The sequence below is a fragment of the Camellia sinensis genome, chromosome 11 (genome assembly GCF_055761805.1).
Source record: "Camellia sinensis isolate YWXY chromosome 11, ASM5576180v1, whole genome shotgun sequence".
Taxonomy (NCBI): domain Eukaryota; kingdom Viridiplantae; phylum Streptophyta; class Magnoliopsida; order Ericales; family Theaceae; genus Camellia; species Camellia sinensis.
Window position 1 is genome coordinate 173,966,971 of NC_138971.1, and position 72,089 is coordinate 174,039,059.

At 33.4% G+C, this 72,089-nt stretch overlaps 2 pseudogenes across 2 annotated transcripts; one reads left to right on the top strand and one right to left on the bottom strand.

Moving 5' to 3' along the window:
* Positions 1-5,079: 5,079 nt before the first annotated feature.
* LOC114287389 (uncharacterized) lies at positions 5,080-13,747 on the top strand (annotated as a pseudogene). Its single transcript, XR_014345143.1, has 19 exons — positions 5,080-5,251; positions 5,340-5,408; positions 5,513-5,711; positions 5,831-5,915; positions 6,532-6,653; positions 6,798-6,866; positions 7,014-7,095; positions 7,182-7,241; positions 7,357-7,409; positions 7,496-7,662; positions 8,785-8,965; positions 9,999-10,056; positions 10,141-10,188; positions 10,267-10,512; positions 10,885-10,946; positions 11,454-11,510; positions 11,664-11,754; positions 11,882-12,009; positions 13,362-13,747. The product of XR_014345143.1 is annotated as an uncharacterized LOC114287389 (transcript).
* Positions 13,748-31,135: 17,388 nt separating this feature from the next.
* LOC145803054 (UNC93-like protein 3) lies at positions 31,136-57,803 on the bottom strand (annotated as a pseudogene). The gene is made up of 12 exons (XR_014345142.1): positions 57,503-57,803; positions 56,538-56,624; positions 55,018-55,080; positions 53,329-53,443; positions 48,236-48,362; positions 34,202-34,265; positions 33,991-34,112; positions 33,821-33,865; positions 32,506-32,730; positions 32,295-32,385; positions 31,577-31,689; positions 31,136-31,458 (listed from the first exon to the last, which is right to left on the bottom strand). The product of XR_014345142.1 is annotated as an UNC93-like protein 3 (transcript).
* Between the last annotated feature and the right edge of the window lie 14,286 nt (positions 57,804-72,089).

Below are 72,089 nucleotides of genomic sequence, written 5' to 3' on the forward strand. Positions count from 1 at the left end.
CCCAAGATCCACAGGAGCAAGTTACTAAACGAATTCATGGTCCCAGCTTTGTTCACAATTTTTTTTTGCTTTGTTCACATTTGTAGATGTACGTCTTGACCAGACAGATGTTGTGTTTTCTTGGTGGGATTGTCTTTCACTTTTGTCTATAACGATCGTTGCTTCTGCTTCTACTTCGTGTATTGGATTGAATTTCTCTGGTTTGGACCAGAGAAATTCTCTGGTTTGAACTGAATTTTCTCTAGTTTGGTCTAGAGACATTCTTTGGTTTGGATTGAAATTTCTCTGGATTTATTTGAGAGACCTTAGACATTCTCTCATTAGCATTTCATCAAACACCTTATTTGCTAAATCCATGTCCCCAGCTCTCGAATACATCTTTTTATGTGGATTTCTTCATTAAATGTTGTATGAAGATTTTAAGACGTAGTTTGTTAAGATCAACAATAAAGACAATGAAGAAGAAACAAGAAAAAAGTAAGAGAAGCAATGATGAATATTTTCCAGTTGTGCTTGTGGATATGTAACTGATGCATTTTGTTTCTGCTTTCATATCTGCTATAATGCTTTATAAATCTTACTATTGAGCATCTCCAACCCACTAGGTATATCATGCTTATTAGTCAAAATACCTAGTATAACTCATTTTTTTTCAACTCCAGTGCACTAGGCATATGATTAGACATTTTAGCTCAACTCACATTCACTAGCTACATGCAACTAGCCTACAAGATTAGGCAAAATGTATTTAATCATTAGGATCATTTTCCTTCATCTTTGTTACTGATGTGGCATTTTATAAAATTAATAGTATTTAGATGAATAGCTAAAATAAAGAGCATGGTTGGAGTAGAAACATGAAATAGTTGATAGGCAAAATAAAATATATACTTTATAGTAATGTTTAGATAGGTAAAATGCCTATTACCGTTGGAGATGCTCAACATTTGTCCTCCAAGGGTAGTGATATTTGTTGACGGAGGAATCTTCATCGGAGGACTAGTGATCGGAGGAACAACAATGAGGACTAGCGCTCTGCTTTATATAAATCTTGTTGTATAAAGCACTATTAGGAATCTTCATATAAATCGACAATCTCCATCGGTAAAGCTTTATAAATCTTGCTAGTGCGAATTCCTTCATCGTAGTCAATGCCAATGAAGCTTTGAACAATGCTGTGGACGAAGAGGAGAGAGAGAGAGAGAGGAGTTGTTTGGTGTAAGAAGAGAGATGCGAGAGAATGAAAAAGTGGGTGTTATATATGGGTATGGGTGAGGGACCTTAGACTACAAAAAAATTTATTGCGGACCTCTCCCATTACTAAAAGTTGAAGAGGGATGTTAAACTAATTTTTTCCATAAATAATCTACATAGCTAATGTATTTATCGTTTATGATTATTTTTATTTTAAAAAAGCCTGGCTAGGCCTAGCCCAAGTCCTAGGCCCTATTATGAGTGGACTTGGGCTTGGGCCTGAGCCGCACTTTTTGGTCCATGGCCCAGCCTGGCCCGCTAAAAAAAATATGTTGTAATCGTTTTTATTTTATTTTAATAAAATATATGAAAACTTTGAATATAAAATTTTAATTTTTATGAAATTAATATCATTGAAAATATGTCAAACATACCTTTAAAATAAGACTAATATTAAATATAATTTAATAAAAATTTTAAATAAATAAAAAGTAATTACTATGTTTAGTTATGTTTTTAAATTATTATTTTTAAAATAAAAAAATAATTTGATGAAAATAAACACACAAAAATTATGTATTTTTGAAATTATCAAAAAAATCTTCATTATAAAAAAAATCATATAAAAATAATGACTTTTAATTTAATTTTATTAGAGACGAGTTTATAATTTTTTTTTAAAAGAAATACAAACATAAAAGAAATTGACCAAAATGTGCCTAAAAATTGTAAATAATTTATATATTTTTAAATTAAAAATAATTTAAGTGATATACTAAAAATTACAAAAAAAAAAAAAAACTAATTTTTTTAAAAATATCACTATAGATTAGACTTGCACCATGCTAGTTTAAACTTGTACTACACACATATTTGATTTACACCTATGTATAGATTGAATTTGTGTATTTTTTATTTCCTTTTATAAAAATTATGAACTCGTTTGGTTAATAAAACTAAATTAAAATTTGTTATTTTCATATGATTTTTTTTTGGAATGAAAATTATTTTTGAGAATTTAAAAAATATATAACTTTTGTGTATTTGTTTTTATCAAAATAGTTTTTATATTTAAAAAATAATAATTTGGAAACCAAACTAAACATATTTTTATTTATTTTAAATTGTTATTAAATATATTTAATATTAGTCTCATTTTACATGTATATTTTCAATGATATTAAATTTATAAAATTTAAAATTTTATATTACAAATTATATATATATATATATATTATTAAAATAAAATGAAAAAGGTTAAAATAGTTTATTTTTTATTTTTTATTTTTTATTAGAAATGTGAGAGATTGAGTGCGTGTGAGAGTGAGGGACGAAGAGAAAAAGTGTGAAGCTATAGCTTCATTTGGTTTTTATTTTTGGGTTTTTTTTTTAAAATTTTTGTGAGAGAAAAAGTATAATGATTTTGATTTGGATGTGATATTTTGTGAGTGTTTGGAAAGTTATTATTTTAGTAGATTATTTTAATTTTTGACTATTTTAGTAGGTTAAAATTTTTATATTTGGGAAGATAATTGAATTTTTTTATAGTTAGATATGATATTTGTGAGAGAAAAAATAAAATGATTATGAGTTTCATGTGATATTTTATCTTATTAACTATTTTAGCCTATTTATCATTTTATAAATTTTAATCAAAAAAAAAAAACTCTTGCCAAATACCCCTTTATCTTATTGCCTTATATAATTTATTTTATTTTTTTTAGTCCTCAAATATTTACCAAACGAGGACCGAGTGTGTTGGAGAAAGGCCTCGTTTGGTGTAGTTATTAAAACAGATTATAAATTATGACTTTAATAAGAAGCTATTAATCTGTTTGGTGTAACTGTTGGATTATAGATTTAAGTTGCTGAGTAGTATTTGTTAAATAAGCTGTGAAGTAGTTTTTTTTTTTTTTTATTATTATTCATTATTTGTCTACATTTCTCATAAAAAATAATAATAATATTCTATAGTCCATTTGGGTCATTTTTTATTTTTTAAAAAATATAAAATAAAAAAATCTAAGAGTATAACAATAAATTAACATGTCCACAGTAGGAGTTGACAATAAAAAACAAAGGGTGATCAGCTTTTCAGAATTAATTTTTTTGACTTAAAACAAGTTGCTAGAATCATAAACTGTTTGAAATAAATTTAACCAAACAGTCTAAAATAACTTTTCAAAAACTAAAAATCATAAATGGACTAAAAAAAACCCAAACAAACACGCCTAAAAGTGAGTATATTCAGCGTGAATGTTTTGAATATTATTTTTTAAATGAACAAATCTAAATCATTCATCTCTCTGCGGATGACGTGGCTCAATCTAAACCGTTTCCCGTAGTAGTATTCAATAAGGTCCCATTTGTTTTTAATTTTATCCACTCCCCACTTTCCCGTTTCTTCCAAATCCGGTCGCCAATTCTCTCTCTCTCTCAATGTCGACCGCGAACCCAAAATTTCAGTTTGGTTTGTTGGCTCTCTGCGTTCGCTGTTCTTACAGATCAATTAGAAATGAAAAGAAAACCCTAACTTTCATTCCCTTCAATTCCATCTCACTCCAACAGTACATATACATATACATGTCCCAGTCTTCTTTGTGAATTCCAGATCTGTACATATTGAAGTTTGCTTTTTCGAATGGTGGTTCGTGCTCATACCTTTGGATCTCGAATAACTGTTCTTGTTTATTCAAATTTTTCAGCGTCAATTTGGAATCAGGGGTACGTAAAAGGTATGTTGAATCGATTTCCGTGTCTTTTCTCCGCCAATTCGAGTTCGAAAAGGTTTGGATGGCAGTTGATTGGTTTGAATTGGTTGTTTCCTTGTGTTATGCGTTGGCTTGTGTCTGGGCTAGGGTTTTGTTGCTTGAATGATATAGAGGGTGCCACTTAATTGTAAATTTGTTTCAGCTTCACATTCAGGCTAGTTCAAATCCTAATCCAATCAGTGTGTGTGTGTGTGGGTGCAATTTCAATCATATTTGGATTAGGGTTTTGTTTCTTAGTTCGATTCGGCAATTTGAATGCTGTTGTGGAGGAGTCTGAAGTCTGGAACTGCTGATAGCTTGTGGATTTGAAAAAAAATAAAGGTGGTGTGTTTGGATGGGGGAAGGTGAAGGTGAAGGGGAAGTCTTTGTGGCAGTGTTAGATGATGGAGGAATGGAAAATGAGAATTCATCAAGAATTGAATCGAAGCGTGATCATGAATGGTTAGGGGACGATACTGAAGTTGAGCGTTGCACAAAGAAGCAGGCAAAGGAAGCTTCAAGTGATACTGAATTGGAGTCTTGTGCTAACAAGTATGAATTGGAGTCTAGTTGCACAAAGAAGCAGGCAAGGGATGCTTTAAGTGATACTGAATTGGAGTCTTGCGCTAACAAGCATGAATTGGAGTCTAGTTGCACGAAGAAGCAGGCAAAGGATTCTTTAAGTGATACTGAATTGGAGTCTGCTAACAAGCAGGTTAAGGAAACTTCAAACGATGAAATATTCTCAGAAGTTTCAAACCCAAATTTGTCTCCAAGAGATAATGCCTGCAGCATTCAGACTATTAGTAGTCAACTGGCCGAGTTGGTGAGCAATAACCAAGTTGCTTCTAGTGAGAATTCGTCCACTTGTTCTGGGAATTCAAGTTCCAAGGAGAGCCTGAATGAAGAAGAGGAGAGTAAAAATGATACATCTGGAGCAGTGTCTACGTCCCTTTTTGTACGCGAGATTCCAAAAGATTTCAGCTCCACTGGTATCAGGAAAATTACCTTCAAATTCAGCAAGCGTAAGGAGGACTATGATAATCAGTTATCTGCAACAGCAGTGGGATCTGGGTCTGATGGAATTTCCCAGTGGAATCATTCAGCATCAGATGATATGAATACAGAAATAAGTTCATATGGGAAGGTTGTTGATGAGCAGCAAGGTTTTTTTATGTCAGCCTAATATGGAACTGAAAATGTCTAAGAAGGTTCTGCCAGACAGTTATCCCACAACTGTTAAAAAGCTTTTATCTACTGGGATTTTAGAAGGAGCTCGGGTGAAGTACGTTACTGCTTCACAGGAGGTATGTTGTAGTTCCATTTTTATTTTGGTAAAATTTCACTCAATCTTTAAAATATGTGGAACTCTTATTCTGTTTCAAATGATTGTAGAGAGAGCTTCCTGGAATCATAAAAGGCTGTGGATATTTGTGTGGCTGCTCATTATGCAATTTCTCCAAAGTAGGTTGTTTTATCGCAAAATTATTATTATTATTTTTTTTGTGGTCATTTGGCTGTTTTTTGCATTTAATTTTGTTTACCATACAATTGGATGGAATAAGCAGATACTCAGTGCCTATGAGTTTGAGTTGCATGCTGGTGGCAAAACTAGACACCCGAGCAACCACATATACTTGGAGAATGGGAAGCCAATATATAGTGTAATCCAAGAACTCAAGACTGCACCACATAGTGTACTAGATGAAGTGGTAAAGAACGTTGCCGGTTCATCTGTCAATGAAGAGTCTTTCCAGGCTTGGAAAGGTGATGCAGATTCCAAGCTTTTAATTTACTTTTTAGTGCCTTAGGCATAAGCTGTTCATTTCGCAAAAGCTCTTCTTTTTAGTTATTGAATTGATTTTGAAATTCACTTTTACCCGCAGAAAGTCTCCAAGAAAACAGTCATATGGTTAAAACTGAGAAGAGACGTCACATCAGTGTTCCTGGGATGCATCATGCTACCACAAGGTACATAAAATATTTTCTTTTGGGAATTATCTCATTAATATATTTTATATTTGGTTTTGAATGTTTGGTCCCCTGTATTTGGGAATTTAAGGTTAGGCCTTTTGTGCTGGTAGAGTTCTTTTCAGATTTTCAAAATACTTGTTTAACATGTAAAAGTTCATTTCGAGCTTACAAATTTATTATCCAATATGATGTGTTGTGTACATAATAAAGCTGTTTGGTGCTGTGCAAATAATAACAGGAAGGTGAAACTTGAGTACATGTGTGTCATCATATACTGCTAGAAGACTCATGTTGTATATACATGTCATATATTTTGCAAGTATAAAAGTGTACGATGTTCTTTTTGACAGTACGTTGCCATTCTACTAATGCATGGTTGTGGTGATCTTAATGGTGTTAGAGATTATGGTTTGTGGCCATAATCGCTTAAGAGATCCACCAAGTAGCAGGTTTCTGTCAGTTTAGGATTTTATGAAGCATAGTTTTTTGAAGGCTCCTTATAGTTTATTTATTTATTTTGATTTTGATTTTTCATACTTTGTGTGGTCAAAGAATTGTTAGGTTATTATTTCAGCGGCCAACAACATCACTAAACTGAAGCTTTTGGCTGCAGTGGTCAAATGATAGAAGACAGCCATTGCCCTACTTTGTCTTCCTATGTTCAGCACAACGATTTTAAACAGCAAAACTGCATGAAGGAGGCTCTAGAGGGGAAGAAAAAGGGGTGGCTAAGAAGTTCGTTCTCTCTCAATTTGTTTTTTCTTATCTATATTAGTTAATTCATATTTCTGAAGCAGTCAAGATTCTTTTTCATAGAATTGATTACTAAAATGAAATTCATCATTCTCTCTGTCACTGATTTTGCAATCTTTTGTGCAGGCCAAGCTTCTACCATTCTAGTTCAGTTGTGAAACAGAAAAAAACTGCGGAAGGTCGTACCAAGAAAAGGTAAAACTTATTCTCTTTATTCTCCTTCTCCCTGGTCAAGTGTCTCAGTTTTCTTGGTACTTATATAGAAGTCTGCTTCTAATTCTGGGATTTTTTGGGCTTGGCTTGAAGTCTTATGCTTATTGAAATTTTGCACATTGATTACAGGGATAATGATCTGCATCGATTACTTTTCATGCCTAACGGACTTTTAGATGGTGCTGAATTGGCTTACTATTCCAAAGGACAGGTGGTTTTTTCGATGCACTCGCTTCTTTTGCTGATGTGTTTATATTCTTCTCAATTTCTTCATTTTATATTTTATTTTTATTGCAGAGAATACTTGGGGGCTACAAACAAGGAAATGGAATAGTTTGTAGTGGTTGTCACACTGAGGTAAATTGTTGGCACAACACTTATTTAATAAAGTGCTAGGATCCCCTTCTCTTCGCCCCCATTCCCCCAAACATTTATAGGTCTCAGTTATGAGATTATTTTCCTTTGTGAGCAGATTTGTCCTTCGCAGTTTGAGGCTCATGCTGGATGGTCTGCTAGACGCCAACCGTGAGTAGCCTTAAAAAAAACTTATCATTGGTTCGGTGATTGTGAGTATGCTATGCTGAATTAATATTTTCCATTGTTTACTCCAGCTACCGGAACATCTATACTTGTAGTGGACTGACGCTTCACAATATAGCTCTGTCATTGGCTAATGGACAAAGTCTGGCTACTGGAAGCAGTGATGATATGTGTGCAGCATGTGGAGCTGGAGGGGATCTGATTATTTGTGATGGATGCCCTCGGGCTTTTCATGCAGGTGGGTATTTCCCTTGAATGTACTCTCTCTGTTCTTCTTGTGATTGATGTTCATATTGTGTGGTTCTCATCTCTACGTTATACAACAGACATTTAATTTATTTCTTATTTGGTGTTCTAAGAATTACATTCCACCATTGAAGTGACTACTATACACTAAAAGTAGAATAAGATAACCTATGTAGATACTAGAACAGTTGATAAAAAAAACTGTAGTGTAGATATGTCATGGTTTGGTTGTGTGTTCATTGTCATTCATTAAGGGATACATTTTCTCAATTCATGTCAACTTTTTAAGCTTGTATTTTTTTGGTTTCATTTTGTCTAATGGCCCCATTTGGTAACACTTATGAGTCAGCTTTTTTAGCTTATTTGCTTAAAAAAAGTTGACTAATGTTGTTTGGTTGCAATTTTAAATTGTAACTTATTTGATTTTTTCAGCTTATTTGACAAAAAAAAGTGAGATTTTCTTAAGTTAAAATTTGTAGTTTTTTTTTTAAAAAAAATAATTTTCAAAACCATTAAATATGTATGGACAAAAGAGCCTCATATCTTTTGCTTTTACTGGTATAAAAAGACTTTTGAGGGCATTTGGGATATTTGCACAATAAAAAAACTATGTGACAACTTATTTAGCCACACCACGCTCAACTTTTTTCACATATTATCAAAATCTGCACCAAACAAAATTACAACTTGTTTTAATTATTTTGAGCTAATAATTTGAAAACTATAAACATAAAAGCTAACTCTTATGAGTAATACCAAGCTTGCCCAATGTGCTTTTTAGGGAATCATATAATGGTGGTGAAAGTGAAGCACAATTTGTTAAAAGCGGTCTTGAAGTATTTATAAATGCTTGCTTCTTCTTGGTTGCGTTATTGATCGGTTATTTTAATACTCAATTGAAGTATTGCAAGGCAAGACCAATTTACAACCTTTACATTACAATTTGAAAGCGTTAAATGACAAGCCCTACACTAAAATAAGGTAGTATATTTAAGCGTATCTAACTTATGTTTAACCAAATATACATTTTCATTGTTTTTCTTCTGTTATATAAATACTTATCAATTATTTTTTACTCTTCCCTTTTCCCACTCTCTCTTGTGGCTTCTTTCAGTTTGTTTGGATTTACAGTGTGCACCTAAAGGTGACTGGCACTGCCCATATTGTAGAGATAAATTTGGTTTTGGACGAAAATCTGCTGGAGAGTCCTCAAATACGGGAAGACATATTATAATTCAGTTGACACGAGTTGTTAAAGCCCCATAAATTGAAATAGGTGGTTGCGTTGTTTGCAGGTTGGTTTAGTGTAGTCATTCAATAAAATTTTGGTTAAAGTTCTCTTATAATGAAGAAATTAATTACTTCTTCTATGGATTTTATACATTGCTCTAATCCTGAGAACCCAAATAGCAGTTTTGTGTATGATGGGCTCTTTCAAGAGTGTTGATCAAAAGGTCACAATCTTATATTTTCCTTGAGGTTCATTGATTTGTTAAATATATACACATTTAATTATTAGTATAGTTCCATGTTTATCAGGGTCAGTTTGCTGTGTCAGTGTTGTCTGAATGGGTTTTTATCTCATGTTAGCTCCTTTTAATTGTTATCTCTTCATTTAGAGTCTCATTTATGGTTTTGAACTCACAAGAAGTTTGGGTTGGTGCAGGCCAGCTATTTTTTAAAAAAAAAAATATTTTCTCCATTCATATTCTGTCATTTGGTATGCACTTATTTTGTTTTCGACAGTTTCTTCACTTGTGTACCGCTGCTAGAAGGACTAACTTATTGGTTTCAAATGACAAGAACTTTTAATTCTTGAATATTTGTCATTTTGGCTCTTCCGAGAATGAAGGAATAATAGTAAAAGTGAAACTGGCCGCAGTAGAATCGATGGTAATGATTAGAAATTTAGAAACCAATAGTTTCATTTAACCCAAAGGTTGAACATGGCTTTACTCAGAAGGCCATGTAGAATCGATGGTAATGATTAGAAATTTAGAAACCAATAGTTTCATTTAACCCAAAGGTTGAACATGGCTTCCCTCATATGGCCATTTTAGGTTTTGAAGGCCAGGAGCTCTTTTGCTTTTAACTTGCAGTTTAACAGTAAAAGTACAAAAAAATTATACCAATATAGAAATTTCATGCTATACACAACATCAAATTGTGTCACTTACAAAATTATTCACTATTATTTCATTAACCCATATGCTTATTTATTCCCTCCAGAAAATTAATTATCCCAATTCTCTCCATCTATGCCCTTTCAATAAGTCATGTCCACTTCTTTGTTGTTAATAAGACTGATTTTCTTTGTTATCTTTACAGGGCTCACGATTTTGGTGTTGAAAATTTTGATGAACGAACAGTTATGCTTTGTGACCAAGTAGGGCTTGTATTTTCCCTTATATATTTTACCATATGTGTGTTCTTTTTAATTATCTAAATCTGACTGTTTATTGCTGTTTAGTGTGAGAATGTTGGCTGCTTGCGTGACAGTGGCCTCTGTGATTTAAAAGTAAGTTTCAGAATCTTTGTAATGCTTTCGACATGTATTTATTCAGCGACTCAGTATAGTTTCTCACATTTGGTGCAGGAACTGCCCAGGGATAAGTGATTTTGTTGTGATGACTGCAATAGGATCCATGTGGCACTACAAAATTTAGTTTTAGTTGGTGCGGAGATGATTCCAGCTTCAGTGTCATATGCAATACACAGAAAACATGTTGAGAAAGGATTTACAGATGGAGTTTCAAATGATGTTCAATGGCAGATTTTAAGTGGGAGAAGTCGCTATCCAGAACATTTGCCAGTACTGTCTAGGGCTGCTGCAATTTTTCGAGTAAGTTTTTGCTGATACCATGTAGAATAGCAAAACGTGATTTTTAAAATTTGTAAAAGCCTGTCTAATTTTGTTCTTATCTATTCTAGTGCTACTTCTCTTTAGCAACATAATGTAACATGATGTGCTAGAAGAAACAGATCTGGGGGCCAGGACCTCTTCGGGGCAGTTGGTTAATATTGATTCTCTATGCTATATCTTAAATTTATCTTTGTCCAAAAATGGTTTTGATTTTGACTTCTTTTTTCTTTTGCTGTATAGTCCTTCTGACAGCAGTTGTATAAAGATACTCCTTTTTGTTATGTTATACTTTCTTTTATTACTTAATTTTATTAGGGGGTTAAGCCTATTTGTATGTCTCATCTTTGGCAGGAATGTTTTGATCCTATTGTTGCAACTTCTAGTCGTGATCTTGTACCTGTTATGGTCTGTGGGTAAGTTATCATTGTACATTGTGCTTAAGTAGCTCTTCATCTGAAGGGTGTATCTACCAAAACTTATGCCATACGGAAGAAAGTTAAGTGCTTTGTGAGGAAAATTTCATCATTTCCCTCTATTAATGAATTGGTGTGAAATGAAGTTATTTTGTAGGTTGTCAACAAATACTTGTGACTACATTAATCAAGTATACATTATTAAAAAGAATGCATTTTGGAGGAGGAAAATATGAATTTTGCTTACAAACAAACCTTTATTTTATGTCCTAGAATTGTTCAACTCACATTATGTGCTTTTCAAAGATTGACCATAAGGTTCAATTAGGAGAAAAGGATTGGTTTTATTTAATGAAATTTGAGAACAGAAAAATAAGGAGAAAAAGGGCGCTATGTAAGTAGATTGTTTGCTTCACTAGTTAAATTTCCCTGACTTCTTATTGATCTTTATGTTTTTGGTTAATCTACCAAACCTGTTTAAAATGCCCTTTGTTGTACTTAATGCAGGAGAAATATATCTGGGCAAGAATTTGGTGGAATGTACTGCGTCGTTTTAATCGTAAAGTAAGCTGCTTCACATTAAAGTTGTTTCTGCATGTTTAATTAATTTACTTTACATTTTCATTTTCATTTTCATTTTCATTTTTGTTAATGGTTGTTATTAGTTTTATGTTCTTATTATTTTTTAATCATTGGATTCCAAAATGTCGTGCACAGGTCAGTTGTTTCAGCTGGTCGTCTGAGGATTTTTGGACGTGAGGTTGCTGAGCTTCCTCTAGTGGCTACAAGTAGAGAGAATCAAGGAAAAGTAAGTTTTTCTTTTGTTTTTTAATTTTCTTTATTTATTGATGTTTTCCCTTTCTGTGCAGCCGGAGTTATTCCTTCCTTTTTGTTTGTGTTGATGATTTTTTTTTGTCTGTGGGGATATTTCCAAGCATTGTTTTCATGTATCAAGAGCCTATTGTATTCCCTGAATGTTGAAAACCTGGTACTCCCTGCTGCTGAGGAAGCTGAATCAATCTGGACGAAAAAATTAGGTTTCAGAAAGATGAGTGATGAAAGGGTAATGCTCTTCTACAACTTAATTAATGGCTCAAATTTTTTTCTCCCATGTTTTTACCTTAAACTTATAGAATCTCCAGTCTGCATGGAAAATGCAATGGGAATGCATTCTATGCTACACTCGGTGTTTGGCACCGCATATTAGTTACTTTTGTCAATGCATTGACCAGAGATGTGTAGCCAGAACTTTTCATTGCCATTTTATAATTGGGTAAGGGAAGAACATAGATTTTGTGGTTTGAGATGATATGGGTTAGTTATCAAAGTGATCAATAAATCACATTTTGTTAATTACCAAATCTTGTCTTTCCCGATCGGACACTGTTTGAGGTTCTTTCTTTACAGTGTCAACCTTAAAATACATTTGCTTCAATTTTGAGTTAATGCGCAACTCTACAGTTTTGTATGCCTCGGAAGGAGGTACATAACATGTATGCAGTGGCGGAGCCACAGTGGGTCTAGGGAGGTCACGTGCCTCTCTTGGGTTTTGGAATAAATTTTTTTTTTTTGCAAACATAAAAAAAATATTTTAAGTAAAAAAATTATAAAATATTATTTAGAGTGAAATATCAATGACATTTTTAAAATTATGAGAATAATAATGGTTGTTTTTTTATTGAAAATAAAGATATTATGATAAGTCATATTATTAGCTATGAAAATTTCAATACAATGGTGATGTCTATCATTATTGACATACAATTATAATTAATCTCAATGAAGATATGGAATTTATTGAATTGTTAGTTATATTTGACATTTGGGGTTCATCCTCTATATGTTTCTTTACTATTGATTGGTAATATCATATGTCAATGATGACGTGGTATTACTATTATATTGAATTTTTACTAAACTTTTTATGAAAAATTACTTTATTATTATATAATTTATTTTAAAACTTATATCCATGATTGTTTTTTTGTATATTGTCCATGATATACTAGTTACAAATAATATATATATATATATATATATATGTATATATTTTTATTTATCTTTCTTGAAGTCAATCATAAAAATTTATGTGAAATATTTTTGTAAAAATTTTCAATGTCATAATTAATAAGTGTCCCTTTTGATTTAATTTCTTGGCTCCACCACTGCATGTATGCCATGAGATAGGATTGAAACAACTGCATATTTATACAAGTGAAGATGTTACTATAAATTCTTTCTTTTTTCTTTTAAGAAGGAATTTTTTTTTTTTAACATTTCCACTATGAAAAAGGGTGTTGGCAAAATGGGTACTTTCATGGTTTAATTGGGCATCGACTTTGGTACTATTTGTGTCCCATGTTTATGTTCACAGCCAGTGCTTCAGTACTAACTGATATAAACATGTCTGAGCAGTTATTGAAGTATCCGAGGAACCTCCAGTTGACGATTTTTAAGGGGACATCAATGTTAGAAAAGAAGGTGCAGCAGATAGCAGATTAGCGCGTCGCGGTTAAAGGTGTAGGAATTAGGGATTATTTTGTTCATTCTTGGTTGTTTATGTAATATTGCTGCTATTTTCTTTGGTTAGCATGCCAGTGATCTGATTGAGAATTGTTTTTGTTTTCATGTATGAATAGGAGGGGAGGTGTGTCACACAGCAGCCATGCATGCTAACCTTTTAATATGCATGCATGCATGTTGTTTCTTTCTTTTCTTAAATCTTTTATCTCTGCATTTTTTCTTCGTGTATGCGGACAGTTTGAGATGAAAAATTACTCTTTTAGAGTGCATTGCAGGAAGATATTTTTGTTAGGGTGAATTTCAAAGAAGTGGAGAGTAGAAAAAAATAATTTCAAAGTGATGAAGGTACAAGATAGACTTGCACAATCTAATGCATAAAAATCACTTGTACTTCCATCACTTTGAAATTATTTTTCTACTCCATTTTTTTATTTTATACTCCCTTTTTGTTACAGTATGTACGTGGACATAGAACAATGAAACTCTTTTGGCTGTGTTTGAATTTTGGATTTATGGAAGTAATTGCTCAGTTCTCTCTCCCCTCCACCCCTCCACAAACTACAGTTTGCTAATATGTTTTGCTTAGTTTGGCTGTTCTAGGTTTAGTTTGGTAGACAAACAAACCTGTCATCTAGATCTGTTTTTAGGGTAGGATTGTCAATGTCAAGGGAATGGTTGTAGAGCAAAGATGCATTGAATATTAAAACTCTAGCGGCAGGCCATTGGCTGTCACATGGAGAAATTGTGTAAAGATGCATTGAATATTAAAACTCTAGCGGCAGGCCATTGGCTGTCACATGGAGAAATTGTGTGTGGAGCTGAGCGAGGCAACGCCGTTCCGAAAATTGTAAGGACTAGTGATTCGTTGCTTCTTGTGTATGACAGTGAGACCTAGTAGTATGAATTCAAAATTGTTTTTGTTCAATGAATTGGGGTCGGATATATGCCACAGTAACAGTGAATCGAAATTTGCCTATCATATGGTCTTTGTTGAGAAGAGATTTTTGTTATGGCTTTGTTTGGATTGAAAACAAAAATTTCACAGTTTGGTCTAAGCTTTGTATGGTGAGTACAAAGCAGAACCTTTCAGCATCTAGAACTTGCTAAAAATATGTGGTATCGGGTGATAATCAGCCCAATAATATTATTAATTGAAAATTAGAAATGTCATGTACATAAGGGGGGGGGGGGGGGGGGGAGGAATTAGAAAAGTTTTCAAAATTTAATTGTATGATAATTCTGTTTTATTGTGTTGGTTTGGGATATAAAATCATGTGATTAGACTATGTATCTAGTCAATTCTTAATTCCATTTTTGGATATAAAAATGGGTCTTTAAAAACATTTATATTGATGTATTATTTTTTATCCTTTCATTTTCAGTTGAAATACCAACTAGCTCATGGGTGGAACTGAATCAATAAATTTTGAATCCATAATTGATTTTACTATGTTGTTTGTTTGATATCCTATATTCTTTGTATATTGGACAAATATATAAACATAAGGAGTGTACCAACAAAAAGAAGAAATAAAAAATCACTTATATAGAATATGATTTTGGAGATTTATATCAATTCATTTTAAACTATAAGACCTAGCTTATTATTTTAAAAATGTCATGCAAATTTGTATCAGTGATTTTAAACCAAAAGACCTAACTTATTATTTTAAAAATGTCATTATCATATATTGATGCATTTTATCTATGTCAACGACATTTTTAAAATAGTAAATCAGTTTAATATTGGTCTCTCTTTTTTTTTTCTTTTTTTTCTTTTTTTCTTTTGAAATGAACGAATTCAAATCTATGACATTATTTTGTACAAATTTTTATTTGCATATCAAAATTTTTCTTTTATTTTTATTTTTATGAAACCAATTCTTGGCCATACTCTCTCATGCTTGTCCATCCTTTTGGTATTTTAATGGTTCTTCATAAGTTCATATTTCATATTGCAACTTCTTTTAATTTGACAAAATTAAAAGACTTGTATTGATCATAAAACACTAAATAATTAGGGGTTAATTAGTCAAACTAACCAAGGTCTAACTCACATGAACCAGTTAGTCACACAAATCTTATGTGCTCATAATAAGGTTTAAATTTTTTATAACTATACACTACAAGAAAATACACTTTTGGCGATCACTTTTGCCGACTAAAAATATTTTGGCCGCCAAAAGTTGTGGAATTGGCGACCAAAAATTGTATTAGTCGGCAAAAGTATAATATTTAGCTACTATATTTTTTTGGTCAGGGTATATTGATTATTGGTGACTAAAAAAAAAATTAGTCGCTAAAAATACCACAATTGGCGACTAAAAAAAATTTAGTCGCTAAATTTGCCATAATTGGCGACTAAAAAAATATTTTAGTCGTTGTATAGTTAGTTTTGGCTATTAAAATTGTTTAGTCGCTGAATGAAAAACAAAAATTAACTTTTTATTTTTGGCGACCAAAAGCATGGTCGCCAAATATTTATTTTCAGTGACTAAAAAATATTTGCCGCTGTATAGTTAGTTTTAGCTACTAAAATTATTTAGTCGCCGAATGAAAAACAAAAATTTACTTTTTTATCTTTTTGTCATAAAAAAATTATTTTTTAGTCGCTGTATAGTTAGTTTTGGCTTCTAAAATTATTTAGTCACCGAATGAAAAATAAAAAATTACTTTTTATCTTTGGTGACCAAAAGTTTGGTCGCCAAAAATTTATTTTAAGCGATTAAAAAATATTTTAGTCGCTGTATAGTTAGTTTTAGCTACTAAAATAATTTAGTCGCAAAATAAAAAATAAAAAATAAATTTTTATCTTTGGCGACCAAAAGTTTGGTCGACAAATTTATTTTCAGTGACTAAAAAAAATTTTAGTTGCCAAAAAACTCAATTTTTTGGAGGGAGACATTTCAAATTTTGGAGGGATTTATAAAACTAATTGACGACCAAAATGTTTAGTCGCGAATTGTGTAAAATGACCCCATATATATATATACATATATATTTTGTTTCCAAACCGAACCCTAAACAAACTAGCGCCCCTCTCTCTCTTCAGCGTCTCTCTCCCTCTCCCTCTTCTTATTTTCTACTCCTCTCCTCTCCCTCTCTATCGCTAGGGATGGCAATGGGGTTAATGGGATGGATATTAATTCCTCATCCCCATTCCCCTATAATAATTTTTCCCTATTCCCCATTCCCCATGAGTACTAACCTCTCCATCTCCTAATGGGTTTGGATTTTCCCCAGCCCAACATGACCTTCTTTTTTTATCTTTTTTTTCTTCCAAGGTTCACAACCAAAGCTAAACATATATTCAATCATTTTTATTTTATTTGGCTCAACAACAAAATCAAATACACATTAATTAATTGAAAAGTTTGTTTTAAATAATCAAATATATAATTTTGAGGCTATCAAATAAGCTCACAAGAATATGAGATAAAATTGTTTTCATATATTTATATAACAAAATCAATCTAGGTTAAAGGTATTCTAATAAAAATAATGTTGTTGTAATTTGGAGATGAACCAGCCCATCTTCTCCTCTTCTCTTCTCTCTCCAGTCTCCAATAACCATGTATGTATAGGTATGTTCCTCTTTGTGTCCTCATTGAGTTGCTTTTCTTTTTTCCATTTGGCTGTATTGGGGGGATAATGGGCACCCAGTTCATGTGCTAGACAATTAGACAGCTATTAGAGTATCTCTAATGCTTACTCAAAAAAAAAATTAATATTAAATTTGAATAAAAAAATAATGAAAAGTTTTATATAATACTATGTGTTCCAATGCTAATTTTCTAATTTTTATCAAACAACTGGTTGACCAGGAGGTCGTCCAACTTATGTAAATTTTCATCAAACAATCAATTGATCAGGAGGACAATCGGCCGGTCATCCGGTGTATGGTGAAGCCTCTACAAAAGTAACGGTTATTTGTAAAAATTTGATGAACGATGAAGCCTCCCTCAATTTGATGAAATTTTTTATTTTCCTTTCATTTGATATGGGTTTGATGCCATGGTTGGAGCAACAAAAGTGTGCGTATTTTAACAAATTTAAATTTGATGGAAAATCTAAGTAAAAGTTTGAGACGCTCTTATCGGAGTAAGAAAAAAAAAATATATATATATATGCATTTATACTTGGGGCTTGTGAAGGAAATGTTTTTTTAGTAATTTTGTTAAATTATGAGGTGAAAAAAATAAAGTGTTTGAGAATAATTCTTTGAATTTTTACAAAAAGAAGTACAAAAAGAAAGAAATGAATCTTCAACTTTTTTATATGATTTTTTTAAACTTTTTTAATGATTTTTTATTTTATTTTATTTTATCAGTTTCCCAAACAACCTCTTAAGCTTAATTTCATATCACTTGATGGGTAAACGAAACAAATATCACACGTTTCTTTTTTTGTCTCTTTAAATTTTATTAATTTATAAATTATTCATGTCACAAAAATCATCATAAGAATCAAATAAGATCCAATAGGATAGAGAAGAGAAAAGAGGTAACAAGTAATGTAGATTCGTGTAAACTATCATGATGATTTACATTCATTTATATAATGCTACTTTTTATTTTTATTTTTTAAAGAAGTGCTAAAATTTCAATCCTAACATATAGTTTGGTAGAAAAACCATGATCATAGGTTAATTATTTAGTAATTTCAAAACATTATGTAATATTATTTATGTGATATTTTAAATTAATCATGTAGTAAAATATTGCATGACTGAAATATGGAGATTTATACCTTTATTAGATAATTAAAAGACAAATGATGGCTATGTGTTGTGATTTTTCTCATTTGCTGAGATTAATTATCATATAGACAATGTTATATGAAGATAAAAAAAATATATAGACAATGTTATATGATAATCCAAAAATATTTAATAATTTTTATGATCATATTGTATACAAAGGACGAAAAACTGAAAATAAAAAATTGAGGGTGCTAGTTGTCAATTGTACGGGATAATAAAATTAGCATAGGTAGGGAGCGTGGATTTTGGGCGTGTTTGTAGTATCCTACCCCTAATGTTTCATTTTATGCATAAGTTATTTTCAATTGACTTCACTACTGAATCCATTATAGGGTGAATTATATAAAATTGGTAAATCACTTAGAAAATACTTTTCAAAGCCATGGTAGATTTTCAACCAACTGAATCCATTTTAGAGTGAATTATATAAAATTGGTGAATCACTTAGAAAATATTTTTAAAAGCAATGGTAGATTTTCAACCCAAAATTATTCAGTTTGACATGTAATTGCATAAAAAACAAAGTAGATAGGGTGTGCCATGTCTCTCTTCCCTTTTTTTCAAAAATAAAAATTTAAGAATTATTCAAACATGAGGGTAGCCACTAGAATCTATGAATTTATTGAAACAAAAAACTAAACTTGATCAAGGACCCTATATTCATCCACAGTTTTTCATCCTAAAACATCCTCAGTCATAAAGATTTACTAAACTCAAATGTTACAACTACTGGACTTTTTTTTTTTTTTGATCGGCAAAAAAAAAACTTTATTGATGGAATAAAGAACAGACCATAGTAACATTAGAACGGCCACCCAATTCAGACCACCAGCCAAACATCTGAAATAAAACAACCAACCAACCAAACCTAGCACCTAAGCATAGCAGACCAGCAAATCACCAATTCAGATCTCAGCAGATCACCAATTCAGATCAAAAAGCAGAACTGAAAAGCAGAACACCAGCATCACATTCCTTGAGTTGCCAGCAGTAGGCCAAATCTGTTGACTGAGGCACACCATCTGCAGGCCACAGCAGCCATCCATACCCATCCACTTTCTGAGCCTTATATGAATAGCATACAGCAAACAGAGCAGACCAGCTGCACAAAGCAGACCAGCTTCCCTCCTAAAATCTCCAATACCATATGGCAGACCAGCAAACAACCAGCTCCTAAACATCAGCGTCAATCCTGCACTCCCAAACAGCAAAATTAGCATACAGTAGCAGGCACAGCCAGATTAGCATAATACTGCAGCTGGAGGTAGCCCCAAGACATCCTACAGCAGCAGGCACACCAAAATAGCAAACTGCAGAAACCCAACAGCAACCACAAATCATTAGCATAACTCTGCATGTGGATGAGGGTCCCCTTTGATTACTGGATTCAAGTTTGCTTAGCAGGCCAAACATAAGAGCAACATACACCAGTAAGACTGCAGTGCAGACTCCAGCTCCAGAAAGACTGCAGCTCAAAAAAAAAACAAGACTACAACTACTAAACTTAACAGTAAAAAAAAAACATATGCTAATATATGGTATGAACATCGAGTATTTTTCTCGATCTTTTATTCCCCATCTTCTCCACCTACTATTCCATTCCGTTCAATTCCATTCGCTTGTCTCTAGCTCTGCCTAAAATCGAGTTCTGATCCATACTTAACATATTCGCAGCCTCCACTATTAGGTCATCCATCAACAATTTCTCAATTTCCATACCTATCGCGTCCACGCCATCCCCAGCATCGAGCCACTGCATCTCCCTATCCAACACCCTCTCTGTCACGTCCTCATGCATGCTCTTCTCTTCACTTGCCAACAACTTATGCAGCTCGTAACCGATCCCATGTTTCTGCCTTGTAAGGCCCACCTTCCCTGTTGGCTGCTTCACCCACGGGAGTGGGTCCACGAACTGATGGGACATTTCAAAGATCGAGTTCTGATCGATACTTAACATATTCGCAACCTCCACTATTAGGTCATCCATCAACAATTTCTCAATTTCCATTCCTATCGCGTCCACGCCATCCCCAGGATCGAGCCACTGCATCTCCCTATCCAACACCCTCTCTGTCACGTCCTCATGCATGCTCTTCTCTTCACTTGCCAACAACTTATGCAGCTCGTAACCGATCCCATGTTTCTGCCTTGTAAGGCCCACCTTCCCTGTTGGCTGCTTCACCCACGGGAGTGGGTCCACGAACTGATGGAACATTTCAAAGAGCCCAGAATTTATGCGGTCAAACAGGAGCTTCCTTTCAGACCTCAATGACGTTGTCTCATTGGAATACTTCTCCTCGACGTTGTCAAATAAACGAGGGTCCAGAGGGCAATCGAGAGAGTACCATGTTGACACGAAAGTGTCGGGGTCAGCATCATCATATCCAGAGTCGATTAGCACATCAGCTAGATAGACAGATTCCCAACTCTCATCATTAAATACTTCATTGTCCTCGGACACCGAGACAAATCCTTGGCCAACATCTTTGTCACTTGGTGTAAGCATTAGTCCATCTGCATTTGAATCCTGTGCTTTTGAATCCTCCGGACCAGGGGTAGAAGAAGTAGGATTTCCTAACAAACAAGATGATGGTTTTGAGGGCAACTCCTCATCAAGAGATTCAGAATACATATCCGCATGTCCACCATCCACCTCAGCATCATTAATTGAACTTTTACCGTTGATGTTATGAGTCTGCATATGAGAAACTAAAGAATTCTGTTCTGCAGGATCTTTCTTTCCAAGGTTGATCTCCACCTGAGATAGGTTAAATTGCTCTTCCCCGAAGGAATCAGTACTACCACGATAAGTGCGGCGAGAGGATTGAGATTTCTTATTATTGGATCTTATTTTTCTAGATGAACAATCTTCTTTCTTATTGGAATTTCTCCTGATTGCCTTATTTTTACCCTGATTCATGGCTTCTCCAGCCATCAAATAACTGTCCTGGACAAGAGTTTCACATTGCATGTTTGTTTTAGGGCCACCAAAGCTAATACATGAAGCAGCAAAATATCTCGATGGGGATGAAATTCTGATACTATCCTTCCAACCATCCCTAAGACTAATACCCAAAGGACTATCCCACTCAGCAATTTCATTATTGCTAACAAATCTGTCACTGGATCCATCCAAACCAGTCATTGGATAAAAATTCTCTGGCCTGCTGGCTTTACCAACTGCTCCAACATTCTGATACCTTTGGGACATCTTCCACCTCTCTGAGAGTCTCTTCTTGGCCTCCCTACTTACAAATGAAGGTCTAGGTCGGTTACTCCGGTGAAAGGACTTTCTGGGAGTCGATATTGTCAATTCTAATTCACTTCCAGAATCACTTCCAGACACATTATATGAGCTCTCATCCCCAGCATATCCCTCAAGTATGGAGGGCAAATCCATCGGCTCACCGCATAAACTTCCTCTCATTTTCCTAGTAATCTCCTTAGCTTTTTCTTTGGACTCTCTAGACTTGGGCCTCAAAAAACCTGCATCATCATTAGATGAGTTTTCCTTAACCCAATGTCCTCCCTCTATCAATGGTTAAAATTACAGGAGACAATATGTATTTGAACTAAATTTCAGGGAATGTATTTATAATTTATCTGTCAATTTTTAAGCAGATGTGAATTACTTTATTTATTTATTTAACTTTTGCAGAGAGGCTCACATCTTTGTTTGAAAGTGAATTAAAAAGAAAGTGAAATTGAAATCACATTGCACAAAGTGGAGAAAAAAAAGTAATCAAGCAAACAAAACACAGAAACAAATTAAAACACAGAAACTCCACCTTTTTTCGTCTGACCTTCCTTCCTCCTAGAAACCTTCTTGGACTCTGGGAGTGAGTCTAGACCCATGAGTCTTGCGACTACTCCTGGGGTCTTGACTTGGGTGGTGGTGGTGGTGGTGGTGGTTGGGACGTCGGTGGTGGTGGTGGTGGTGGTGATGGTGGTTGGGATGTCAGTGGTGGGGTCGGATGGGAGGCTGCCGACGCAGAGTAGGCAGCGGAGGATGCCGGAGAAAAGCTTGAACTTGGAATTCTGTGCGGCCATCTTTGACACAGAGAGAGAGAGAGTGGAAAGGCAAAAGCTGTGTATTTTTGAAAGAGAATTAATTGTTATTTTAAGAATTCTTAGGTAAAATATGAATCAGCTTGCTTAGGTAAAATATGATTTCCATAATTTCAATATGGAGGGAGTAGTGTTCCGCGCCTAATCACAGCAGCTTGCCAAACGACACAGTTTCTTCTTCTTCCAATTTTTTTTTTTTTAGGTTTAAAACAAAACAAAATAAAATTTTACAAATCTTTATAGACATTTATTGTAATAAGGAGGAATATCTACTTGCATATTTTTTATTTTATTTTTGAAAATTCACATGAATTGAAATTTATTATTTATTGAGTATTACATTTTTAATGTTTTTAAACATTAAATGAGACTAGTTATATTTTATTTGACATTGATATTTATCAGAGTATATTGGTTGATTTTTCAACAAATCAATAAATAATATGTAATAATACACATCGTTGCAAGTAAATTTAACAGTAATTTTTTAAGGATTTTATGATTTTTTTTTTATTGATTTGTCTGAATGAATACAATATTATTATTGTTGTTGTTGTTATTATTATATTATTATTATTTGAAGAAATTATAAAAAATAAAAATAAAATTCATATAGTGATCCTGGTGATAAAATAAATTATGAAATTTTAATTTTATCAATTTAAACTTTAAAATTTTGATTTGTTTTTAATCTCAACAATTCATCTATTTTTGTTAGGTAAAACTCACAATTTTTTTTTTAGTCATTAAACTCAATATAGATATACATAAAATGTCTAAAATATCATTTTCTATCAAGTTACCTAACGAAAATAGGTCAATAGTTTAAATTAAAAACAAATAAAAAATTAAAGTTTGAATTAATAAAATTAAAAACTCATTATTTATTTTGTTACAAAAACCAAAATTTGAGATTTTTTTTATAATTTTCCCTTATTATTTTTGTTAATTTTTCTTAAAGTAATGTAATGTTGACAGGTGTGCGCAAACTAGAAAGTAACCAATTGCAGCGCACACCAACAAAAAAACAAAACAAAGAAATATTATGTTGAAAAAAAAAAACAAAACGCACAAAATTGTGCCGTTTTACCGTACAGCAGACACCCATTTCCCCTAATGTACATAATTTCAATGATTTTTATTTTAAGAATTATTAGGTAAAATATTTATATAAAAATTAAGATGGTTAGACCTATTAAATCCAAACGCTCTCTTAAATTAAATAACAACTTAAAAAAAAAACAAATCCTTTCTAATACTGTGACATGGCTTATGTGTTAATTATAAACCAAACCAAGCCAAGCCTTAAGTCCCATCAAATGGGGTCGGCTACATGAATCATATTTCTCCACGCGGCCCTATCAAAGGCCATTTCGTTAGTCAAATTAAGTAGATCCATATCTCTATTTACAACGCTAACCAACGTTAATTTAGGCCTACCCTGTCCCCTAACACTTCCATCTACCGTTATAGCATCGCATCTCTTCACTACTGCCTTTGTTGGTCTCTGTTGAATATGACCAAACCATCTCAATCGATTTTCTCTAAACTTATCTTCTATTGGTGCTACTCCAACCATTTCCCGAATATACTCATTTCTAATTCTGCCTTGTATGTTTTAATTATATGTACATAAAAAAAAAAAAAAAAGTTATAGATAAAACATGTCGAGTTATTTTTTTTTAGGTAGTTAAATAAATGAATAAATTATGAATACACATCCGAGATTTATTTAAAATATGAATTATTTCACGTGATTTTAAAAATTATATCATGTCCCATGAAGTTTTTTATTTTATAACAAATGGTCATTTTACCAATAAATCATCTAGTCACAGCTATTATTGATGTCAACATTATATTTCAATAAATAATTCAACCAATTTTATTATTAAATGGTAGAGCATTTAGAAATTTTATTTTTTACGATGATTATTTTTTACTCGTTAAGTTTTTAAAATTTATTTAATTATTTCCCTTTCAAAAATCAATATGACCAGTTTTTAAAGTTCATATATTTTTACTCTAAAATAGTGAAATATTATAACTATGTCATTTTTTTTTTATAACAAAGCATAATTTTAATTATTAATTGTTAATGCAACAATTTTAATTTATCTATACTATATGTTATAGTAAAGGAATATTTGAAACAAAACACTTAAACTTATATAAATTTTTTTTTTACAAGAGACAAAATATAAAAAATTTAAATATAATTATCGTATTTTTAATAAATTATATATTATTTTATCCCGTGCATAGCACGGGTGATATGCTAGTTCCATCACAACGCAATTCATGTTATCTCTATATGTAAATAATTTATTTTGTAAAATTTATCGAACAAATCATTCGTGTAAACAATTAAATTAATAGAGTATTGGTAGATGATAAAATCATATTATTATTAAATAATTTAAGTAAAAGTGTAGTAGCCTCTTTGAAGTTGAGAGTCTCACCCCAATTTTTTCAATTTTTTTGAGTTTTATAACACTTAAAACACACATGTCATTCTATGATTAGCTCAAAATATAATTTATATAAATTAAGGTAATTTTTAAATCCCCTAAATCATTACCAAAATTTATAAGTATTGCTTCCTTAAATTTTGAGATTATTATTCCTAGAATTACCTTATTCTAATTGGAATCATAATCTACATGATTGTACATACCAAATTTCAAAGACTTCTATAATTATATTTAAAAAGTTTAGGAAATATAACAATGGGAAGAGAGCGGCATATTAGGTCCTCAATTTTCTTTTTCTTTTTTCTTCTTTAAAACACAATCATAACATAATTCTTTAAGTATATGGGAAAAAAATAGAAATACAAAAATAATTATTCAGAGATTTTAGCTTGCAAAACAAGCGAATTGTGCAAATTAAATTATGAATATGATCCACATATTTTAAATGACGCATGGATATTCATATTCTATATTTAATATGAGTTGTTATTGGGTTATTTTAGCCAATTTCTTTGTACATATCCTTTTTATTTTAATAAAGTTTTTTTATATTTATTTTTGTATAAATGAAAAAAATGCAAAATACAAAAATATTATTTTTATAGCCGGCGAAATCTAGCTCTAGTACAACAAGAGCACCAAGCTCCCTCCTAAAGACAAAACAAAAGTGATGATAATCTTGGGTTTGACATCCTTCTTATAATGACATAAGGGAATCCTAAGGAATTTTTACTATCAATATAAGAGAATTTACTTAGAATTTTTACTGATCATGTGGCTATTTGAAAATCAAAGTATGTATGTGTATATTTTTTTTCTTAGTTTAAGTATTTTTTTAAGGGAAGACCAATTGATGGAGTACATTTCTTTAGATTGGAAAAAAATTATAAAATGGAAGAGACGTGGAATTTTTGTAACTTTATGTCTACATAAATTTGAAAATAGTAGAAGGAGTAATTGATTAAGAGGCACAAAATTTAAAATTAAGAGTCAAAATTGATTAAATTAAAAGTGTAGAGAGCAAAATGATATAACAGATAAAATGTAGGGACTACTAATATAATTTGTTTCTGTTTTGTTAATTTCTTACTCATAATTTAACTTATTTTTAATTTTTTTTCCCCTGTTGTTTAGTGGCCTATTATATTCGGCAACTATTGCAAAAAACTTTGAACGTATGAAATAAATGTAATGATATTTCATCATCAAACAATTTTTATTATTACTTTTGGTTTAAATGGATGAAGAATTAGTGTATATTTAGTTGCATTATTATTTGGATTGATTTGCATTTAATTTTGAAATAATTTAATTTGTTTAACTGATTTACAATTTATCCTTACATTATCAATGTTTCACATAATTTTTAATCTTTTGTGTTTATTATGTACTATACAGTGATTTTTATTGTATTTTATTAAGATAAAGTGAATATGTCAAAACTATATATACATTAGCCATGCAGATCACGGGCTTAACACTAGTTAATAAATAAAGTAAAAGATAAATTACAAACATACCCCTGAGATTTACTTAAGTTATAAATTACTTCCTATAGTTCTACAAATTACATTATGGCCTCTAAGGTTTCTAATTTCATAACAACTAGGTCCTTTTATTAATAAATCATTAAGTTAATTAACAGTTTTTAAGAATGTTAAAATTTTATTTCAATTAATAATTAAGCTAATTTTATTATTGTATAGATTAACAGTTAGAAATTTCACTTTTTCAATTAATTTTGTTAAATAAAAAATTCTGACAGCGAGGTATTTGTAATTTTCCAAACTACAAGGGGCAATTCGTATTTTAAGCAAACCTCAAGAGGTGTATTTGTAATTTACCCTAAAGTAAACAACAAAAAATATTTTGAAAGGATATAGCCTGCACGGTGAAATTTGTCTATGGTGAGTTTATTTTGATAATTCGAATCGTTCATCTTGTAAGACCCTTCAAGTAAATCATCTATACCAAAAATCACGTTAATTGGATATCAATATCCACACGATCGAATCACATTTTAAAAAAATAAATAAATAAACTGTCAATTCCAGAAATGATGCATGCCATACATTTTTTCGAATTTTTTTTTTGTTCCAATCATGTGGCAAATAATATTCGATTAACTTAATTTTTTGTATAAATTATCTACTCAACAGGCCTTGTAAGATAAATAATTCAAATAATTAAGATTGATCCACAATAGGCAAACTACAAGATACATTGTAGAGGAAATATCATTTTGCTCTCTAACTATCACGTGTTTTTCAATTTGACTCCCATATTTCGATGTATTTCAATTTAGTACATGAACTTTCAACAAATTGATCAATTTAACCCCTGTCATCATATTTCGTCTACAATTAGACGGAATGTGCTGACGTGACACCAAAGTTCATTTGGAATTTCATCTTACCCCCCAAACTATACCTTAAAAATCAATTTGCTCCCCAAATATAAACAAATTAAATTTAAATATTTAATAAATAATTTTTTTATCTCAATAATAAAAAAAATTAAATCTTAAATAATATATACTTTGCAAAAAAATAATTAAAAAAATAAAAATTCTCATTTTGAATTATTTTGAGACTGTAAAGTATAGATTATTTGACAAACATGTTGTATCTGTACTGGATACTTACAAATAGAATTTAATTATATGATTAGCCATGTTTTTTTTTTTTTTTTTTGTAAACGTGAAAAAAAAAAGAAAAAAAAAAGGGATACTCTAATGTGTCATCACTGCATCGGTGGACTCAAGTCCCATGGTAACTAGTTGCCAGCTTGATTTAACCCAACTTAAAGGAAGAGAGTCACCACCTAACTCCAGGGAAATTCAACCATATGTCGCAAACAAGCTTAAAATTCGATTGAAAGATTTCTGCATAGCGTCACTAGAATTACCCAGCATTAGCCATGTCCTCTAGATTAATTTTAACATGAATAATTGGCTTCAAATCTTAAAAGTTAGCTGGAGTGGACCCCATGAAAAGGCCGTGTTGAACCCTAATGGACTTGTGATACAGTGTTGAGTTTTGAAAGAGAATAGTTGAGTTCATTAGTATAATACCAAAAAATTACGGTGAACATCATCAGTGTAGGAATTTTTGTGTTAGTGAAGACGCATTTTGTGAGGTGGAAGTGATTGGCTTTTATCATGGTTTGGGATCTAATTAATTACTTTTTTTATATTGATAAATTAAATTATTTCTTTTAAGATTTTAAAAATAAAGAAAAATTTACTCACAAATCTCATACGGGAGAATGTTGACCCATTTAATTCTAAGAGTTTTCTTATGAACCAATTAGTTATTTTTGTTTTAAAAAATTGTATTCATTTGATTTGATACCATTTGAGTTTAAGTAAATGCCTTTTTATGATTTATTTTTCTAATTTTCCGATTCATTTTTGGAATGAGAATGGAAATGTGAGGTGTAAAAGATTCTTTTTGAAGGAATTGGTGGCTGAAGTGTTGGTGTTGAACATGGAAATCTACATTTCTGGTAGTGTGGTTTTTCGGTGTTACATTGGAGTGTTATATTAGAGTGTTACATTTGAAAAAATACAATAAGGCGTTTTTATGTGTTACATTGATTAGAGTGTTACAATTGGTAAAAAAAATACACTAAAGAGGTTTTAAATTATGTGTATGTGTGTGTGTGTGTGTGTTTATTATAATGCGGTTTGATATATAGATGTTTCATTTTAAAACAAAATAGGTATAATTCATAAATTTAAATTTATTTATAAAAATGACATTATCGTATTATTTTTGTGAAAAATTTTGCATGAAAAGAGTATCTTTATATAAAAAGCTATCCACATGATACTCGTAACTAATAATGTAACAAAAAATTTTACGAATGAAATAATGTTAGTTCACATTTGTTAAGTAGTTAGAACATTTCCAATGGTTCATCTATTTGAATAAAAGTTCAATTTGATATCAGGTGCTCCAACGGAGATTTTTAAGACTTCATCGAAACACCGATTGACGTGGCGAACGATTGGGCAGATGTCTAGCTGATCGACCGGCCAGTTTAATTTTTTCACAAATTTTTATCTTGAGGTGGTCATCTGAGGGGATATTCAGTGGTTAAAATCTAACAGATATGAACAGTGATTTGATGAAAGTCACATCTACCTTCAATTTAATGAAAGATTTGAGAAATCCTGAATTTTATGAAAATTTTGGTATAGGGTAGGAACAACAAAAAATGAGTTTTTTCTTCAAATTTAAATTTGATGAACCATTGAAAATGGTCTTAAAGACAAGATTTGAACCAACTTAACATATTTTTGTAATTCTTGACTACTTGCCTCCTTAAAGTTTTACCCATTTCTCATTTTGACCATTTAAGTTTGATTTTGTTTTCACTTTAACCCTTTATGTTTACAATCCTTCTCACTTTGGTCCTTCATGTTTGCAATCTTTCTCACTTTGGCCCTTTAAGTTCGATTTTTCTCACTTTAACCCTTCATATTTTTAATCATTCCCACTTTAGCCCTTCATATTTGTAATCCTTCCCATTTTACTCCTAGACTACCTTTCATCAAAAAAAGTAACAGAATTTATCACATCAGCTCCGTATATGATGTAAAAAATTCACTAAAGATGCAAAAAATAAAAAATAAAAAAATTGAATTTGTTTTTTAATCTTTCGTGAACTTTTTTTCCAAATTTATTCATAAACATTATTACATTATAAATGAATTTAGATTAGATACAACTAAAAAAATAAAAACAAATTTAACTTCCAAAAAAAAATCTCTAAAGACGAAAAAAAAGTGATAATGAATTTTTCATTTCAGAACTGACAATGCAGGGATATGAGTCAGTAAACTTTTTTTTTTTTTATAGTTAAATTTGTTTTAATTTTTTTAACTGTATCTACTCTTGATACATCTATAATGTAATAATGTTTATGAATAAATTTAGTTAAATTTATTTTAATTTTTTTAACTGAATCTAATCTAAATGCCTCTATAATGTAATAATGTTTATGAATAAATTTAAAAAATAAAGTTCACTAAAGATTAAAAAAAAATTCCAATTTTTTTTTTGTTTTTTATTTTTTATTTTTTACATCTTTAGTGAATTTTTTACATCACACATGAAGTTGATGCATTAGTGATGTGGCAGATTCTGTTAGTTTTTTTGGATGAAAGTTAGTATAGGAATAAAGTGAAAAGGATTGCAAATATAAAAAGCCAAAGTGAAAAAAATTAAACTTAAAAAGTCAAAGTGAGAAATATTACAAACATGAAGAGCCAATGTGAGAAAAATTAAACTTAAAAGGCCAAAGTTAAAAATGGGTGAAACTTTAAGAGGGCAAAATGTAATCTACCCTTTTATTTATGCAGTTGTTCGTGCAAGCAAAAACAATCTCTTTCATAAATCAATAAAAATCTAAAAGAGGTAATCTAGGTTCCAATTTAGGCAGGCCTAGCACACAAAAGATGTCTATATTCCACTTGCACTAATTGCCAACTTTCTCATAGACTCTATTCTCAAATAGAAAAGAACAATAATGATAATTACATTCAAATTAGCCTTTCAATACTTTTCTTTTGAAGAAACATTAACAGGTGAACATATTTTCTTATTTTAATAGATTTCACAGGCAAATACAACTTTCTGAGACAATCAATGTGTAAGACGTGAATAATACATGTTTTGGCAATAAATATTTATTACGTATCCGGTTGCAAAAAATCAATCAGCACAAGAGAATGCTTTCTCGACCATAAGAATGAGGAATAGAAACCCGCCAACAGAGATGCAAACTGCAACAAGTATAACCACTAACATAGCATGCAAAGAAATGTAAGGGCTCACAAAAAACACAACTGCGATCGAAACACACTGCCAAACCTTGAGTTGTGCAAATGCTCCTTCCTGTACACCCCAAAAGTAACATTTGAGAATTAAATGCAAGTGCATTTGCACAAAGAAACGACTAAGAAAAAGTGAGGGCCAAATATCTTTAATATACTTGAATGAGAAATAAATTAGACATAAGTATGAAAATCATTAAGATAACTAACATTATAAAGGAGAGTACAACACAGAAAAGTCAATTTTCTCCTATTTGTTTAATTGTTCAATTAGGAGAACACTTGTGGAACCCATATCTTTAACTTTCCTAAAGGAATAAGTTTTCCTAATTTCCTTCAATATATGGAATTTACGTCTCAAGAATCTCAATATACCTTGTCTTCAACCATAAAACATACGTTTTCACAATTACATCCACTGATTTATTTATTTTTTTTTATAAATAAAAAAATACATAGTTTCATCCCACCTGCATCTCAATTAGATCGCCCAAGCACGAACACCTCTAAGAAGATAATGTGTCGGATACACGTCCAAATGTGTCATTAATTTTATTATTATTTTATATTTTTTAGATCTAGACACGCTTTGGACACGCGTCCATCACTTATTCATACACTCAACTCAAGGCATGCAATTCTCGTGTCAACACTTACGTGAAAAAGAGTATAAATCAAACTAAAAAAGGCTAAGTAAAACAAACAAAATAAATCACTATCATATCATGCTTAAAGAGCATCCCAAGCAAAGCATTAAGCTGTGTGTTGAATATTCCATCCCCAATTCCCAATGCGGCTGCCATGATAAGGGGGTATAAAATGCCGAGTACTCCACTAGTTACGCTGCACAATGGCACAGTTAACAAGAACTGATAAAGTCATAGCAGTTTCAAATCAGATATATATAATTAAAAACTTTAGATTCTAAATAACTTTAATTGGAATCAACAAGAAACCTAACCTGTACTTCAGTAGAAGCCAAAGCAGTACAATTAACTGAATGAAAGCTCCAGCACAAACTATTAGAGTGATTGACTTGAGACCAGAGGTGAGTCGACCCATAGCCAGCGAACACTGACACATATTCCAGATATAAACTGAGTCTGAAAAACTTAATGAATCAAACAAATGACAAATTATAAAACAAAGATGGTTTTCCTGGGTTTTTAACGTTTAGCGAACTTGAGGTGTAATAGTATTTACATCCTATGCCACATTATTATTGAATAATTTCCTATAAAACATATGAGGCTAGAGATCATAGCAGAGATTGTGAGTAATAACTTGAATGCACATACCGTGGGAAAAATAAGATTATGCAACAAAACACAAGATATGATTATCCATCCATATTATCCATGTGAAGTACCACCAGGGCAATAAATGAAATTTTGTATATTGTTGCAAACACACAACACAACTCATAGAGAATAAATCTGGAAAAGGATATTTATTATTTGTTATTCTTGTTGCTTACAAAAGGAAAGGGTAAATGAAATTTAAAGTTGTTCACTCAATTCATTTTTATTCCTCCAACTCAACAAGAAAGAGACGAAGTGAGCTAATTCATGTACGTAAAACATGAATTAATGTACGTAAAACAGAAACAGACTCACCAAGTGAGCTAATTCATGTAAACCATTCCATAAAGCTACTCATTTCTGCAGTGCCATACTTACAATTGCATCAAAAGCCCAATACACTGCCATAGCACCACCTACACCAGACTCACCAAGTGCAGGTTCCGCAATGTACTTGGTGTATTCAGCCCTAAAATTGTAAATGTGTTCCACGCTTAATTGAAGAAAATATTACAATGTATATAGTGCACAAATTGAATGGTCAAAGGACAATAAAAAGGTAAAATGTCATAAGTTAATCAACAATTACCATACAAATGCTTGTTTTAAGCCTGAATATGCAATAAGGGGGATGATTAATAGCATTCGTAAGTCAAACAATGGAAGAGTAGAAACTGACAGAAGAATCTGGTAAAGTCTCCTCTCCTTTAGCATCCCTCTTTTGTAAGAAGCACATGAGTATGGTACCTAAGGTCCTACTACAAACGAACACAATATATAGTAAAGTTGTGCCACTGCCACTGGTAGTTACCCCCTGCAGTGATGTGAAAGAAAGAATAACAAATTAAAGATGCGAGTGTTTTAAAAGAATTAAAAAATCATAGATTCTGACACTGAGGTAGAATCTACAATGCTTCAAATTTTCCACAACCAAATGAAAGATAGTGGTATATTGCTGTCAAGGATGACACTACATAGGATTAAAGGTGTGCCATAGAATATCCTTATTTATTTTTTTTAATACAAGTAATTTATGTATATTTTAATATTTTATTTGCTATCTTAAAATATATATATATATATATATATTGAACAACCCAAGAAACACATACACTTCTTGACACTACTAAGAAGGTGCATATCCGTGTTCAATGCATGTCCGGCACTAGCACTCATCAGACACTTTTTGACATGTGTTGGATACTGTATCAACTTTTTTTTTAGACCTTGATACCTTTCAGATACTTGGGTAGAGGTGTGAAGGATGCGCAGAATGGAATGGTCAAGTTTGTCAACTTGACAAAATTTTCTAACAGAAGGAATGCCAAAAATGGGAGTCAACCATGTTGAAAACTCTATAGCTCTAATTGTGGACATGGCTATACAATTGTTTCCCACGATTAGACAACTACTCCAATGGGCTATGCCACTCAAACCACCTAAGGGAAGTCATTCCTCTTGAAACTCTCTTCATTGATTGATTTCGAGACTATCGAAAAAGGTTTGGGACCCTTGATTTTATCCCTTTTTAAAAATAAAATAAAAAAAACTATCATTAAAACGTCCACCAAAGAAATTATTAAAGAAACAAAAGAAACAGGGAAAGCCTCCCATAGCCAAAGAGGGGGAAAAAAGGAAATAAAAATCATTCACTTCATAATACATAGGACTTTCCTCATCTTTATTTTTCAGTGCTAACTTATAGCTAAAATTGCATTAGAGATGCAAAAGAGAAATTTAACATTAAATAATTTTTTTTGTACAACGAAGGTCAGAGTTTCTTGAGTGTAATGCAAGCATTAATAACTAAATCTATGATAATGAATTGGTACTGGTAATACAACAAACAACATAGAAAAATATAGGACATGGAAATCAGCTTGGAATCACAAGCATGCACATACCGTTCCATCTTTCAATAGAAAAAGAGACATGAGGTTTCCAACGAACTGCAAAATTCAATAAAAAAATGAAGATTATTCCAGATGCACAACATCCATACAAAACAAATTGAATATATTCTTATTAGAACCAAAGATCATTAAAATTGTCATCAAAAACTAAAATGCAGCACCTGGTGGCCTGCAAACATTCCCCAAAATTCTCCATTGAAGTTACCAATCACGTTTCCTTCTTCTAAGTTTAAATCATGTGCAAGACTGCGTGCTGTAGAAGTAAGATATGTACCCTGATGGACTATAATATTGTTAGGGAAAAAGTAATGTACTTATTACATCATCAAACACAACAAAGTGACGAACCAAATCTAAAAGATGGACTTGTACCTCCGCAACCCATTTTATTGAAGCAGAAAATCCGAGGTACAAGGAAGCTGGAACCATTGTGTACCTACCACAAGAACATTCATTTTTAAGTATATACAACTTCATCAATTTGATGAACATAATAGGGCTCTGTCAAATATGTGTCCACATCATTATTTAGTACAATACTAACAAGCACAAGAATGTTTTCTCGAGTCAGAGAGCAACCACTTTGCGCAAATAGAGGAAAGACAAGGTCTACATCTAGTCTTACCCTCCCAAGTCCCAAACCACATGGACTTTTAGTCTCATGAAATTCACTCAAACATTTTGGGAGCAGCTCCCCTCAAGACTTCATCCTATCTCTCAAGACTTCATTTTGTGGGCTCCATGTAACCAAGGAAGGTGATCCAAACCGCTCATCTTGTATGCCCAATAGAGTAGAACATATATGCAAAAAATTAACTTTATTGAATATCGATAAGCATACTAACTTATCAAATTTTGTCTTATAAGATCAATGGTTTTTATTAAGATTCATACGTACCGCCCATTTCATAAAATGAAACACGATTAGTTTTTTTTTTTATCGGCATGAAACATGATTAGTTGGTGTATCAATCAATGTCCGATCAAGCTAAATTTTTATAAATACATTCTTCTCTTTGAACTACGAGATGAACGGTTCAAATCACAAAACTATGGAGCCCACAAAATAGTCTTGAGGGAGTATGGAGAAGATGTGGTCTTGAGGGGAGCCTACTCAACAATTTTGGCTATTTCATCACCTATCAGTGCAAAGGCAGAGTCACAGAAAACTTAAAAATAATGTGTCAAAAAAAAAAAAAAAAAAAAAAAAAGGCATAGGCAGTGGGCAGGCCCCATTGCCACATCATTAGTGGTGCTATTAGAGCACCACTTTTAGTGGTCTCAATCATTTTTCATCCATACATTGACCTGTTTGGGTTTGGAGAAAAGAAAATAAATTAAATTATTGATTGTGTTTGGTGCAACTTTGAAAACTTAATTTCACCTCTCTATTTGTATGTATTATTTGGAAGGAGTTTTGAAATTTTGATTCCACAACACATTTCAAAACATATTTCTCTTTCCTATTTCGCTACTCTCATTCTCGTGTACTATATTCTGAAAAGCAGAGGATTTTTGAATTTTGGGTCTACTCGGTCATTCTCCCGGATGTTCGGCCGGTTAACCGGAACAATGTTAGTGTTTGCGTTTTTTTTTTTAGCACCTATTATTATTATATTTTAAATAAAAAATATTTTGAATTTTTTTTAAAATTTTTTTTTATGAATTGTGAATAGAATTATGGATTGTGTGTTTGGTTACGAGTTGTAAATTTTTGAATCAAATATCATATGAAATATCACTCAATTCAAAACACTTTTCAAATTTCATAACCAAACAAATTTTCCACACTCAAATCATAATTCCAAAACTCACAAACTCAAAATACAACTTTATTATCAAATCATAATTCTAAAACTCTACCAAACGCAACCATTGTATTTTTTATTATGATGTTTGGATGAGTAAAAAATTAATTAAGTAAAAAAAAGATACGAGTGAGATTTTTATTGTTATTGTATTTTACGAAATAATTTTGATATTATAAATATTTTACAATCAAGCAATTTGTTTATCACTAAATCTCATCAATTTTTGTGAGAAAATAAATAGTCTTAATAAGATATTTGGCTCCGTTTGATTTTAGAGTAATGATTTGAGTATGGAGTTGTCCTAAACACAAATTTCATATCTTGCAATTAAGACACAAAATAAATGCACAAATAATTAATTTTATTGATTATAAAAAATTGGTACAATCCTCTGTAAATTTGCTCTATTACAAAAGAATAGATCCTCTGATTCGATCTCCGAAATAGTTGAAATTCAACTATTGTAAAAGCTTTTTGTTGAACGAGACAAGTTGATGAATTTCTACAAGTCTTCGAATGGAGAAACACAGATAAAAGAGGCTTGATCGAGAGTTTGAACGGCATGATCTCGAACGAGTCTTGAAAAGATCTCTTTGGAATGAGAGACCAAATTTGTATTTTTAACTTGAAAGGATTGGCACAAATTTGAAGAGCTTGATAATCCTCTAATTTTATGTTTGAAGAACTTTAGAAATAATTTTCAGAAATAATTTTTGATAGCGTCTCAAGATTGTTTGGAAGTTTGCAAGACCATTAGCCAAAAACAATCCATCCATATCCCCATAGTGAGAGCCTCTATTTATAGGCTTAGGAGAGAGAGGTTAATTTTGGGGAGACTTTCTAAAAAAATAATTTTTTAAGTGTTTGTATCTCATTTAATCCATAAGATATTATTATATTCCAATAAGTTCTATTATTTGAACATTTGATCTAACAAATCAAAATTCTCATATTTAAGGTATTTTATGAATATTTCTACCCTTACAAATATTTTTTGAACGGATAACAATTTGGGGATATGAACATTCATATTTTACAATGTGACTATTCACATTGATGTGTAAATGTTCACGTTGATAGTGTGAACATTCACATTGACAATATGAATATTCAAATTGACATGTTTAACATTCATATTGATGGTGTGAACATTTACATTGACAATGTGAACATTTACATTGATGTGTGAACAAACTCAAATTCTTTAAAATTGGGAAACCACCCCGATAATTTACTACTGATTACTCAAATCATGATCAAAATATGAATCACTGCCTAAATTGAACACCCAAATCTTTGTAATTACTATCAATATACCAGTTATTACTATCAAATTGAACCCTGCTAATGCTCCCTCCATGCAAAAGGAGGTAAGTTTGGTCACAAAAGGGTACATCAGTTATTACTATTAATATACCACTCTTTCCACAAGGGAATGATCAAACAGTACTAGTAGCATAGTCTCATGCTTGCCTTATTGACATAACAGAACCCACGAAAAGTGTTCGGGATACTATGCAACAAACCCGAGGATAGGTGAATGGAACCAGTTAATTTTGTTCAACACTTACAATTGGGACTCGAAGTCATCGTCATCACCCACTGGGTGATAGTTGCCCGACCAAGGGAATTCTGAGGAATTTAAAGGATTCCTACCAGAATGATAAATCTAAACAATTGTCTTTCCATTATTTATTGTTTCCCGAAATGTGCCCCAATTTATTTTCAAAAGTACGTCATCAAATTTCAACGTCTATTTTTTTCAAAATCCTCTTTCAAAATAAAGTGCCGTTTTTTTATTTATTTATTTAAAATTTCAATGTTCCCCCCATTCCTCTTTTTTTCTGAAAGTTCTGAGGAGTTCGGATTTTATTCCAAGGAATCAAGCAAACGATCACCCTTTAGCCAAATATCTCGTACAGGAACCAAAATTTTATTCGAAATTAGAGACTTGGTCATTACTTCCTTGTCCAACATTTCCCCATAAAATTAAGGTTCCCTCAAATTTAGTGGCGCAAAGGTTTTTACCTTATGAAAAGAACATTCCATAATTTCGGAACTCTATTCAAATTTTTTTTTTTCAAAAAATTTACAAGTAATTTTAGATCTTATTTAAAGAAATCAATCAAACAGTTACCGTACAGTCAAATGTCTTCTAAGCAAATTCAAAATTTCACTTCAAAGTGAAAGATTCGGTCATCACCTCCTCATCAATACTTTTCCATAAAATCAAATTCCCTCTAAAGTAAAAAACCTAAAGATTTCTGTCCAATAAAAAACTTTCCATATTTCTAAAATTCTACTTGGATTTTCCTTCACAATTCTTTCCTCCCAAGGAGCGCTCGATCTAATTCCAAGTATCTAATCAAACAATTGTCTCCTTAGTCAAATGTCTTTCCAGGGGATTTCGAATTTTATTCAAAATTGAAGATTTGGTCACCACTTCATCTCCCATTTATAGTAAAACTCGAAATTCCCCCTAAAGTCAATGACTTAAAGATTCTTATTCGATCAAACACCTTCCATAATCTCCGAGGCTCTACTTAGGCTGGAAAGTTACATTTTTTTTTAGAAGTTATTCTTTAATAACATGTTTTCTGGGGGATTTAAATTTTAAAAACGCAATCATTCCTTTCTTTTTCCTCTTCTTCTTTGATTACTAAGGTAACAACCCAAATTCAGACTCAAATTCTTTAAAATTTGGAAACCACCCCCCTAATTTACTACTGATTACTCAAATCATGATCCAAATAGGAATCACTGTCTAAATTGAACCCCCAAATCTTTGTAACTGCATCATTGCCCCCAAACAACTCAAATTGAAACAGAATCAAATCACTGCCACGTCAGACTCCCCAGATTTTGGGAATGAAATCACTGTCTTTCTCGTTGTTAGATCGCTGGAATCAAATCAAATCAAATCATTTCCAAAATATCACATAAGCACATAATTTGCATTCATGCCTATTTGGCGGGTAGGGCTGCCCTGTCCTAATTTAGAAGTCAGACCTAGGATTCACTAAATCATTCAAAGAGGCAATAATACAATCCTGGAAAGGAGGGTATCCTGCCCTAGTTCGGAAGCTGCTAATGCTCCCTCCATGCAAAAGGGGTTGGGTTTGGTCACAAGAGGGTACATCAGTTATTACTATCAATATACCACTCCTTCCACAACGGAATGATCAAACAGCACTAGTAGCATAGTCTCATGCTTGCCTTGTTGACATAGCATAACCCACGAATAGTTTCCGGAATACTATGCAACAAATCCGAGGATAGGTGAATGGAACCAGTCAATTTTGTTCAACACTTACCATTGGATCTCGAAGTCATCGTCATCACCCATTGGGTGATAGTTGCTCGACCAAGGGCATTCTGAGGAATTTAAAGGATTCCTACCAGAGTGATCAATCTAAACAATTGTCTTTCCGTTATTTATTGTTTCCCGAAATGTGCCCCAATTTATTTTCAAAAGTACGTCATCAAATTTCAGCGTCTATTTTTTTCAAAATCCTCTTTCAAAATAAAGTTCCGTTTTTTTTTATTTTTATTTTTTAAAATTTCAATGTACCGCCTTTCCTCTTTTTTTCCGAAAGTTCTGAGGAGTTCGGATTTTATTCCAAGGAATCAACCAAACGATCACCCTTTAGCCAAATATCTCCTACAGGAACCAAAATTTTATTCGAAATGAGTGACTTGGTCATTACTTCCTTGTCCAACATTTCTCCATAAAATTAAGGTTCCCTCAAAGTCAGTGGCCCAAAGGTTTTTCCCTGATGAAATAAACTTTCCATAATTTTGGAACTCTATTCAAATTTTATTTTCAAAAAATTTTCAAGGAATTTTAGATCTTATTCCAAGAACTCAATCGAACAGTTACCTTACACTCAAAGGTCTTCTAAGCAAATTCAAAATTTCACTTCATAGTGAAAGACTCGGTCATCACCTCCTCATCAACACTTTTCCATAAAATCAAATTCCCTCTAAAGTCAAAAAGCTAAAGATTTCTGTCCGATCAAAAACTTTCCATAATTTCTAAAATTCTACTCGGATTTTCTTTCACAATTCTTTCCTCCCAAGGAGTCTCGATCTGATTCCAAGTACCTAATCAAACAATTGTCTCCTTAGTCAAAGGTCTTTCCAAGGGATTTCGAATTTTATTCAAAATTGAAGATTTGGTCACCACTTCCTTATCTCCCATTTTTCATAAAACTCGAAATTCCCCCTAAAGTCAATGACTTAAAGATTCTTATTCGATCAAACACCTTCCATAATCTCAGAGGCTCTACTTGGGCTGAAAAGTTCCTTTTTTTTTAGAAGTTATTCTTTAATAACATGTTTTCTGGGGGATTTAAATTTTAAAAACGCAATCATTCCTTTCTCTTTCCTCTTCTTCTTTGATCACTAAGGTAATAACCCAAATTCAAACTCAAATTCTTTAAAATTGGGAAACCACCCCCCTAATTTACTACTAATTACTCAAATCAAGATGCAAATAGGAATCACTACCTAAATTGAACTCCCAAATCTTTGTAACTGCATCATTGCCCCCAAATAACTCGGATTGAAACAGAATCAAATCACTGCCACGTTAGACTCCCCAGATTTTGGGAATGAAATCACTGTCTTTCTCGTTGTTAGATCGCTGGAATCAAATCAAATCATTTCCAAAATATCACATAAGCACATAATTTGCATTCATGCCTATTTGGCGGGTAGGGCTGCCCTGTCCTAATTTAGAAGTCAGACCTAGGATTCACTAAATCATTCAAAGAGGCAATAATACAATCCTAGAAAGGAGGGTATCCTGCCCTAGTTCGGAAGCTGCAAATGCTCCCTCCATGCAAAAGGGGTTGAGTTTTGGTCACAAGAGGGTACATCAGTTATTACTATCAATATACCACTCCTTCCACAAGGGAATGATCAAACAACACTAGTAGCATAGTCTCATGCTTGCCTTGTTGACATAACATAACCCACGAATAGTGTCCGGGATACTATGCAACAAACCCGAGGACAGGTGAATGGAACCAGTCAAGTTTGTTTAACACTTACCATTGGATCTCGAAGTCATCGTCAACACCCATTGGGTGATAGTTGCCCGACCAAAGAAATTCTGAAGAATTTAAAGGATTCCTACCAGAGTGATGAATCTAAACAATTGTCTTTCCTTTATTTATTGTTTCTCGAAATGTGCAACAATTTATTTTCAAAAGTATGTCATCAAATTTCAACATCTATTTTTTTCAAAATCATTTTTCAAAATAAAGTCCATTTTTTTTTAATTATTTAAAATTTCAATGTTCCCCCTTAGTTTTTACGAAAGTTCTGAGGAGTTCGTATTTTATTCCAAGGAATCAACCAAACGATCACCCGTTAGCGGAATATCTCGTACAGGAACCAAAATTTTATTCGAAATGAGAGATTTGGTCATTACTTCCTCATCCAACAATTCACCATAAAATTAAGCTTCCCTCAAAGTCAGTGGCCCAAAGGTTTTTACCTGATGAAAAGAAAATTCCATAATTTCGGAACTCCATTCAAATTCTATTTTCAAAAAATTTCCAAGGAATTTTAGATCTTTTTCCAAGAAATCAATCAAACAGTTACCTTATAGTCAAATGTCTTCTAAGGAAATTGAAAATTTCACTTCAAAGTGAAAGACCCGGTCATCACCTCCTCATCAGCACTTCTCCATAAAATCAGATTCCCACTATAGTAAAAAACCTAAAGATTTCTGTCTGATCAAAAACTTTTCATAATTTCTAAAATTCTACTCGGGTTTTCTTTCACAATTCTTTCCTCCCGAGGAGCTCTCGATCTAATTCCAAGTATCTAATCAAACAATTGTCCCCTTAGTCAAATGTTTTTCTAGGGGATTTCGAATTTTATTCAAAATTGAAGATTTGGTCACCACTTCCTTATCTCCCATTTTTTATAAAACTCGAAATTCCCCCTAAAGTCAATGACTTAAAGATTCTTATTCGATCAAACACCTTCCATAATCTCCGAGGCTCTACTTAGGCTGGAAAGTTCCTTTTTTTTTTAGAAGTTATTCTTTAATAACATGTTTTCTGGGGATTTAAATTTTAAAAACGCAATCATTCCTTTCTCTTTCCACTTCTTCTTTGATCACTAAGGTAACAACCCAAATTCAGACTCAAATTCTTTAAAATTGGGAAACCACCCCCCCTAAATTACTACTGATTACTCAAATCATGATCCAAATAGGAATCACTGCCTAAATTGAACTTCCAAATCTTTGTAACTTCATCATTGCCCCCAAATAACTCGGATTGAAATAGAATCAAATCACTGCCACGTCAAACTCCCCAGATTTTGGGAATGAAATCACTGTCTTTCTCGTTAGATTGCTGGAATCAAATCAAATCATTTCCAAAATATCACATAAGCACATAATTTGCATTCATGCCTATTGGGCGGGTAGGGCCGCCCTCTCCTAATTTAGAAGTCAAGACCTAGGATTCACTAAATCATTCAAAGAGGCAATAATACAATCCTGGAAAGGAGGGTATCCTGCCCTAGTTCGGAAGCTGTTAATGCTCCATCCATGCAATAGGGGTGAGTTTGGTCACAAAAGCGTACATCAGTTATTACTATCAATATACCACTCCTTCGACAAGGGAATGATCAAACAGCACTAGTAGCATAGTCTCATGCTTGCAAGGTTTTAAAAAGCGGCCGCAACCGTTACGTAACGCCGTTACGTAACGGTTGTGGTCGTTACCACCACCCGTTACGGCCGCTTTTGCGGTGTGATTAAGATTCACAGGTGTATCGGCTGTAGCGGCTGCTATAGCGGTCGTAACGATGCCGTAATGGCCGTAATGGCATGTTACGCACCGTTACGTAACGGTTTCGAATTGTATTTTTCGAAAAAAAAAAGTTGAAAATGCAGAAGAGAGATAGAGAGAGAAGAGGGAAGATGGAGGAACAAGAGATAGAGAGAGAAGAGGGAAGATGAAAAACATGTTATTGATTTGTTAAAGCTGTAAGACTTATACTATTATATTCAGCTGTTATTACTCAACTATTTTATTTGTGTGTGTCTATCTATATATTGTTTGATAATAATAATAATAATAATAATAATAATAATAATAAGTGCGTCATTATCTATTTGGCTTGATTAATATATATATATATATATTTAGGCTTTTATTTATTCTCTTACTTTTGTCATTGTTTATCCTATATATTATAGTTAGTGATTGATTTTTTATATAATATAAAGTCATTAATTATTAAAATAAAATGTAAAAACCTCAGTTTGTAATGATTTAAAAATACAAAATATATTGGATCAAACTAAAAAATTTATAAAAATTAATCAATATTTATTTTAAAACCCAATAAATATGATCATGGGAAAAAAATGTGCGTATCGGTAAGTTTTTTTTAAATTGTGCGAAAAATAAAAAAATAAAAAAATTCACAATTCCGGTTACCGCAACCGTTACACTACGGCCTTTACACCCCGCAACCGCAACCGCTCCTCCGCCACCGTTACGGCGACCGCAACCGCTTTTTAGAACCTTGCATGCTTGCCTTATTGACATAACAAAACCCATGAAATAGTGTCCGAGATACTATGCAACAAACGCGAGGATAGGTGAAAGGAAACAGTCAATTTTGTTCAACACTAACCATTGGGTCTCGAAGTCTTCGTCATTATCGATTGGTGATAGTTGCCCGACCAAGGGAATTCTGATGAATTTAAACGATTCCTACCAGAGTGATCAATCTAAACAATTGTTTTTCCATTATTTATTGTTTCCCGAAATGTGCCCCAATTTATTTTCAAAAGTACGTCATAAAAATTCAACGTCTAATTTTTTATTCCAAGGATTCACTAAAAATTCCTGCCGTGTTTTTTTTTATATTTAAAATTTCAATATTCCCCCCCTTCCTCTTTTTTTTGGAAAGTTCTGAGGAGTTCGGATTTTATTCCAAGGAATCAACCAAACGATCACCCTTTAGCCAAATATCTCCTACAGGAACCAAAATTTTATTCGAAATGAGAGACTTGGTCATTACTTCCTTGTCCAACATTTCTCCATAAAATTAAGGTTCCCTCAAAGTTAGTGGCCCAAAGGTTTTTACGTGATGAAAAGAACATTCCATAATTTCGGAACTCTATTCAAATTTTATTTTCAAAAAATTTCCAAGGAATTTTAGATCTTATTCAAAGAAATCAATCAAACAGTTACCTTATAGTCAAATGTCCGCTAAAGAAATTCAAAATTTCACTTCAAAGTGAAAAACTCGATCATCACCTCCTCATCAATACTTTTCCATAAAATCAAATTCCCTCGAAAGTCAAAAACCTAAAGATTTCTGTCCGATCAAAAACTTTCCATAATTTCCAAAATTCTACTCGGATTTTCTTCACAATTCTTTCCCCCCAAGGAGCTCTCGATCTTATTCCAAGTATCTAATCAAACAATTATCTCCTTAGTCAAATGTCTTTCTAGGGGATTTCGAATTTTATTCAAAATTGAAGATTTGGTCACCACTTCCTTATCTCCCATTTTTCATAAAACTGGAAATTCCCCCTAAAGTCAATGACTTAAAGATTCTTATTCGATCAAACACCTTCCATAATCTCCAAGGCTCTACTTAGGCTGGAAAGTTCCTTTTTTTTTAGAAATTATTCTTTAATAACATGTTTTCTGGGGGATTTAAATTTTAAAAACGCAATCATTCCTTTCTCTTTCCTCTTCTTCTGTGATCACTAAGGTAACAACCCAAATTTAGATTCAAATTCTTTAAAATTGGGAAACAACCCCCCTAATTTACAACTGATTACTCAAATCATGATCCAAATAGGAATCACTGCCTAAATTGAACTCCCAAATCTTTGTAACGGCATCATTGCCCCCAAATAACTCGGATTGAAACAAAATCAAATCACTGCCACATCAGACTCCCCAGATTTTAGGAATGAAATCACTGTCTTTCTCGTTAAATCGCTAGAATCAAATCAAATCAAATCATTTCCAAAATATCACATAAGCACATAATTTGCATTCATGCCTATTTGGCGAGTAGGGCTGCCCTGTCCTAATTTAGAAGTTGGACCTAGGATTCACTAAATCATTCAAAGAGGCAATAATACAATCCTGGAAAGGAGGGTATCCTGCCCTAGTTCGGAAGCTGCTAATGCTCCCTCCATGCAAAAGAGGTTGAGTGTGGTCACAAGAGGGTACATCAGTTATTACTATCAATATACCACTCCTTCCACAAGGGAATGATCAAATAGTACTAGTAGCATAGTCTCACGCTTGCCCTGTGGACAGAACATAACCCACGAATAGTGTCCAGGAAACTATGCAACAAACCCGAGGATAGGTGAATGGAACCAGTCAATTTTGTTCAACACTTGCCATTGGGTCTCGAAGTCATCGTCATCACCCATTGGGTGATAGTTGCCCGACCAAGGGCATTCTGAGGAATTTAAAGGATTCCTACCAGAGTGATCAATCTAAACAATTGTCTTTCCGTTATTTATTGTTTCCCGAAATGTGCCCCAATTTATTTTCAAAAGTACGTCATCAAATTTCAGCGTCTATTTTTTTCAAAATCCTCTTTCAAAATAAAGTTCCGTTTTTTTTTTTATTTTTATTTTTTAAAATTTCAATGTTACCCCCTTTCCTCTTTTTTTCGGAAAGTTCTGAGGAGTTCGGATTTTATTCCAAGGAATCAAGCAAACGATCACCCTTTAGCCAAATATCTCGTACAGGAACCAAAATTTTATTCGAAATGAGAGACTTGGTCATTACTTCCTTGTCCAACATTTCACCATAAAATTAAGGTTCCCTCAAAGTCAGTGGCCCAAAGGTTTTTACCTGATGAAAAGAACTTTCCATAATTTCGGAACTCTATTCAAATTTTATTGTCAAAAAATTTCCAAGGAATTTTAGATCTTATTCCAAGAAATCAATCAAACAGTTACCACACAGTCAAATGTCTTCTAAGCAAATTCAAAATTTCACTTCAAAGTGAAAGACTCGGTCATCACCTCCTCATCAACACTTTTCCATAACATCAAATTCCCTCTAACGTCAAAAACCTAAAGATTTCTGTCCGATCAAAATCTTTCCATAATTTCTAAAATTCTACTCGGATTTTCTTTCACAATTCTTTCCTCCCAAGGAGCTCTCGATCTGATTCCAAGTATCTAATCAAACAATTGTCTCCTTAGTCAAATGTCTTTCTAGGGGATTTCGAATTTTATTCAAAATTGAAGATTTGGTCACCACTTCCTTGTCTCCCATTTTTCATAAAACTCGAAATTCCCCCTAAAGTCAATGACTCAAAGATTCTTATTCGATCAAACACCTTCCATAATCTCCGAGGCTCTACTTAGGCTGAAAAGTTCCTTTTTTTTTTTTTAGAAGTTATTCTTTAATAACATGTTTTCTGGGGGATTTAAATTTTAAAAACGCAATCATTCCTTTCTTTTTCCTCTTCTTCTTTGATCACTAAGGTAACAACCCAAATTCAGACTCAAATTCTTTAAAATTGGGAAACCACCCCCCCTAAATTACTACTGATTACTCAAATCATGATCCAAATAGGAATCACTGCCTAAATTGAACCCCCAAATCTTTGTAACTGCATCATTGCCCCCAAATAACTCGGATTGAAACAGAATCAAATCACTGCCACGTCAAACTCCCCAGATTTTGGGAATGAAATCACTGTCTTTCTCGTTGTTAGATCGCTGGAATCAAATCAAATCATTTCCAAAATATCACATAAGCACATAATTTACATTCATGCCTATTTGGCGGGTAGGGCTGCCCTGTCCTAATTTAGAAGTCAGACCTAGGATTCACTAAATCATTCAAAGAGGCAATAATACAATCCTGGAAAGGAGGGTATCCTGCCCTAGTTCGGAAGCTGCTAATGCTCCCTCCATGCAAAAGGGGTTGGGTTTGGTCACAAGAGGGTACATCAGTTATTACTATCAATATACCACTCCTTCCACAACGGAATGATCAAACAGCACTAGTAGCATAGTCTCATGCTTGCCTTGTTGACATAACATAACCCGCGAATAGTTTCCGGAATACTATGCAACAAATCCGAGGATAGGTGAATGGAACCAGTCAATTTTGTTCAACACTTACCATTGGATCTCGAAGTCATCGTCATCAGCCATTGGGTGATAGTTGCCTGACCAAGGGCATTCTGAGGAATTTAAAGGATTCCTACCAGAGTGATCAATCTAAACAATTGTCTTTCCGTTATTTATTGTTTCCCGAAATGTGCCCCAATTTATTTTCAAAAGTACGTCATCAAATTTCAGCGTCTATTTTTTTCAAAATCCTCTTTCAAAATAAAGTTCCGTTTTTTTTTTATTTTTATTTTTTAAAATTTCAATGCACTCCCTTTCCTCTTTTTTTCCGAAAGTTCTGAGGAGTTCGGATTTTATTCCAAAGAATCAACCAAACGATCACCCTTTAGCCAAATATCTCGTACAAGAACCAAAATTTTATTCGAAATGAGAGACTTGGTCATTACTTCCTTGTCCAACATTTCACCATAAAATTAAGGTTCCCTCAAAGTCAGTGGCCCAAAGGTTTTTACCTGATGAAAAGAACTTTTCATAATTTCGGAACTCTATTCAAATTTTATTGTCAAAATTTCCAAGGAATTTTAGATCTTATTCCAAGAAATCAATCAAACAGTTACCATACAGCTAGGAAGCAAAACGGGTACGATACGATACGATACGGATACGGCGATACGACAAAATTCGAAAAAGTAGGATACGGATACGGCGGGGATACGTTCATAAAAAATATTTTTTTTCACAATTTTTAATAATGTAGCATACACAAAAATAAAACTTCAACAATTTTTAGTAATGCATCACCCATAACAAAAAATGCATAACCACCATAATGCATCACCCATAACAAAAAATTCATCAATTCAATTAAATTTCAACAATTTCAACAATATAGCATCACCCATAACATAACAACCATAATGCAATTCAATCCCATAATTTGAATAATTTAAATTAAGGGGGAAAAAATTTACAAAGTTCATTTATTTATCAATAAGTTTATTTATTTATTTATTAATAAGTTTTTTTTACCTTATTTGATTTATTAATAAGTTTACAAAGTTTATAATTTTATAAGTTGACAAAGTTTATTTTTAATAATTTTATTTATTTATTTATTTGTTTTATCAGGAATCAAGTAATAGTACGTACAAAAAATTTAATAAGTTTATTTATTTATTTATTTAATCAGGATTCAAGTAATAGTAATAAGTTTATTTATTTATTTATTTGATTTATTTGATTTACTTTACAGAGTACACATACAAAAAATTAAAAAATAATAATAATAAAAATAAATATGCAAACAGAGACGACATAGATAAGAGAGAGGGAGAGAGAGATCGACCAAGAGGGGGGGGAGATGAGATCGCAATCTGTCCATCTCCAACCAGACACAGACAGATCGAGCGAGAGGGAGAGGGAGAGAGAGAGTTCGTGAGATCGAGTGAGAGGCAGACAGAGGGAGCGAAAGGGAGAGAGAGAGGGACGAACCTGATCGACGACCGTGGAGCTCTTGTTCGCGAACCTGATCGATGACCGTCGAGCTGCTGTTCGAGATCGAGTGAGAGGCAGACCGTGGAACTCCTCCTCCTCCTTCGCACTGCTGTTCGAGTTCGACCTAGGTCAAAGTAAGTTTGATTATTATTATTTTTTTTTTGTGTTTTATTTTATCTTATTTTCATATTTTAAACTTTGACCCCATTTTAAGTTTTTTATATTATTTTTTTGCCCTGCCGTATCCATACTGTATCCTGACCATATCTCGACCGTATCCTCGAGTATCCTAGACGTATCCGAAATTCGAAAATTTTAAAAAAAAATTGGATACTTCATTTCCCGTATCTTATACGTATCCCGCCGTATTGGGCGCGTATACGTATCCGATACGTGTACGGGGGCCATTTCGGAGTATCCGTGCTTCGTAGCCATACAGTCAAATGTCTTCTAAGCAAATTCAAAATTTCACTTCAAAGTGAAAGACTCGGTCATCACCTCCTCATCAACACTTTTCCATAAAATCAAATTCCCTCTAACGTCAAAAACCTAAAGATTTCTGTCCGATCAAAAACTTTCCACAATTTCTAAAATTTTACTCGGATTTTCTTTCACAATTCTTTCCTTCCAAGGAGCTCTCGATCTGATTCCAAGTATCTAATCAAACAATTGTCTCCTTAGTCAAATGTCTTTCCAGGGGATTTCGAATTTTATTCAAAATTGAAGATTTTTGGTCACCACTTCCTTATCTCCCATTTTTCATAAAACTCGAAATTCCCCCTAAAGTCAATGACTTAAAAATTCTTATTCGATCAAGCACCTTCCATAATCTCCGAGGCTCTACTTGGGCAGGAAAGTTCCATTTGTTTTTAGATGTTATTCTTTAATAACATGTTTTCTGGGGGATTTAAATTTTAAAAACGCAATCATGCCTTTCTGTTTCCTCTTCTTCTGCAATCACTAAGGTAACAACCCAAATTCAGACTCAAATTCTTTAAAATTGGGAAACCACCCCCCTAATTTACTACTAATTACTCAAATCATGATCCAAATAGGAATCACTGCCTAAATTGAACCCCCAAATCTTTGTAACTGCATCATTGCCCCCAAATAACTCGGATTGAAACAAAATCAAATCACTGCCACGTTAGACTCCCCAGATTTTGGGAATGAAATCACTGTCTTTCTCGTTGTTAGATCGCTTCAAATCAAGTCATTTCCAAAATATCACATAAGCACATAATTTGCATTCATGCCTATTTGGCGGGTAGGGCTGCCCTGTCCTAATTTAGAAGTCAGACCTAGGATTCACTAAATCATTCAAAGAGGCAATATTACAATCCTGGAAAGGAGGGTATCCTACCCTAGTTCGGAAGTTGCTAATGCTTCCTCCATGCAAAAGGGGTTGAGTTTGGTCACAAGAGGGTACATCAGTTATTACTATCAATATACCACTCCTTCCACAAGAGAATGATCAAACAGCACTAGTAGCATAGTCTCATGCTTGCCTTATTGACATAACATAACCCACGAATAGTGTCCGGGATACTATGCAACAAACCCGAGGATAGGTGAATGGAACCAGTCAATTTTGTTCAAAACTTACCATTGGGTCTCGAAGTCATCGTCATCACCCATTGGGTGATAGTTGCCCGACCAAGGGAATTCTGAGGAATTTAAAGGATTCCTACCAGAGTGATCAATCTAAACAATTGTCTTTCCGTTATTTATTGTTTCACGAAATGTGCCCCAATTTATTTTCAAAAGTACGTCATCAAATTTCAACGTCTATTTTTTTCAAAATAAAGTGCCGTTTTTTTTTATTTATTTAAAATTTCAATGTTACCCCCTTTCCTCTTTTTTTCCGAAAGTTCTGAGGAGTTCGGATTTTATTCCAAGGAATCAACCAAACGATCACCCTTTAGCCAAATATCTCGTACAGGAACCAAAATTTTATTCAAAATAAGACTTGGTCATTACTTCCTTGTCTAACATTTGTCCATAAAATTAAGGTTCCCTCAAAGTCAGTGGCCCAAAGGTTTTTACCTAATGAAAAGAACTTTCCATAATTTCAAAACTCTATTCAAATTTTATTTTCAAAAAATTTTCAAGGAATTTTAGATCTTATTCCAAGAAATCAATCGAACAGTAATCTTATAGTCAAATGTCTTCTAAGGAAATTCAAAATTTCACTTAAAGGTGAAAGACGCGGTCATCACATCCTCATCAACACTTTTCCATAAAATCAAATTCCCTCTAAAGTAAAAAACCTAAAGATTTTTGTCTGATCAAAAACTTTCCATAATTTCTAAAATTCTACTCGGGTTTTCTTTCACAATTCTTTCCTCCCAAGGAGCTCTCGATCTGATTCCAAGTATCTAATCAAACAATTGTCTCCTTAGTCAAATGTCTTTCTAGGGGATTTCGAATTTTATTCAAAATTGAAGATTTGGTCACCACTTCCTTATCTCCCATTTTTCATCAAACTCGAAATTCCCCCTAAAGTCAATGACTTAAAGATTCTTAGTCAATCAAACACCTTCCATAATCTCCGAGGCTCTACTTAGGCTGGAAAGTTCCTTTTTTTTTTGGAAGTTATTCTTTAATAACATGTTTTCTTGGAGATTTAAATTTTAAAAAGGCAATCATACCTTGCTTTTTCCTCTTCTTCTTTGATCTCTAAGGTAAGAACCCAAATTCAAACTCAAATTCTTTAAAATGGGGAAACCACCCCCCTAATTTACTACTGATTACTCAAATCATGATCAAAATATGAATCACTGCCTAAATTGAACCCCCAAATCTTTATAACTGCATCATTGCCCCCAAATAACTCGGATTGCCACAGAATCAAATCACTGCCACGTCAGACTCCCCAGATTTTGGGAATGAAATCACTGTCTTTCTCGTTGTTAGATCGTTGGAATCAAATCAAATCATTTTCAAAATATCACATTAGCACATAATTTGCATTCATGCCTATTTGGCGGGAAGGGTTGCCCTGTCCTAATTTAGAAGTCAGACCTAGGATTCACTAAATCATTCAAAGAGGCAATAATACAATCCTGGAAAGGAGGGTATCCTGCCCTAGTTCGGAAGCTACTAATGCTCCCTCCATGCAACAGGTGGTAAGTTTGGTCACAAAAGGGTACATCAGTTATTACTATGGACTCCTTGGACTACGAAGCAATACAATGTGCAGATGTCAATGAGATTTCTAATTCTATCAGAGAACTAGGAATGAACAACTTCCTCGCAGAGTGAATCAAGGTACGAGTACAAATCATACTTTAAAATTTTCATATTTGTCAAAACCAGCTTCAAATGGCTCTGGCCGTGTGTAATAACAAGCTAAATGCAGAAACCTATAAAAAAAAAAAGTTGATAATGATTACATAATTATGCAGGATTTCCTAAAACCGAATGGTTATAAAACATGGAAGCATTGACCTTGAGTGGTTGAGAGATGTTCCTCCAGACAAGGCAAAGTAAGTCATCTCGAACCCCAGACTTGTAATCATGCATAAACCTTACCATTTTGTATAAACGGTGAAACATCTAATGAACCATGATAAGAGAGCTTGCTATAACATGTATTTCATCAGGTATTTTGTTTGTATGTGGGGAAAGATTTTCATTGGTAGGGTTGCTTTTGCTACTCATTTAAGTGAATTTAAACCAAAATTTATATATAATCAACTTCATTTTCTTAAGTGACCGAGTTTAACTAAAACTAATCATGTTTATTCTCTACAAAAGAGAATTTACTGACTAATTATAACTTAACGATCTTAGTTTAACTTAAGCACCTCACTTAAGGTTTTTTAAATCACCTAAGTGTTCAATTCTCAAGTCCAAATAGATGAATTTTAATTCACTTTGATTTTCTTCTTATTTCTCTTTCTTTTCTCTTCTACCTCTCAAGAAGAAAGTTTCTCTCCAACTTTCTCCATTCTTCTCTCTTTTGTTGTATGAAATAATTAGCTTAGGCCACTTGTTTCATTATCTTAAGTAACCAAGTTTAACTCAAACTAATCACGCTTAGTCTCTAAGAAAGAGAATTTATTGAATAATTATAGCTTAACGACATTACTTTTAACTTAAACACCTCACTTAAGGTTTTCTAAATCACCTAAGTATTGATATTCCATTTTTGAAGTTCTTTGGTTCTTTCCTTTATTTCTATCATGATTCATGAGTAATTGTTTCATTCCTTGTATCCGAATTTCATCGTTTATGCAAGACCTTAGCTACGTTTTACAGTGCTAGGGCTTTTCTTCAATACAATTTGTTTTCTCTATATACTGAAATTTGTTTCCGAAAAAAAAAATAAAAAAATCATGGTTAAGATCTAAGACATTCTGAGTAAGGAACACTCCTATTACTGAGTCAACAGCTGAGCCTTTCCACTGTGAGAAGCATCTATTTCCTGAAATATTGGTTAGATAAATATATCTTTTAATTTACATGCACCTGACATAGAATATCATATAATTTCTTTGTATGTTCATTCTTGGCACAGAGATAGTTTTTCTATCCAAGAGATTCCGACAGTAGCAATGGAAAATTAATGCCACTTCGAAGAAAATTCACCCAAAAAAAAATAAAGGAATAATGATCTTAGTGCATTGTCTTTAAAACGAATCAGAATTGTAAGGTCGGGTGCAAGACTGACAACGTTCAGTTTACTCTTTGCATGAGCTGCTTAGGCATTTTTGTACAATGCACTTTTCTATCTTTGCTTACTACATCTGGAATTTCTACACTGCTTGGATGTCAATTATATTCACCATTTTAGTTAATAGCTTGTGAACTCTTTAAGATTTGTATTTTGCTTTCATGTTGTAGCGGTGCCTAGCTAGTACTGTGTTACTGTGAGTGTATTCACATAATTTGAACTTTTTTTTTTAGTAGGCTTCATTTTTTGGTAACCTAGAATGATATGTGCAAACCAGAATAAGTCAATAACAGGTTTGTGCACCAGATAACTACTACATAAAATCGACCTAGGCTTTTAAGGATGAAATCTAGCAACTTTTGTAAGGATTTGAAACTTCTAGGTCAAGTATAGAGAGAACTTGTTTGGGTACCTTGGACAAGATGCATGAGTGCAATGAATGAGTCTGCTCGTCCACAGAATACTTTCCTTTCTTCCTCCCACCATTTCATCAATTGTAACTGTGTGCTTCTGTTTTTCTGGTTTGCCTGCATCACACATCCAGAAAAGTTGCTTTATTACTGTGGATTCAATATTTTGGAAATTTTTGTGTTCTATGTGTTTAATAGGTACCTCTTGCCTTCATGGAGTATTGTTGATAATCATATCAAGCGTCCTTGTGCTCTTGCAAAAGCATTTTATTTGCTCCGGATGAGATTGGGTTGGTTGAAGTTGGTGCCATGCCTTCCTCTTTACTGAAATATTTGCAAGGAAAGTTTCCATTGCCTGCTCAAAACCAGATGTATGAATTTTGGGCCGAGTTGATGAAGTCAGGTTCAAGTTGACCATTGCAGTTGGAGAGGTAATGTTGTGGGCCTGAGTTGATCTACTGAATCTTTTATCCGCCATCCTTTCTATGTTTGAAAGCAGCTCAGATGCAGCATGTTGCTTCTGCATATTATGCTTATCAGTAATGAAATGGAAGCAACAATCGGTCACCACCACAAGGGCATTGACCCCATTCATTGCCTTCAATGTTAAACTGCTCTTTTGCTCAGTGTTAGTTCCTGAATCATCTTCTGAGACAAAATAATCATATTGAGGTTCAATGTCAACATTTTCTTTCACTGGCCCAAATTTTCCTTCTTATTTTTCTCTTTAGATTCAACTATTTTTCAAAACAAATTAACAACAATTCTTATAAAAACACTGAAAAGAAAAGCCAGAAATCAAAAATATAGTTGCAAAATCGCCTTTGTAGACACTAGTTTCAAGCACACACTGATAGCCACACTACTAAAAAAAGTACTTTTTGCAACCGTCACAAGCCGTCACAAATAATGAAAATGCAGTCACAAATGACCTTTTGCGACTGCCAAGCAACCACAAATGGGGGACGCAAATATGGTGGTGGCAAATATTTTTTGCGATGGCAAAGCATAAACTACTTTTTGCAACAGCTATTTTGCAGTCGCAAAAAAAAAAAAATTAATAAATAACACTTTACCGTCGCAAAGAATTATTTATTATAAAAATCATATATACGTTTGCTACAAAAAAAAAAAAAAACAACAACAATTGCAAGTACCTAACAATTTTTTTTAATGAAAAATAATTTTTAAAAAAATTAACAAATTAATTTAAACTTATAATAGAATTATTAACCTATATTCACATACATATATATATATATATATATATATCAGTGTGCAAACAAAATATAAACTTTCATACATGCAAAAACATACATCAATATTTAGTTTAACACTAATATTATTAAATATGGAATCAAGGTAAGCTCTACTAATCATCAACTTGCACGCAAGGTTAGCTCTTGTGTTGAAGCTTCCATTGCTTTCACTATCGATTCATCAGAAAGGGCCGGTGGATCCTAAACTACAATTTTAAAGCAGATTGAAGGATTTTCTCAATCACATTGTGTCTTCAGTGTTCATCACTGCCTCATGTATCTGCAGCTCGTAGAAAAAATTATGAAAAAAATTTGGACGTCTTGACCAAAATATATGAGATTAGCAGCACAAATCAGCTGTTTGGAAAATACGTTGTGGTATAATATTACAGACTATATACTCTAAGGTATTGTTCACCAATAGCAACATACCCATTTCCAGGTGTGACTTGCTTGGGCTGCTGTCGATAGCTCCAGGATGCGGCACCAGAATACCTTGGAACAGAGGAATTATTGTTAAGTAGGAAAAGGGAAAAGAGGTTAAAAGTCCCCCAAAAAATATATAAATACATAAATAAATAAAATAAAGTGGATAATTATTGGACACCCCACAAAATGGAATTTTCCATATAACACCAAGAATATATCTGGTAACAAGAAAAATATGGCTTTAACAACAGAATCAAGAGAAGCAGATTCTAACACATGTTTCTCCACGACTAGTACTAACTCTGCCAAAGCCACTTTTGCGTCATTTCAGTTCAAAATGATTTAGGTAACTATCAATTATGTCTAAACAGCTAGCATCGCAAAGAGACACAGTTAAAAGGGCTTCCAAGATTTGAGAGTTAAGGACCAACATACTATACAAGCACAAAAGATATAATTGGACTCTACTCTACTATTCACGATTAACTAAATATTTGGAAAGAGCGAAAGCACCAATAAAAGGAAGAAGATGATTCGTAGAAGCAATTTTCCTTATCCAGAAAATTGTGACCTTAAAAGTTGTGCCTCACCTAGTCTCAATTAGTGCAATCCCCCCCCCCCCCAAAAAAAAAAAAATTAATTAATTAAATAAAAAAATTGTTTCTCAATACCACACTTCCCCTGCAAAATAATTCAAAACACGATGAGGTACAAGTCCTTAAGCAGAACTTCACTCAATTTCTAGAGAGCTTGACAAAAAGTTCTTAGTCGGTAAAATTTTCAATTCAATTTTTAATTTGTAGTTAAATTGTTTCAGGCATGAATTTATTGATCTTTTATGTAGTTTAAATCATGTTTACAAGATGGAATGAAAAGAGGCTTTAGTAAAGTAAAGCAAAAGCATAGCTATTTTGGGAGTGAGTTTTCATGATTACGCAGAATTGAAATTGTGTTGAGGCCTGACTTTGATGAATTTTTAAAAATAGTTCTCTACCTCGTAATTTCATGAAATTTTAACAAGCAATCCCTCCATGAGTCTAGTGTATTGTGTAATAGAAGAAAATTCCAATAAATGAATTTTAAATAAATCTCAAACTAGGTTGTGTTTTGTTTTACTACTATGCTGAATTCTATTTTAACCTACTGCTTTCTATAAGTTTTTTAGTCGAAGAGACACTTGAAACAATTCAAAATAAGTCAAATTTCTTGAAGTTGTACCAGGGGAGCACAATAAATCACTGCCTTCAAACTCTATTGCAAAATGTGCTAAAATTTTATTGCATTTTCACCAAAAATTTATCATTAGATCTTCAATTTTTCTATCTGAATCAAAAATGAAAGAGTGAAAGAATCAAGTCTTATTATGTTGCAGACACATAGAAGAAGTGTAAATTGAATCAAATTATGGTTGAACAACCTCACCTATCCACTTCAATGAAAAGCTAAAACACTTCCACTTAAACAAAACACATTCAGAAAGTAGCATTGACAGCAAAATCGATAGAAACAATACATACACATACCTATAGGGCAAAGGAAAATCATATTTGGATCTGAGACAGAGAGGGCACAGCTTGTCAATACAAAATCAAGGCATCGACATTTCTACCCTGCAATGAATCCAATATTAAAGAGATGTTCGATAAGGACCAACAACACATGGTGAATGTCATTGTATTTTTATAAGAAAAGTGAGGTCATACCACCCCAGAATAGAGTAAACAATACAAATATAAGATCGGCTCTACAGGAAACATAAGCATGAGATGAGATAAATCTGTTTGACCCATCATAATCACTTTGTTGCCAAATTCATGAGCCCATAAGAAGCTCAAGGAAAAGCCAATTCACCGTAGAGAGAAAGCTCATAACTTGGTCTAATTTCTTAATATGGATTCATAAAAAGCAAGCTAACAAATGAACCCAAAAACAAAATATTTGCGTATAAAACTACGGCATTATGGTAATTATGTACCATCCTCTGTTTTTGGAATTATCCGAAAAAATTTAACATCAGTCTTTAAATCTTTAGCTAATTTTTTTTTTTTTTTTTAAATGAAAAAAAAAGAAAGAAAGATAGAAAATGAAAGGAAAAAGATAGTACAGAGAACTCTAGGTCAATACCAAATCAAAGCCCTAAATCTAAGAGAACCAGAAACTCTAGATTGTAGCATTTCGAATTAGCTAGCTCAGGATCTGCATCTGTTCAATCCAGATCAAACTCATTCAAATCAAAAACAACATCAGCCAAGTCCATATTTGAGCTTAAAATGTTAGGCCACAACAATAAATAACCAAACGAATAAAAGTAGTTTGATCTCAAATCCAACATCTACGAATCGAATGCAAATGACACGCATGAGGTGGATCGAAGCCCTAACAGTTGGAGAGAAAGAGACAGAGAAAGAGATCGAGGGAGGAGAGGAGACAGAGAAAGAGAAATAGAGACAGAGAAAGAGATGGGGGAGGAGAGGAGAGGAGCCCTAACCTGTTCAGATCAATTGAAGAAGCTGAGGTATTCTTCGCCTGCTCTCTTCTTCTTCTCCTCCTCGTCTTCGTCTTCTGTCTCCATCTTCTTCTCCCTTTTCTTCGTCATCTCCTATTCTCTCTCTCTCTCACATTTCACTTTCCCTGTTTTGATTCTTTTTTTTTTTTTTCTTTTTTTTTTTTCTTTTTTTTTTTTTTCCATTTTGCTGATTCACCCGTTTCTCTCTCTCTCTCTCTTTCTAGTTCTCGATCCTCCTTTATTTTCTTCCCCCCTCTTTTTTTTTCTTTTTCTTTGGTAAATTACACGGACAACTCGTGACGTTTATATTTATTATAGTTTTTCCCCATCTTTCATAAATTATATCTCCTTTTTTGAAATTTAAAATTTTATTATAGATTTTTTTTTAATAATTTAATTTTTTTAAATATCAATTTTATTCTCACTGGATAAATTACATCGACATTCCTTAAATTTTAAAAATTACAATCCCCTCCTTAAGGTTCAAAGTAGTATTATCAATTGCCCTTGGATTAGTATTAGTTGAAAAAACAATTCATTGAAAAAAAAATTTATTTGAAAAAAAAATTTATTAGTAAAATTTTTAAATTTCTATTTAAAAACCAATGTAAACTCATTTTTTGAATTTACGTTTTTTCCTCAAATTTACAAACTGAGACAACCATTTATAAACCAAAAAAATTATCAAACAAGTTTTTATGACAGTTTTTTTAATTTTTGTAAATATAAATTGAAGACTGAAAACGAAATTGCTACCAAACATGCCTCAGATGATAAAAATGTCGTAAAATTAATAAATAATTAAATAAATTATTTCTTATGTTGGTAACTTATTTAATTATTTGTTAATTTTACGACATTTTTACCATCTAAAGCATGTTTGGTAACCCATTTCATTTTTATTTTTCAATTTATATTTTCAAAACTTTTAAAAACTGTAATAAAAACTTGTTTAATAATTTTTTTGTTTATAAATAGTTGTCTCAGTTTGTAAATTTGAGGAAAAAACGTAAATTCAAAAAATGAACTTACGTTGGTTTTTAAACAAAAATTTAAAAATTTTACTAACAAAACTTTTTTTCAATTAATTTTTTTTCTAATTAATTTTTTTTTTTCAATGAATTGTTTTTCCAACTAATACTAACACATGAGACAATTGGTAATGCTACTTTAAACCTTAGGGAGAGGATTGTAATTTCTAAACTGTGAGGGGTGTCAATTTAATTTACCTAATGAGGGCAAAATTGGTATTTTAAAAAAATAAATTGCTGAGAGGGGAATCTGTAATGAAACTTTAAATCTCAGGGAGGGAGATGTAATTTTCAAAATGTGAGGGGGGAACGGTAATAAACATAAATCTCAGGGGGTGTCAGTGTAATTTACCCTTTTTCTTTTTTATCTTTATTTTTATTTAAAAGGAAAAATTACTCACAAATCCCATTTGGGAAAATGTTAGTCCATTTAGTCCTACATGTTTTTTTATAAACCAATTAGTCCTTTTTATTTGTAATATGTGTTATTGATTTGATTTAGTAATATTGGAGTTTACTTGTTTGCTCTTATTTGAGATTTGGTTTTTATTTTTTATTTTTTATTTTTTTGAGATTTGGGTGTATGTGGGTAAGGTATGATTTAACGTTTCCATTTTTTTAGGGATTTCGTGAAGTGATTGCGAGGATTGTTGATATTACCTACTTTGTGTCATATTATTGATGTTATCCTCCCACTAAGTCCTAACAATACTAACATTGCAAGAGATCCAAACAATCATAACAACATTAAATAAAAACAATGAGTCGGTTACATTATATACATGCACAACATCACATTTGCAATTAGGAACGGCAACGGGGGGCCGAGGCCGGGGACTACACTCCCCGTCCCCGATCCCCGAAGGCTCAAAAATCCCCGTCCTCGCCCCCGATCCCCAGCGGGGGAACCCATCCCCGTCCCCGTCCCCTGACAGGGATCGGGTTTCCCCGACCCCGAAAAATCCCCGAGCTTTTTTTTGAATTTTGTTCAACACAACAACAAATCAATATATATCACTATATTTTGTCATCATCAACAAATCAATGTGTACACAGATCAGATCACACACAGATTTAAATTAAAAAAAATTTAATCTAAAAAAAAAATCTGTTTTTAACAACAATATGTTTTCATCATCATCAATAAATCAATATGTGTACACAGATCAAACCACACACAGATTAAAATTTTAAAAAAAATTAATCTGGGAAAAAAAAATCTGATTTGAACAACAATACCAGAGGGACAGATCTAAGTACACAGATCATATCACAGAGATAGTGAGAGAGAGAGACATAACAGATCTGGGTTCAAATCTAACAGATTTGAGCGACGGCTTTGACCAGGCGTGAGATCGACGGTGGCTGGTTGTGGCGGTGGGTTCGGTGGTGGTGACAGAGAGACAGACCTGCGGCGGTTGCGGTGGCGGTGGCCATGAGGAATAGAGAGAGAGAGACGAAGTGGAAGAGAGAGAGAGAGAAAGAGAGAGAGAAACTGAGGTGAGAAGAAGAGAAAGATGGGGGGTCGGGGCCAGCAGTGGTGGTGGTGGTGTCACCGTGACCGTGTGATGACAGAGAGAGAAGAATGAGAGTTGAACGAGAAACTGAAAGACTTGAGAGAGTTAGAGAAAGACGAAAGAGTGAGATGAGAGAGAGTGAGAGATGTATGAAAGTGAGATATATAATTATAATACAAATATAATTATAATACAACAATAGGTAGTATACACGCGGGGAAGCTTTGGGGAAATTTCGGGGTGGGGTGGGGCTGGGGCCGAGAAATTAATCCCCGTCCCCCGCCTGAAAATCATCGGGGATATATTTTTCAATACCAACCCCGACCTTATGGGGAATAATTTTTGGGAAAAAACCTATTTATCGGGACGGGGCGGTCCGAGTCCCCGTCGAGCCAGGTTGATATTGCCATCCCTATTTGCAATCACTAGTAACCCATATACCCGCAAAAATAATAACATTACACGAGACCCAACCAATCATACAAACATTAACTAAAACATCACGCGTCTGTCATATTACGTACATGCACAATATCACATTTGGTGTCACTAGTAACTCCCAAAATCGCGATGTTAACAACATCACCTAAAACCCCACATTACACACCATTTAAACATCCCATTTCGAGCATCGACTTTGATGTCATATTGTTCCACAAACAACCAAAGTAACATCAAAGACACCCATATCTGTTGTCATCACACCAATGCACGATCAACGCTGCCGCCGATGGATTGATGTGAAATCGCCGATGTTACGTCGACAACATTAATCGCACTTCTAGATGTCTCAGTGCCTACGTCGCTTCACCTCTATAAATTTTACTAGAAGGGGTTTTTGAATTTTCTAAGGTTTTGAAGGGGTTCTGTAATGTTATTTGAGAAATAAAGAATGCTAGGTGCAACGTTGCCAAATCTAGCGTCTAACTCACACAAAATGAGGATCAACACTGCAACATCTATAAGAAAAAGTTGAAGTTTCAATTTTTGAGCTTCCGTTTTGTTCGTAATGGAGGGAAAAGGAAAAAGTTGCTATAGTATGCTTTTGGGCGTTTTGGCAACTACAATATCACCTAAACACCCAATTTACCCCTCCAAATAGCCAACCCATGTGTTACATTCATAGGCTTAACTGTAAATAACATTGACTTGGGACCTTTCAGTCTACAAAATAAATTGCAGGACTATATGGTTCAAACTATCTAAACTTGGGATTTATTAGTGTTTTTCCCTATTTAAAAAAACTCATTTTTTATTAAAAAATTTAAAAAATATGTTTATTAATTTTATTATTATTGTAATTGTATAAAAATTAATAATTTTCTTTTTATTTTAGACATATAATAAATAAATAAAATTATATATATTAAACGTGTCCCCAGTGTGTCGTGTCCCCTATTTTTTAAAAATTTACGTGTCCCCGTGTCCGTGTCATGTCCGTGTCATGTCCGTGTCGTGTCTCGTGTTCATATCCGTGCGTCATATCATATAACCATGGATATCCCAAGAACTAGTGCAAAACTCAACAATCCAAAGTCAGTTGCAAGGGAAATACCTTGAATGGGAGCAACAATAATGATTGATGATTGTCGCGTAACAGTTTGAGTTCAATAACAAACATTATGAATCAAACCAGAACATGATTCTCCAAAAACCTAAAGGTTCAGATTATACAGAGCTTAGAATTAGAATTCGAAACTCAAGAGATTCATATATCTAATTGAGATAAGTCATCAACCACAACAAGCAATGTAAATTATAGTTAAAATTTGAATCAAATTGTTTACCTGAACCGAAGCTTGAGGCACACGATTCTTAGCTGACGCCTAGCCTGTACCTAGCCCCTACTATCTCCATTGCCTACACCTTGCCTATCAAAACCTCCCAATTACATTTCTCAGCAAAACAGTCCCTACCTAACATGGTAACCATCTAATGCAAAATGCTTATATCCAAACATGGCATTTTTTTATTTTTTTTTCTAGGAAATCCAATTTTAAATTACATTTTCTGACAAAAACAAACTATTTCTCAATAACTACACATCCAATTATCCACACTTATCTCAGCAAACTCACAGGAAAAATAAATAAATAAAATAAAATTGAAAAAATAAAAATGTGGAATCAAATAGAAAGAAATCAAGAAAGTTGAATTGGTAAATATGAATGAATTTGGTGGGTTTTAATGTTTATCATAAAGGGGTTAGGTAGAAACGAACAGGAAAATAAAACCCACAAATCTGTAGAGAATCTCATGCGATTTTGTGGAAAATGTAATCAATCACCTACTTATATAAAAGCATGAATTGAGTGAGAATGCCAAACAGAGAAAAATGGGAAAATTTATCAAGTGCAGCTGAGCTCACCGATCTTCGATTGTGCCATGTGGCTGGAGTGGTCTGCCTGGGAATCCAGTCAATGTCGAAGAACCAAGTATGTCTTCGGTGTACCAGGAGAGAGAGAAGAGAGGTAAAGGAAGCAAATATTGGGTTTGTTTTTTGACATATTATTTTAAAAATAAAATTTTGAAGAGAATTTAAAAATTTTGAAAATTTGTTTAATTATATATTTTGAAAATAATTTTCAAATGCTGGAGTTTGGGATAATTTAATATTTATTTTTATATTTTTTGTAGTTGATTAAATGGGTGTAAGAGAAAAAGTGACTGAGAAAAAGAGAAGAGAATGAAAAAGTGATTATTAATGTGTAGTTGAAAAAAAAAATTAAAAATTTTCAACCAAACATGTTTTTGGAGACAAACCAAATAGACTATTCTTTTTACGAAAAAACTAAGCCTCAAAATTTGGCACCCCAAATTTATCCACAAATGGATATATGTGGTGGAGATTGAATTCAATTCATGCTTCACTATAGATCATGTATGAAGAAAAATATTATACAGTGTATTAATTTTAGGGGTACTTACGTGTAGATCCTAATAAGTGAACTTATTGTCTAATAGGTCCTATGAGAAAAATTTGTCATAAAAAAGGTTACTAATTGTAAGTTTTAGCGACAATTTATAAAAATTATGACAAAAAAGTCACTAATTGTCAATTTTTAGCGACATATGTAAAAAATTGTCACAAAAAAATATTTTTAGCGACAATTTTACCAAGATTTATTTTCAATAGGACTTGATGAGAATTAAGTCCAACTATTAGGACCTATTGGTAGTTTACCCTTAATTTTAGTTATATGGTTTTATTATATTTATTTATTTTTTAAAATAGTGATGATATATTTTTAAATATAATGTTATACCAACAAAACTTATATAATATTAAAAAGTCAAAAAAAAATCATATCATCATCAACAATAATATATATCATCACTGCAAATGTGAATTTTAAGAATATTAACAAAAATAAAATTTAGATCCCAACAAAATATATATATATATATATATATATATATTATAATTAATTTAATAGTGGGTCGGACTGAGTTAAAAATAAGGGTTGGTCGATGTCCATCCCTGCCTCCCCCATGTAGTTGGCCACAACCCTTATCTCCATCAGCCCTCCCCTCCCCTCCATTTCCACCCGAACCCCTCCTCCTTATTCTTCTTCTTCTCTTCAAACCCTAGATTTGGAAATTTGAATCAATCTCTCTCTCCCTCTCTCATGAAGAAAAACAAAGATTGGATCAAACAGTAGATGAGATGGGTCGCTGTAACAACTCCGACCCATGATTGCTTATAATCCTTGATTAAGAATGCCTAACAAGTAATTAAGATGAAACCCCAAGTTAATTGCATGTGTTATGTGTTATATGTATTTATATATGTCTAACATAGAAATATCTATTTGAATTTCTGTTTCAATATGCGAATTGAAAGCCTTATCGGCATTCGAATATGAAATTGACCACGTCAATGTATTACTTGGGATTTTTAGAATTTTAAGGAAGATTTAATTAGAATTCAATTCGGAACCAAATAATTAGAATAACATAATAGCAATTAATTAGTTGTAAGTCTAGCTTAATTAAACTTCTTAATCAAGCCCATATAAGGCTTACAAACACATTCTAGACACGTCATTTTCATCCTCCTTAAGACAAAAATGTCAGGGAGAAGAGATAGAAAAGAAACCTAGGGTGTTTGAACTTAGGGTGAGAGGGAGAAAGAGGGAAAAGAAAAGTGAAAAGAATGATCTAGAAATGTACTTTTAAAAGTGCTAAAATCGTGTAGGCCGTTCGAGCTCAACTTCCTTCGCTTGAGCGAACAACACAATTACAAAAGGATCACTTGAGCGATCATTCCACCACTCAAGCTAAAAATGAGAAGTCCTAGAAGTTTTGCAGAGCTACAGTGAAACTACTAGGAGCTCATATTCTGTGCTCAAGTGACGATTCCTTCGCTCGAGCGGTCTAGCCTGTAAACTTATGAGGTACTGGGAGCAGCAATTCTCCGTTTGAGAGACACTTTTTTCGCTCGAGCAGTCTCGCCTGTAAACTTGCGATATATTGGGAGCAGCAATTCTCCGCTCGAGAGACACTTTCTTCGCTCGAGCGGTCACCTGGAACAAGATGTCACAATCTCTCCCCCTTAGGAAATTTCGCCCCCGAAATAACATTCACTCCCAATCTGATAATAAGTATGGCAATAACAATATACTTATCAATCCTTAACAACACCCAAATAAACAATATATCAATTTAAAACCAAAACCAAAGACAAGGGAGAATTAGAAGATTATAGTTCATTTCCAATTTATCATATACAAGAAAAAAGCAAGGAGACAATTACATCACAAATTTGAAAATAAGTTTGGGTATTTCTTGCGGACCTCAGCTTCACGTTCCCATGTCGCTTCTTCAACATCGTGAGAGAGCCACAATACTTTAACTAACGGAATTGTCTTACCCCTTAACAATTGCTTCCGTGTATCTAAAATTTGGATTGGTCTTTCTTCATAAGACATATCTTTATCCACTTCAATCTCCGTCTAATCTAACACGTGAGAGGGGTCTGGTTTGTACGTGCGAAGCATAGACATATGAAACACATTATGGACTTCGGAGAGTTGTGGCAGCAAGGCAAGACGATATGCAACTTCTCCAATCCGTTCGATAATGTCAAAGGGGCCAATAAATCGAGGAGATAATTTTTCACTCTTGCCAAACCTCATTAATCGCTTCCTCGGAGAGATCTTCAAGAACACATGATCTCCAACTTCGAAAAACAAAGGCCTTCGACAACGATCGTCATCGCTTTTCTGTCGGCTTTGAGCAGTGACTAATCTTCGTCGAATAAGGCTACCTTTTTAGTTGTCTCACAACTAACTCAGGCCCAAGCATAAGAGAGTCTCCAACTTCTGTCCAACACACCGGTGATCTACAGGGACATTTATAAAGAGCTTCAAAAGGTGTCATTTCAATACTAGCCTTGTAGCTATTGTTATAAGCAAACTCAACTAAGGGTAGGTGTTTCTCCCAAGACCCTTTAAAATCTAGCACACATGCCCTCAACATATCTTCTAAAATTTGAATAGTACATTAAGATTGTCCATCGGTCTGTGGGTGATAAGCAATACTGAAATTCAATTGGGTACCCAAAGCACTTTGGCAACACTGCCATAGTCTTGCTATAAAACGGGGGTCTCTATCTGACACTATACTCACTGGAACCCCATAGAGGCGAACAATCTCACGGATGTAAAGTTCAGCTAGGAATTCCATAGAATCCCCCATGCTCATGGCGAGGAAGTGGGCTAATTTAGTGACTTTGTTGACAATCACCCATATTGTGTCATTACTTATTTGCGTTCTGGGAAGGCCCGTGACAAAGTCCATGTTAACATGCTTCCATTTTCATTCAGCAACTAGAAGAGGTCATAGTAATTCTGTTGGTCTTTGGTGGTGTTCGGCCTTAACTTAACATTTGGACACAAATGAAGCTATATCCTTTTTCGTACCCCTCCACCAAAATTGTCGACTTAGGTTATGATACATTTTGGTGCCTCTCGGATGCACTGCAAGATATAAATGATAAAAGTCTCGTAAAACTTTATCTCTCATTGATTTAGGCACAAGTAACTGATCAAGGTAACGAATACTAGAATCGGTATAAATGTTCAGGCCCCTCTCTTCTTTCCCTTACGAGATTCTCTCTTGAATTGCATCCACCGCCGAATCACCCAATTGTGCTTCTGCTACTCGCGCAGCAAGGGTCGGTTGTGCAATAGTGGTGAATAAGATGGCTTGTTCAAAAGACTCGTGGAGTTGCAAACCAAATTCATTAACATCCCTTGTCATTTTCCATTCCCTCACCGCTAAGCTGGCTATAGTACTTATGGACTTTCTACTCAAAGTATCTGCTACAACATTGGCTTTACCAGGGTAGTAGTGTATTTCAAAGTCATAATCTTCTAAAAACTCCATCTATCTCCGTTGCGTAGATTCAAATATTTATGGGAGAATAGGTATTCAAGGTTTTTGTGGTAGGAGAAGACTTCAAATTTCTCACCATACAAACAATATCTCCAAAGTTTCAAGGCAAAGACAACGACGACAAGTTCTAAATCATGCGTTGGGTACTTTCTCTCACGAGTCTTCAATTGGCACGATCCATACGCCACCACCTTGCCCTCTTGCATCAAAACACACCCTAACCCCTCTCTAGAGGCATCACAGTACACGGTATATCCCAGGCTGCGTTCAGGAATAATAAGAATAGAAGCGGTAGTCAATCTAAGCTTTAGTTCTCGGAAAGAATTCTCGTAAGCTTCATTCCAAACAAATTTCACTCCATTGCGGGTTAATCTAGTCAATGATGATGCTATGGAAGAGAAGTTCTTTACAAACCGACGATAGTAACCGGCTAAACCCAAGAAACTATGAATTTCAGAAGCATTTTTAGGCTGCTCCCAATTCTGCACGGCTTCTATTTGTAACACCCTGGAAGATCCTTTCCGAATCCTGTCCACTTGGCATTACTACCATACAACCCATACAAATAAAAGGAGAGATAGTAATAAGAATATAACATTCATAATATTCTATCCTTTTGAAATATTCTTCAACAATTACAACATTGTTCCATTGCATCCCAAATAAAACAAAACAGAAAAAGGCAAGAAATGTCTACAACAATTACGTCCTAATTGAACTCCTTACAAAAGTACATCTTCAAAATATAACAACATATAATTACAACCCTTGTAAACCATGTTCAACAAAATATGATAAGACATGCCATCAAGTTCCCAAAAAGGTTCCTTCATATCAAAGTAATCACTTGGTGGGCACTTCATCTTCATATCCTGAATATTGTTAGTTTTGGGGTGAGCTTAAGCTCAGTAGGTGATGAATTTAACAAGTTACATAGCCAATTGAAAGACTTATGATCATGCAATGCAACATTTGAAATTATAGATATGTAGGTGGGTACAAAAGTCAAATATGTAAAAGAAAGATATGATGCATGAAATTTGTTCCATCTTCCCACATTCACTTCGGGTGGTAAACATGCTATGACATCCCAAGTAAAAGCCGAAAGTCAAAAAATATATGTATAATTATAGTTTTGAAAATTGAAAATAGTCTCACATTTGCTTGTTCCAGAAACGGCGGGCTCGTAGACACCCAAAAATGTTTTCTCACATTCGTCTGACGATATGCACAGTAAGGGTAATTGGGCACCTCAACTTCCTATGCGGGGTACCAATTACAATACACAACTCAACTTAACCCGACTCACTACCCGGACTCATAGACAATTTATCCCTTTACAACATTTTAACTTTCATTTCATTATGAGGTCAAGAGAGAATGTAAGATGCATATGATGCATGAATTTGGAAAGCCTTTGATTTTCCTAAAATAATCCCAAATCATAACAACTCAACATTTCTCACATCAATAATAAAGAATACCTCATAAGCAATTCTCATTATCATCAAGGGTTATATAGGGAAAGAGTTTCAAATCTTGCATTCCACCCTTAAAGTTAAATAAATACATTCAATTTCATGTTTTTGAAACCAATTGAGCAAAACCCCTCTTTATTGAATGAGTCTTAAAGTTAGGGTTTAGGGAAATTTGGGGTTTCTCTCTCATATACAAATTAAAGATCAACTCTCATCATCACTTACAATAGTCTTCAATAATAAACATAATTTCATTCATAATCATAGAGTATTACTCATAATTTTCCAAATTACTTACTACCAACACAATCCATTCATATACATACATACATACATACATACATACATATATATATATAGATAACATGAATAGCTAATGAAATTACCACATAACTAGTTCAAATTGAAGATATAGCGAGTTAAAGACACCCCTACCTCAAAATAGGAAGCTAGGCTTGAGAACCACTCTTGAAATGTTGATGAACTCGCAAAACAATCTGTAAAAATGTTGACCTAAGCCTCCCTTCAACCTTTCTTAAAAGATTTTGGGTGGATCCTAGGTTGAAATTAGAGAAATCTAGAGTGGATAGGCTAGGGTTTTCGGAAAAATAGAGTTAGAAAGGGAGAGAGTGTGAAAAGTGGAAAGGAAATGGGTAAGGGTCGACTTTTAAAATTTGTTGTCGTAACTGACTACTTGAGCGCAACTTCCTTTGCTCGAGTAAACAACAAAAATTCAAAAGGGTCAATCGAGCGACACTTCCTACACTCGAGCGAAAAATGAGAGGTCCTAGAAGTTTTGCAGAGCTACAGTGAAATTGCTGGGAGCTAACATTCTACGCTCAAGCGACAATTTCTTCGCTCCAGTGATCTGCCTGCAAAACTGCCAACTACTGGGAGCTGAAGATCTACGCTCGAGCGACAAAAGCATCGCTCGAGCGATCCAAAAAACCCAGGTGTCACAGCCTACCCTCCTTAAAGAATTTCACCCTGAAATTACTGTAATTCCAGTCAAAAGCAACTCCAACAATTTCCAAAAAGACCGACATTACTGTTGTACTATCTCTAATCATCATAACATCATCACAACACGATAATTCAAATTATAAATAGCTCAAACTCGTGAACTTCTCATAATTACAACACATGTTACCCACGAAAAAGTTTATTCACATTCTTTATGCCGTATTACAAACATCAACATCATAAAGTCAATAATATTACACATTTCTATACAACTCAGGGAATTTCTCTCGAACTTCAACTTCTCTTTCCCAAATTGCTTTTTCTACTCCGTGATGGTGCCATAGTACTTTGACTAAGGGAATCCTCTTGCCTCTCAATACTTGTTCCTGGGGAGTCTAGGATCTTTATGGGTTTTTCCTCATGAGAAACATTTTTGTCTACCTCTAAGATCTTCCAATCTAGAATGTGAGAAAAATCTGGCTCATATTTGCGGAGCGTTGAGATGTGGAACACGTCATGTGTCCCGGATAACTATGGAGGTAAAGCAAAGTGATAGGCAATCTCTCATACTCGCTCAATGATATCAAAGGGACCGATGAATCTAAGTGATAACTTTTCGCTTCAACCAAATCTCATCGAACCTTACCTAGGAGATATCTTCAAAAATACATGGTCACCTACTTCAAAGGATAAAAGCCGTCTCCTTTTATCTACGTTGCTCTTTTGCCGGCTTTGCATTGTCATTAGCCTCCTCCAAATGAGAGTTATCTTTTCTATGGTCTCAAGAACTAAATCTGGACCAAACATGGGTGAATCTCCTACTTCGGTCCAACACACGGGGGATTTACATGGATGCCCATACAAAGCCTCAAAAGGTGTCATTCCAATACTAGTTTGAAAACTATTATTATAGGCAAACCCAACTAATGGTAGATATTTCTCCCATGACCCTTTGAAGTCTAGTACATAGGCTCTCAACATGTCTTCTAAGATTTGGATTGTATGCTCAGACTGACCATCGGTTTAAGGATGGTAAGCGGTGCTAAAAGTCAGTTGAGTTCCCATGACAGTTTGTGAACTTTGCCACAACCTTGCTGTGAAGCAAGGATCTTTGTGAGAGACAATAGTCACTGGAACCCCATGAGGCCGAACAATCTCCCTAACATACAATTCTGCTAGATAATCAACTGAGTCACCCATGCATATTGCAAGAAAGTGTGCTAACTTTGTTAGTTGATCCACTACGACCCAAACAACGTTACCTTTTTGAGTTCTTGAGAGACCCAAAATAAAGTCCATCGTAATGTGCTCTCATTTCCATTCTGCTATAGGCAAGGGTTGCAACAACCTGGCTGGCCTTTGATGTTCCGCCTTGACTTGCTGACAAGTTAGACATTTTGACACAAATTGAGCCACATCTTTCTTCATGCCTCTCCACCAAAATTGACGACTCAAGTCACGGTACATTTTTGTGCCTCCAAGATGAACAATAAAGCGAGAGTGATAAAAGTCTCATAATACATCATCTCTACAAGATTGTGGAACAAATAAATGATCTACATATCGAATACTTGAGTCAGAATGCACCCTTAATCCCCTTTCCTCTTTTCCTTGAAAGATTTTCTCTCTGATAGACTCCGCTTTTGGATCATTTTGTTGTGCTTCAAAGACTAGGGTAATTAATGTTGGTTGGGCTAAGATTGATAACAAGGTAGCTTGACTAGGTAGTTCGCCAAGTCGTACATCAAACACGTTAGGTCACCTAACATCTTCCACTCCCTTATGGCAAGGCTAGCAACCGCACTCATAGACTCTCTGCTCAAGGCATCGGCAACTACTTTGCCTTTCCCGAGTGGTAGTGCAATTCAAAATCGTAGTCCTCCATATACCCCATCCACCTCCTCTGATGCAAGTTTAAATCTTTTTGAGAAAACAAATACTTGAGGCTCTTATGATTAGAAAATACATCAATTTTCTCTCCATAAAGATAGTGTCTCCAAAGTTTCAAGGCCAAGATGACTACGACCAACTCAAGATCGTGGGTAGGGTAATTTCTTTCATAAGTTTTCAGTTGACGAGAACTGTAAGCTAAAACCTTGCCCTCTTGCATCAAAACGCATCCCAACCCCTCTCTAGAATCATCACAATAAATGGTATAACCTCTTCCTCTTTCTGGGATAATCAAGATAGGTGAAGTAGTTAATCTAGCTTTTAACTCTAGAAAAGATTTCTTACATGCATCATTCCAAACAAACTTCACCCCTTTTCTAGTTAATTTGGTCAAAGGCGCCGCCAAAGTGGAAAAATCCTTTACAAAATGCCTATAATACCCGGCAAGACCCAAGAAGTTACGAATCTCAAAATTTCTAGTTTTTCACTGCTTCAATTTTAGAAGAATCTACTGTAACTCCCTCCTGCGATGTAACTCCCCGAAATAATTACGATAAACCATCCACAATATCAATTACATACCACACATGATAAGATAAATATCTTCCATTAATCCCAATTACTTTTACAAAAGAGTAGCATATGCAGATATACATTCACAAGTCTAACTCTGAATCTATAACAAGAGATAAGGTATGAATGTCCATTGGGTAAGTTGCCGACATGGCAATAATACCAGCACATGCTCCAGCTCCAAGGCGTAACGGAGGGGTGAGTTCAGCATCCTCTGCATGAGATGACAATGAGAAATAACAACCCTATTCTACATGCCAACATTGTTTAAATTCAAATCTAACATTTAATAGAAAACAAATTTAGTGATTCGAATAGGAGATGATGTATGAACCTCATTTAAACATTGTTAGTAGTTAACTGCAAAAGTTGAATGCGTTCATATGCAGAGCATTTAGTCTTCTATTTCTGATCCATTAACTACTAAATTACAACCATTACATCTTATCAGAGACAAAAATAGTCCATATTCCACATACTAATTATCTCGTCCCATTTTATAAGCCACTTAAAGAGATCACATCTTGTTTTAGTAGCATTGTTCTTCATAACAATCTTCAAAATTTTGATAGTTAAAGAGCCCACATCCCAAGGAGATTGAAATGAATCAACTCATTGTGTTTCAGATAGCACTAGGGATAACCCGCGCTTGAAGGCACGACCAACAATTTTTTTAGTATCACATCTGTTACGAAATTCAATTGTAATAAATCAATTC